At 41.0% G+C, this 72,089-nt stretch overlaps 5 protein-coding genes across 5 annotated transcripts; 3 read left to right on the plus strand and 2 right to left on the minus strand.

Annotated features, from left to right (window-relative positions):
- The first annotated feature begins 18,643 nt into the window (after positions 1-18,643).
- LOC306752041 (aldo-keto reductase family 1 member B1-like) lies at positions 18,644-23,721 on the plus strand. Its single transcript, XM_079235733.1, has 10 exons — positions 18,644-18,783; positions 19,751-19,918; positions 20,047-20,163; positions 20,327-20,404; positions 20,763-20,885; positions 21,774-21,880; positions 22,368-22,449; positions 22,598-22,681; positions 22,783-22,865; positions 22,958-23,721. Exons 1-10 carry the CDS (start codon positions 18,718-18,720, stop codon positions 22,998-23,000), a joined length of 951 nt encoding a protein of 316 aa, XP_079091859.1. The 5' UTR covers positions 18,644-18,717; the 3' UTR covers positions 23,001-23,721.
- A 1,434-nt stretch (positions 23,722-25,155) lies between these two features.
- On the minus strand, positions 25,156-27,788 carry LOC306752328 (aldo-keto reductase family 1 member B1-like; the record flags this gene model as incomplete). Its single annotated transcript, XM_079236078.1, has 9 exons — positions 25,156-25,239; positions 25,359-25,442; positions 25,780-25,861; positions 25,948-26,054; positions 26,134-26,256; positions 26,398-26,475; positions 26,691-26,807; positions 27,003-27,170; positions 27,723-27,788. 9 exons carry the CDS (start codon positions 27,786-27,788, stop codon positions 25,156-25,158), a joined length of 909 nt encoding a protein of 302 aa, XP_079092204.1.
- Positions 27,789-30,038: 2,250 nt separating this feature from the next.
- LOC306752502 (dnaJ homolog subfamily B member 9-like) lies at positions 30,039-32,589 on the minus strand. The gene is made up of 3 exons (XM_079236264.1): positions 32,547-32,589; positions 31,955-32,188; positions 30,039-31,523 (listed from the first exon to the last, which is right to left on the minus strand). The coding sequence occupies exons 2-3, from the start codon at positions 32,169-32,171 to the stop codon at positions 31,072-31,074; spliced, it is 669 nt and encodes a 222-aa protein (XP_079092390.1). The 5' UTR covers positions 32,172-32,188; positions 32,547-32,589; the 3' UTR covers positions 30,039-31,071.
- A 723-nt stretch (positions 32,590-33,312) lies between these two features.
- On the plus strand, positions 33,313-35,242 carry LOC306752330 (THAP domain-containing protein 5-like; the record flags this gene model as incomplete). The annotated part of the gene is made up of 3 exons (XM_079236081.1): positions 33,313-33,398; positions 33,745-33,973; positions 34,220-35,242. 3 exons carry the CDS (start codon positions 33,313-33,315, stop codon positions 34,916-34,918), a joined length of 1,014 nt encoding a protein of 337 aa, XP_079092207.1. The 3' UTR covers positions 34,919-35,242.
- A 3,853-nt stretch (positions 35,243-39,095) lies between these two features.
- Positions 39,096-46,900, plus strand: pnpla8 (patatin-like phospholipase domain containing 8; the record flags this gene model as incomplete). The annotated part of the gene is made up of 9 exons (XM_079236083.1): positions 39,096-40,055; positions 40,276-40,425; positions 40,546-40,697; positions 41,129-41,223; positions 41,366-41,537; positions 41,737-41,794; positions 42,056-42,250; positions 45,615-45,810; positions 46,021-46,900. 9 exons carry the CDS (start codon positions 39,096-39,098, stop codon positions 46,293-46,295), a joined length of 2,253 nt encoding a protein of 750 aa, XP_079092209.1. The 3' UTR covers positions 46,296-46,900.
- Between the last annotated feature and the right edge of the window lie 25,189 nt (positions 46,901-72,089).

Here is a 72,089-nt window from a genome sequence, read left to right on the forward strand (position 1 = left end):
ATGTTCAGCGTGAGACACTAAAGAACTGAACGTGAAGCATTTAGAAAGTCATTCTGTCTAATCCGATTAGCGTCTTAGACAACCCTGCCTCATCAGAAGGGGTCAAGTGAAAAACCCTCTGGGGAAAATCTCTCCAAATGAGAGCCATTTCATCACTATTGTGAAAAAAATTGCTGTCCTAGCCAAGTAGTTGAGTGTAACGATGTCTAAATGTTATTCTGTTGAGCAAAGGAATGATATATTCATGGCTGCTGATCCCAAGTAAGATATGTACTGTAAGTGTGTATAAGGCTATGGCTATGGCTAAGGCTAACTGGATAATGACATGGAAATCATTCATGTTAATCTTTTTCAAACCTAGAATTTGGACTCATTTAATTCTTTTGTTCTCACAAAAATGTGTTTCTTTTCACGTAGCTTATTTTACTTCGGTCTTTACCTGAGCACTAGCTACTAACTAGCTAGATGCTCAAGCACTACAGTGGCTCTGAGCTGTCAGTTAGCTTAGTGTTTTAACAAAGTTTCCTTTACACACGTTAATGACATGACATGTCAACAACTTAAAAAAATAGCTTTCTTTAATGGTACATTATGTATAGTTCTGCTTGTGTAGCCTAGGTGAAGAAAAACAAAGGAGAGCATTGTCCCTTGAGGGATGAAATTCACAGGTCACGTTGAAAACACAATTTAAGTCTGAAGCGTCATTTGATTAGCTAATTTCATTTACAGTATGTGTAAATCAGTCTGCTAGTTGGACATGCAGAGAGGGACAAACTAACAGGTTTAGTGCAGTTGGGCTGTAAAAAAAATGGCCCAAAACTAATTAGCTGACGTTAAAAAATTAGCATTTTCGATCTAATCAGCAAATAAACATCAATCTAAGTGTCTGCCCACTGAGAAGATTGTTATCTGTTATCATGTAAATATGCGGTCCTGGAGACACCTATTGTTGCAGGAACTACCACAGAAGCAATTTGGAATACTTTACTAGGTATTTATTTTTCTTACTTGACAGAGTTTTGTTCGTGCTATAGCATCACAACCAGTGCAATATGCAGTCACGAAACATTCCAGGTGTGTAGTGTAGGTTAAATTGAAGGTCGAGTTCGAGGATAGATGTGATCCAAGCAAGGGCGCCAGAAGTAGGGGGTAGGTATCACTTTAGGTCCGTGGCCTGATTTGACGTTGCAGCTGGTGTGATACCATTGTAAAAAAAGTGGTCACCAGTCACATTTTATGTTGGTTAATTCAGTTATTATTCAATATGTTTAATTCCTTATCTCATTAATTTGAAAGTTATGAAGTTATATACAATATATAAGGAATTCTCGACTTCTCAAACCACCCTGTGTTTTGGGCTCATTAATCTGAAAAATAGTGAACATGCCTACATATCTTCATGTTCCGGGACTTAATAACACAAGAAGATGAACTAAGCCTGAACCTTGCTGAACTGTTATACCGTACATGGGAGGAACTGTGATTGAGCGTGGTTGCTGGTCATAGCATGTGTGTTTTCCATTGACATAGTCAATGTTTCCAGCACATTGTTCTGTCTATCTGAATCATTACACGGGAATTCTGTCCGTCTTTATCCCTCCATTCATTCATCCATGCATCCAGTCCAGCAGGCCAACGGCAGTCAAGCCAGCCCAGGCGCTCGGCCAGTCCAGATGGGTGGTCCAAACCAATCCCAAACTTTGGCCTGCTGGTGTCCCTGCCGCCCTGACACCCTCCTCTTTTTCTGGGCTGTCTCCCTGTCTCACGGATTCCTCGTCTTTCTTCTGATTAAATTGATAAGACATAGTTTAATGTTCTCTATTGGGAGGTTTATACTATTACTGTTTCTACTATTACTGTTTTCAGACTGTAAAAAGTAATGTTGGCAAATTATCAACTAAGTAGATCTGTTTGTTCTTAATGGTATCGTGCAGGAATTGCTGTTATTTTCATTTGGAGAATGAATCTTTCCCCTCTTCACCTTCACCTCTCTTCTTCAGATATTGAAGGGGAAAATTGTGCCATGACGCCAGTATCGACTCACAAACACACAATTTTCTTTTGCTCATTCACACAAACACACACATCAAACACCGGAGCAACTTTAGCACATGAAAGGCCTCCTACGGAAAAGAGAAAACACACTGCAACACTGCTTTGAAGTCTATCAGTCATCCATCTAATGTAGGGATGTTTTCTGTTCCTCCTCCTCTTATAGTCTGATTCATATCTCCCTTTTAGGAATTCCCTTCCTAAAGCCTAAGAGAAAACTCCAGCCGATCTGAAAGTCATTTGGTTGCTTTCACAATAGCCCAGACGTATCCCAAACATCCAAAATTCAGTCTCACTTTTGCATCAAAGCAGGAAAATAGATCCGATTTTTCTCACGTCCCAAATGAGGTCTGCAATCTTGTGCAATCTAAAAGAAATGTGCATATATGCAAGAGCATATGAATAGACACAGTACGCATGCATTGAGTGGCATGCAGCCGTTGCAGTAGCCAGTTATGGCTCAGTGATCTGTCAGCACATTGTGTGGGGTTTTCACTTGCCTGGACAATGGTCCTACAATCCCCAGAGACTGAATTCCAAAGAAATGTCCCCTAATTCCAATGTTTGGCGACGTGTGTGAACAATAGCAGTAGAGTCACAATCAGGCACGTATATATTTTAGCCACAAATTGTTACACACAAATATATTGCCACAAGAAGCACCATTTCAGGAGACTCGTATCAATAAAATAGTGGTATTCACTGTAACAGCCCTGCTTTTTATTCGGCCTCTAAGTGACTGTGATGAGTGGACAACAATGTGTCATTGATGTTGTTTGCAAATAGCAGGTAAGAGAACGTTCACCTGTGGAGTCCCGCTGTGTTTATGACCTTGTTGGGTTTCATATTTATGACAGCTGATGCATCTGATGGAGCCCTGTAATTATATATGACAATTATCTAACCTTACGATTCAGTAATTATATGCCTGTGGTGATATATGGGCTATTAGGGGAGGCTGATGGTGGATCTTTGTAACCAAACTAGTTGTTTGCATTGTGATCACAGTTATTTGTCAGGACTACAAATGAATGCAATGCAATGTAAGGAGATTAGGAGGAACAAAGGGGGAGTAATGTACACAAAGAAAACAAAGCCACGGGAGATGCTAAACAGCTATTTAGAGATCAGTTATAAGTATAGACAATGGCAAGATAGGGGTACATACTAATCTTTATAACAGTGGAAGTGGGTTATGACGGTACTTTTTAAATCTATTATATTATATTTGAGCACAATAATATATATATATAATATTATATGTGGGTAAAACTCAAATGTGTTCTATATATTGTGTATTAATGTATATATGAATGAGTGAAATAAATACATTAGTCCCTCAAGCTAAAATTTGCCAAGTATGACACTAATATACATAGTTTTATACCAGCAAAATTGAAGCCATTCTCATCATTAGAATCTTAGCTGTGCGTTCTGTTTAGTGCTACTTAGCAAATGTTAGCAAGCTAACATGTTGAATGCAGGAAACATTACATGTTAACATTGCCATTGTGAGCATGTTAGCACGCTAGCATTTGCATTTAGCTCACAGCACTTCTGCACAGCATCACCAAGCTGCTAGCATGGTTGTAGACTCTTAGACGTATTAATACATGACTGAGTCACGAAAGGTATTGCTTCTCATTCATACAGTGTTACCGTAACATTCTGTTGTGGCTACCTACCTTCCATGTGTTTTCATATTGGCACCAAACAGGGATTTGCGCTCTGTTGTAGGCCACACCATGATGAACAGTGCCGGTGGGCCGCGGGGGGCAGAACTGAGGCCAGCTATGTGGATGTGGTTCAGAATCGTAAAAACCCCGTCCGTCGTCCCTCTGACTAATCACCCACTGATTGTCTGGGCCTGAGCACAACTGGAACATTTCTGACAATCCGCAACTGAATCTGGGCAACAAAAACAAAAGAAAAAACCATTAGTCAGAACATTAACCAATAATGGATTGACTATGATTCAAGTATGTGTTAAAGTGCAGAAAAGTGATGCGTTGGTGAATGTGGTTGCTAGTGTGTACTCGTGCATTTGCTGGTTTGCACGTGTTTCTGTACAAAAGATTGTGTTCCGCTGGTTACTTTAGACCGCTTTACATTAAAGCTGATTACAATAGCTGTAATTTACAGTTTTACTAATCTTGAAAGCTGGACAGTCTCTTATAAGTAAATATAGCAACGCTAACCATTAACCACATTAGCACATATTAGTCACAGGGTTGGATGTCAGTCATGTCATGTACTTGTGTTCTCTGTCGCCAGAGCAGAAACCTTTTAACTGACATTTAACGTTTCTTCAGAATCTTTTGTTTTATAATTTTTGGTTTGGGGAAACCACGATGTCTGCTATTCGATTTAAAAACTGTATTTATGATGGCTGTATTTCCTTTTAGCTATGTCAGTTTTCTGGAAATTATCTAATTTAATTCCTCTTAAATCTATTCAGTCCAGTGACAATAGTATTTCCGCTGGGTATTATTGTGAAATGAATATAATTCTATGAAATTGTACTATTTCAATTATTAAGTGAATGAATGGACTAAATTGACTGTTTGTGTTCCACAGTTAGCATGCCATAGATCAAAGAAACGTGGGGGCTGTGACTTAACCAGGATCAGTTGATATGGAATCAAAAGCAAATTTGATTGGAAAAACATTGCTGCCAACTCATTGCATGTAACATTTTAATAATATCACCCATTCAGAAAAATCTTGCTTGCGAAACAGAATATATATTCATCAAATTAGTAGTAGTGCCAGTTTTATTGTGAGAGGAATGTTCTTTTTCTTCATTTGTGGCAATACAATCATGTGCAAAAGAGGCTCAAGTCGGAGATGAGAAATCAAAATGGAAAATAGATACAGATGTAACATTTTTATCGCACGCATCACATGCAGTGCTTTGCAGGGTGCTTTTAATTAACTCAAGAAATTCAGACTATCTTTCAGTTCTTTTTCGAGCCTACAAAAGATGTATGAAAAGGTCTAGCATTGAGCATCACTGCCATGATACAAATTAAAACATACCACTTAATTTATTTTTTAGAAATAAAGGTGATGGGCCACAGCTTGACCGCACTGGAGAAACTTGCCCAGATGTGGCTAAAATGGGCGAAGAATACTCAATAGCTGATGGTCCCAGTGGGACCCAAGGGCACAGGAATGAAAGAAAGTAAGTACTTCATATCTAAATTACAATATCTGAGTGCAAATTAGCTGTCAGCGCCACCAGAGTACTAATGGGGAATACATGCAAAATAGGATACTCATACGATTGCTACAATGCAGAACTGATTGAACACAAAGAGAATGTGTGTGATTATAATCTCAGAGTCTAGATTCTCTTCTCCCTCCTTATGTGGGAGGTTAATTGGCAAGGCATACAGCCCGGCTGTCCAAGCGCAGTGCAAACTGTGTTTAATTGCCTTTATTCTGTCGCCAACATTGCAGAATACCTTTGCTGCAGAACTTGCCAGGCAGTTCTATGCACTGTGTAAAAATGAGTCGATGACGTAGGCATGAGGAAACTGTAAAAAGGGTTTTGTCCACCTAGCTGCTGCATTCCTTCAAGAATGGTCATTTGGAACAAGCGGATGGTTTGTGTGCGATTAGCCGGAGTCTTTGTCCGTGGTTTGTGTGCTTCTCTGTCAGCCTATGAGCAAGGCATTTTTCTTAAATAACAATGAACTGACTTAACACACGAAGAGTGTTTTATGGGTATGGGAATGCCACTCAACTAGGCTTTTGTCACCCAGTGATAAAAAAAACTGTCCCGACAAGAATTATATTTGAATGTCATATATTTGAATATACAGGCCCATAAGGAACTGAACAATTGACTTAAACAATATTATTTTATTAAATGCATCAATGAAATATTTTATCTTGTGACAGGACTGAAAGTAGAATGTGGCTATTGCTTAATAAATTGTTAGCTGTAATTTTACCCAAATTTAAATCAAGTTTCCAGAGACATAGTGTATTTTGGCATACGGGACCTCGCTAGGAATACGACCACTTTGTTAACATTTGGCTTAATGTTTGCCTAATAACCTGTATAAGATCCGTGTGAGCTTTTTTTATAAACAGTGAGCGCAAGCTTTTATAATAACTTGATGTTTAACAACCTACTCGTCGTCATTCACACCTCCAGTGTAAAACATTGCAGTTTCCCTTTGGTTAATGTTGACAGCCACAAACGTATTTACCCAGTCTGGTATGAACGGTTAAATGCAGAGCTCAAATTTAACCTGTGTTCATTATCTCCCGTCATATACACAGTGTATCTGTGAAAGTGTTAATGTTAATCTGCTGTTGGCAGCATTGGACGAGGCAGCTGCCTTCAGGTCGTCGTACAATAAATACAAATCTTTTGCGACTCGATGTGTGTCTCAGCAAGCTGTATCTCAAATAATACAATAATATATATATATATATATATATATATATATATATATATATATATATATATATATATATATATATATATATATCATTTTAAATAGTGTTTTAGGTAATTGAATTGAATTCAAACCTGCACTCCAAAGTCAACAATGTATCAACAAATGTAGGATGTTGTTTCAGAAAGCCACTTTTTGGGAGACAATTCAGATCAAGGCCTACATCTGGTTTAGCAAACAATCCTGACCAGTCTCAGGTGTCCTCTCCTCTCCCTCAGTTAGCCTACCTCAGCAAACATGGCTCATTGTTGATTGTCTGTTGAATTGCCACGTAACATTATAAACAGTGTGAATGTGATGTCCTGAACTTATTATAGCATCACCCTATGAGTCCCTGGATGTTTAACAAGCGTTACCCCTATTTGAGCCTGTTTGACTTCCTTTTAATTCAACCGAGAGCCGACAGTAATACTACAGGCCTCCTGTTGCTCTGAAGAGAGGGCAGACACACAAAGCCCTGAAGCTGATGGAAGACAACAGGAAACGTCACTGCACTGCTCATGTGTCTTTGTGATCTGATTGATTTATTTCTCATCAGGAATAAAACTCTAGATGAGTGACATATTTTAGTAAAAAACTATAATCATTTATAATGTAATCAGTTAGAATATAGCAGGCCTATAGTAATCAATAATGTAGAAGGCTATAGTAACTGTCTCGCTGAAGGAATGGAGTTACAGATGTGTGTGCTGACTGCCTGTAAGTCAACGAGCACCCTCTCCTGCTCGCAATAGATGAAAAAGATCACACCTTATTGGGCTCACTGTGGCAGTGCTCAGCGTGAGCTAACCTCCCCGACTGAATAACCAATTGGGTCGATGACTCCTGTGTCTTCATACTTTGAAAATCCCACCAGGGACACGCACAACATCAAAATAATAGCCACATTCTTAGAAGTGAAATGTTGAAAGTTTCTCAGCGCTGGTTACTTGTGCATCCTTGGGACTATCGGTCCTGAATGAGCAGGTGTTTTCATCAGATGGACTAGTGAACAAGAAATCTGATCATGTAGCTTGGGTATGCTTGTTTTTTTGCATCCGATTTTTGCAGCAATTATTTCCTCCGCCATTCGATAGAAAAGATATGACTATCCCAAAACTTTGTGTTGTGTCTATTTATTTATTTTTTAACCAACTATTGCATTTCAACACATCAAATGATAATGTCTGACTGTCCGTCCATTACACAAATCCTCACCCACCCACGTGGAGACAGGAAGTTTGGAGTATCATTGCTGAGGATTTTGTGAGTGTCAGTTTCACAGATGAGAAAACACACACACACACACACACACACACACACAATGTCTGCCTCATTAAAACCTTTCCCATAGATGTACTACTTTGTACAGCTCTCCACTCACCACCACCTCCAATCCGCTCGCTTTGAGGTCCACTATTTATTTTCATCAGGCCTCTCTCTCTCTCTTTCTCTCTCTCTCTCTCTCTCTCTCTCTCTCTCTCTCTCTATATATATATATATATATATCTCTCTCTCATCTACAGTGGGCTTTGTTACTGGGCTGTCATGTATTGAATCATCTATTTATTTGCTTTTTTCACCGCTAATTCTCTCTTATTGTCCGTCCCGGCGTCCCATTGCGTTGAGAACAAGAGAGTTTTGTTCCCTGTGCTCAAGATATGAGTCAGCGAGCCAAGATAATGATGAAGAGCTCAGACACACAGGAGATCCAGCCTCTATCACTGATCACACCGGCAAAGTCTTCTTAACATACGGCCCTCACACAAGGTCATTAATACAGAGTGTATTCAGTTTGTGTGAAGAGCTGAGGTCACCATTTAGAGTTGTGTTTTAACCCTGTGGGGTTGAGCTATTCCTCGACTGTTTGTTCCCACTCCAAGCCATACAGCTTTGATGTGACCTTACTTTCTAGAGAAGCCATGCAAAATGCCATGCTCATTTTCAATATACCACTTTAGATGTCACTCTAACGCGTTATTTTAGTTCAAGAAAAGCGTAAAGAGCTGCACTGGAGAGGCTCAGCGATATTTAACTTATACCATTATCACTGTATTACACATATTATAGTCACTATAATCGAGTGCTTCAAACTCTGGCTTACCTCTCAACTGTTGCCTCTGTACAACTATGACTGCATTAAACTTTCTATTTTGAGTTTGTGAATGGATGAATTAACAGTATTAAAACTCATAACTAACATTACTTCTCTGGTAATGATATTATAGCATCTAATCTTGTATATTAGATTATCTGTGAGGCCCAAACGGAATTCTGATTAGGACGACCGACTGGTTGTGAGTCACTGGACAGAGGGGAAGTCCTGTCCAAGCCCTAAACTAGAGAGGAGAACAATATTCAAGCCCTGCATATGGGTCTGATATATTCCCTTACTGAACAACTGTGGATTCTTAACATATTTAAGACAAACAAATAATATAAATACACATTTTTGCTCGATATATTGAGTATCCATCATGGTGCAAGCAAGTACTTTTTTTTTTTTTACTTATTTATTTGATATGACATCTATACTACTGTATCATAGACATTATGGCTTCTAACAATAAAGTTATTTTTATTTTAGTAAACTTGCTGCAAAACAAATAATTTGAATTGTAAGACACAATCTGCATGACCATCATCCACCTCTCAACTGTCACATACCTGTGCAGACTGCTAAAGTTGCTAGCATGGCCAAACATAGGGGAGCTGAAATATGTAAAATGAAATGATGCAGTGTAGCAGAAACCCAGGCAGCACGTGCATGTGCATTGTCAAATATTATTATATTCCATTCTATACATATATGTGTCTACTTCACAAGTCAATCAGATCCATTTTGTGACTTCAAAGAGTGGTTTCAGGAAGAGGCTGTAGACCGTGGATGAACATTCACTTTCGCTGTTCATCGGTCAACCACTGAGAGGAGACTGCCACAGTCTCACTTTGAAGTCCGCCCTCCGAGCGGACAATGTTTACGTTCTTCCTGCGCGTTAGTCCCTCCAGCGCGTTAGTCCCTCCAGCCCACCTCTTTTTCTTCTTTCATCTCCCCATCACACTGTTCAAAAGCTAAATAAATCATACATTTACATTTGTATTATTATTATTATTAGCTTTATTATTGCTGTAATTATTATCATTGGTATTATTATAATAATGATGATCACAATGTGTGTTATTATTGTCATTATTATTGGTGTTGCTTTTATTTTTATAATATGATTGGTATTATATTTATCATCAGTGTTATAATTATTATAATTAGTATTATTAATAGTGTTGTTAATGGTTTTATTAATTGTATTGTATTAATTGTTTTGGGGTTTAAAAATCCCAAGTAATTAGTTTTAAGGGAAGCATAGACAGGGCATACATGAATAAATTCACTAATACACACTAAGAAAGGTAATTAAATCTAAGTTGTCATTTCCAAATTGACCACAAGATGGTGTAGTATGCATCTGTTCAACTTCTCAAAGAATACATTGTTCATACTTGTATTTTCCTCTTGAAACTGCAACTTATGCCCATGCAAACTACAATAAAAAACAAATAATGTGAACAAAAAGAAAGTCCCTAAACATTTGAGGAGGTGTGTTTGTGTCATAAACTGCGTTTCCATGTGACTTTCCATGACTCAGACTAGAGTGACCACTACAATTGCAAAACTCGGAGTACCCTGTGCATAACGGTAAATATCAAAATAACACTGCACACTTCCATTACGCTGCACACTTCGCCAAGTTTGCACCCCATCCTCTGAACATACACCAGCTATGTGGCACTGCACACATCTATCTCTGCTATTGCCCACTGCACACTACAGCACTGACACACATGATTTCACCTGGGCTCATCTTTGATAGAAAAAAGAAAAAACCTGTTTGAAGTTTTAATACATCTTTGAAGTCCTTTATTCCAAATTAATCTGATCCAATACTTAAATCTTTTTTTTGTTCCCTCAAATTATATGTGAGACATTTTATTCAAGATTCTTTCAGAAAAGTGACTACTTAGTCATCTTGGATATGACTCATCGTCCCATGAGCCCTCTACACACGGCCGAGTCCTTATAGCTCAATCCGACCACACGTTTTTTTTCAAACATTCCCATGATGCAAGATTAGAGAAGAGTTTTTTTGTCTTTATATATTGTAAATAATATCAGGTGACTAAAAATGAGGATGTAACCCATGAGGAACTTTAAAGATTTTCCCGCTGTGTCATTCTGATGTGTCAAAAGCTGCTCAAACAAACATACAACATGCCCACACAAGGACTAGATGCCAAAGTGGCACAAGGAAACACCAGATGCAATGAGACGATGGGCGGTGGAAAGTAACGTATTGCTCTTTACTCACTGCCACTGTACATGTTTATGTGACTGAACTCTTTTAAGACTGGCCTAAAGACCTTTTTATTCAGGAAGGAATTTTTTACCTTGAGTTAATTTATTGGCAGCTATTACATTCTTATTTTTATTTTTATGGGTTGCTTTATCTATGTTTTAAATCGGTTTTATTTGTTTTACTATATGTGTGGCACTCTGGGATTCTTTGAAGGAAGAGTGCAATAAAAATGAAATGCATTATTATTATTATTATTATTATTATTATGTTTATATACACTACACTTCATGTACACTACACTCCACATACTTTGCATTTTTGCACTTTCTCTATTGTTTAAATTAAATTTCCTAAATGAATACTCTCTGCGCTGTATATATCTTTCATCCCTGTTATTTTTATTGTTGTGTCTGTAAGCTTCTACTTCGACAACAAATTTCCCCTTGGGGGTGAATAAAGTATATAACCATCCATCCATACTGTACTGAAGTACAATTTTGGGTTACTTTTACTTTACTTGAGTTTATGCATTTTCTGCTCCTTTATACTTCTACCCCACAACATCTCAGAGGTAAATATTACATGTTTCACTCCACTATATGTATATGATACTTATACTATACATATATATATATATATATATATATATATATATATATATGTATATATATATATATATATATATATATATATATATATATATATATATATAAACTTGGCAGATTCCAATTAATAATAATAAATAATAATAATTAAAAATACAATCAACAAATATCAACAAATACATTGTGTATTATAATGGCTAAAGATATGACATAGTTGATCCAAGGGGGAGACTCACAAGCTACCTGACAGCGTACAGTATGTAGTAAAAGAAATAAGCCAAGCTGTAACATTTAAGTGATGCACCCATGAATGGTTCAATAATTATAATTCAGTGATGTAGGATGTATGCATCATACATTACTTTACTTGTATTTTAATGGCAATACATTTGTACTTTTACTACCGTAAAATACCGTGGTATTGACTCTTTTACAGTACATTTTATTTTTTCATCTAAATATTTTTTTCTAATAGTCCATACATGGCATTGATTTCTAAAACTGCTTGAACAAAAATAATGTTGACAAATAATAATAATGTAGAAATTATAATATTGAGTAACAAAATTATATAACTTTGTTTTGGACGAACATAACCAGGGGGCGGGACATGATAGTAAACATTGACTGTCATCTCCAAAAATATTCTTTTTAGAAAAGTCTGTGTTTACATAGAACTTTAATTGGCAAAGATTTAAGGATGAGCCTGGCAGTTATAGAAACTGCTCTGACTAATTCTCACACAACTGGTTGTTATTAAAGTTAAATGATTTATATATATATATATATATATATATACATATATATATATATATGTATATATATATATATATATATATATATATATTTAAGAGTAAAAGCTGTGTTCCTTATATACAATACCATTCCAACCTGCCGCTACCAGGCTTCCTGTTAAACAGGATGCTGATTGTTGAGATGACGGGTTTCTTTCCCCCTCACTATAAACACATATCAGCTTTTATAAACTACATATGAAGTCACACTACAGTTACCTCAAATTGCAAGACAATATTATTTGCATTCGACAATGAATAGAATCTAAAATGAATTACCTTTTTACTTGAAGACTAAGGTAGACAGGTCCCCTTGATGTATTCTAGGTCTGGTTATCTACGTCCAACTTCAAATTACCAAAATGAACTTGCTTGTTGATGTTTAGTCATTCCTGGAAGCACAGACTAGTGAAAGGGCCCCAAATTTAAACCAAATTGTGTTTCCTCTTTTCTGGCACCGAGGAGCTGGGTGCAAAGGGAAGCTCTTACGTCAACTGCCCCAAATCCCAAACAGAAATAATCACAGATTCTGTCAAGTCATCGTCTTACATAACCTGGGTTGCTCATAAATGAATCAAATAGTTAAAAACCAAAAGCAAAGATACAAAAAAAAGTTTTAGTCTTACTTTAGTCCGTTGCATATAACTTTGTTCTGAGGTTTGTCTGGAAATATTCTCAACCAAATCACGGTACTTACCTGGTAAATTACAGCAGATACTTTAGCTGGTAATGCAGCATGCGCACCCCGATATTGTTGTCAAGGTCGATACAAAAAATAAAGGCTTGACTTTCAAGTGGAGACTGAATGCTGTTAATTTCATATTCTTGAGACAGTTTGTCCATATCTGATCAGCGCCGCTCAACTTGAAAGAAGAAAACACACAAGTGTTTTGGTCAGCTTCATGGAACGGTGTCATTTCGTTTCAGAGGATAGGGGCTGCGATATTGCTTTCACGGTCACACTGTAATCTGCATAATGACAATGATGAACAACCCATCAGGGACGATTTGAGAGAAAAAGCCTCCAAATTCCCCTTCAGAAGCATGTTGATTGTGTTTATTCATGGCAGTTAGGTTGATGAGGGAGCAATATGGAGGAGGTTGGATGGACACTTGTTACGCGTTACCGTTAAAATAGCAGACATCTCTTGACGAAGAACAAACAGTAAAGGCAGACTGAAATCAAGGCGTCTGTGAAAGCTCTCGGGAATGCAAATTCAAAAGCACTTCATTACTTGCTTTTTCCCTGCAATCTTGTGTCTGAGAGACCGAACTAAGTGGTTAATCAAGCCAAAAACCAAACGGTGTCTGAGGGGCCAGAGAGGAGACGCCTCTGCTCACAGACAAGGCCACGGCTCTGTATGGAAGCGCATGTGAAAATACACAATGGTGTGTGTGTGTGTGTGGTTTGGATTCATACCAGATCAGAAAGATCTGGATGGCTAAAAGATCATTCCCATGCGCTACTCATTTTTTTTTTTTTTTTAAGATGCAGCGTTTCATTGCATTGTTCCGAATGGAAACGTAACAAACCCTGATGTTACTGAGCAGTGGGAAATGAAGAATCAATCAATCAAACACATTTTAAGCTTTACGTGCGTCTCACACACGTATGAGTTACTGTCTTTTAACCTATCTTGTAGTTAACAGGAGCGTAACCTCCCAAGCGCCGTGAAAAACAAGATGAAAGGGGCACGACTGTCGTTTCTCACACATGTTTAGAACGGCCCCTGACCGCGCTACTATAGCTGCATGCTACTAGAGCTAAATGCTAACATTGGCATTCTAAAATGCTCACAATGCTAACATGCTGATGCTTGGCACGTATAACGTTTACCGTGTTCAACATCTTAGTTTAGCATGCTATGCTTTGCTAATTGCTTAGCTCTTTACACAATGTACTACATCAGGGCTCTCAAGTGTCACGCATTGAGCGTGACTGTCACGCATTTCGGTCTTAAGTCACGCCCTCCCGCCACACATCGTATTTCTCTAAAATTATTTATTTTTCTAAAAACTCTAGGCTATTTAATGTGCCGCAGCGCGCAAACATGACCTGGTCGCGCTGCCCTCACCATGGAGGAATCAAGCACGTCTCCCCCGAATCCCCTGCCAATCAATAAAAAGAGATGGGCGACACGAATAGCCAATCAGAAAAACGTATCTGTTGTATCTGGGTGAAATGGGGGGGGGGGGGGTAGAGTGAGAGAGAGAGAGAGAGAGAGAGAGAGAGATGTCACTCTTACCTGTCTTAAAAACTTGAGAGCCCTGATGTACACAGGCTGAAGTGAACGTTATTAGTTTTGCATTTGCTCATACAGGTTTATGACACGTTAAAGGGACAGTGTGTGTGTAGCATTTGGTAGCATCTAGCCAGAATACCCCTCCGCTCGCCTCCCCTATTCAAGACTATAACGCCATTAGCCTCCCTCTGAGGCCATCCTTACCATACTACTTTAGAAGTAAATACACTTGTTTTAAATGACAATTATTTTTTTACTATATTTTTACTGTAAATGTTTCTATTTTTAAATGATATCTCATGTCATTGCACTGTTTTTTGTTTTGCATGTCATTGCACCTTTCACCAAGTCAAATTCCTTGTATGTGTAATGCACTTGGCACGTCTGTACAACATTTCATGACAATCCATCCAACAGTCTGGACCAAAGGGGCTTGGCTAAAAATGTACCATGACTTCACAGAATATGAGAGGCATCTGCCAGAAGTTAAGTTGTATCCCTCATAACGTAGTAACCACATTCTCAAAATGATGTAAATAAACTTAATTGACCCTACATTTCCTAATGATCTCTATTCCCTATGGTATTAATACTAGCAGTAGTACCTCAGGAGCAGTGTGACAGCTGAAATCAGACAGAAGAGATATTGTCTGTGTTATCTGCTTTTATTATTTCCACATCGTCCTCATAAGAAATCCACCCAATATCTTAATTCCTCCATGGTTACATGAGGACACGGTTATAAGGTTATATGAGGTTCTGTCTGTCACGTGCAATTAGAGACAACAGATAAGCCAAGGTCAGATACGTTTACCAGCCACGAGAAGCATTTAAAGAATATAAGGCTGAATTATATGCAGCTGTTCTTTCCATGCAAGGAGTAGCTTGATGTAGTGCAAATAAAACAACTGAAAAAAGCTAATACTGCACTGTAATACAAGATGGCTGTTAAAACCATTAGGGGAATCCAGGAAATTAGAAAAAAATCCAAGTTCGCTGATGGCTTGAAATAGCATAGAGGCTCTTTCACACATACATTCCGTAACATTAACGGAGTAAAGTGCCTGAACTATTCTGGTGGAGGCAGCTGCTTCTCTTGTTCACATAACCGAGGCCTTAACACGATTTTAATGCTATGTGACCGTTCACACACCAAGTCCTCTGCCGTCTGAAATTGCATTTGATTTACTGAGACTAGTAGAGTTGTGCATGCTTGGGGTGACGATTTCCCTCACAAAAATTGCCAAATTGTTTTTTAACATAATTTGTACGATCATTTTTGTAATTATTCTGATATTTTTAGCTATAAAAATAATACATTAAAGGCTGAAACTAACCATTATTTGTATGCTTGATTAATCAATAATTGTTTTGGGTGTATAAAATGTTCTCAGAACCCAAGGTGGCATCTTGAATTTGCTTGTTTTGTTTGACCAACAAACCAAAATCCCCAAAGTATTATATTTACTGTCATAGAAGACAAAGAAACCCGACAAATATTGGCATATTTTTTGGCATAGTTGCTTAAAAAATGTTGTTCACGGATGAGCAATTGTAAAAATTGTTGCTGGTGAATTTTGTGCTGTTGACCAATGCTGTTTATCAATGTCATACTGTCTCCCTAACACAGATATTGGTTGGATTATCATATTTTTTACAGACTGATTTCCCATGATGTCTGCAGGGCTCAAATCAGCCTCGGTAATCTCCAGTGTATCCCAAAACATGTAATGACACTTGACACATTACTATGATTTACTCATGACGTAGGGGTTTCTCTCCCTGATCTGGTTATTGTTTGATAGAGGGAATGTGTGGAATGCGAGTGTGTGAGTGAACTCAGCAGGAACTGACACTCGACATTAGATTCATGGGCGAAGATTATGACCCAGGGCATTCTGGCAGAAACCGAGGAAAAAAAGAAGGACAGCAAAGCCAATGCCAATGGGCGAGACAAGAGGTGAAGAGAATGCAGCAAAGGCCATGAAATTAAATGGGGTGTTTGATCTCCCCAGGACAGGTCAGGTCTTACTGGTGGAGGGTCTAATCCGATGAGGAGCCTATGAAGGAATGGACACCTGGAGCTGCACTGAGCATTCATTATGGCTGCACGAAATGGAAAAGGAGACAGATGGTCATTGTGATCTATATATTTACGTATCACGCCATTCTCTCTCTATTCCATCAGCGAGTGAATGTTTCCCCTCTTTTCTCTTCAAATTCTTTGAGCAACACATTCTGAAATCTCACCTCGGTCTACACTCTTTGTCCAAAAGTTTCCTTGAGAGGCACTTGGTTTTACTCCAAGCCTCTGTTGTTTCTTCAAATGCCGCTTTTCCTTTATTCTAATCGATGCACTCAGTACTGTGGAAAGGTATCCATCCGCCTTCAGACGCAAAATAAGAGCCTCTGAAATGAAAACTTTCCCCCCCTCTTTCAGATGCCAATTGTGTGTGGCTGTGTCTTAGTCTGGTTTACCTGCGGTTCTTTGATCATGACAGCATGCGACGGTGTTTGATTCCTGGGGTACTTTGACAGTTTGCAGGCTGGCAAAAGGCCCTCCAGTGTCTGAAGATAGATCAGAGGAGACAGGCCCTGAAAAGCAGGCGTCCAGCTGGGAGAAGATCAGAAGAGACACAAACTTTAGCGAGAGCCATTGTGAGGTACACAGCGGCTGCTGGATCCCATAACTTTTCCTTTTGTATGTTTTTTTCATATTGCTCTCTTCTCCCTCTCTTATCTTCTGCTCAGAGTGTTGAATGGCTCAGTTAAAGGTCTGTCAGGTTTTATCTGATTCTGACAATAAAGACACCTTGTATTTGTTCCCTATTTCAGGTGTCCCTTGCGGTTTAAGGCTGTGCGTGTGTGTGTGTGTGTGTGTGTGTGTGTGTGTGTGTGTGTGTGTGTGTGTGTGTGTGTGTGCACTCACAACGGTGCACATCTCCTTTACAGTATCAGAAAAAGGAGAAATTGTCGTAAAAAATATTAAAGAGTAATTGAAAAGAATATTATCTTCATGCTGGACAATGAACTTACCCAAGGCTTGTTACTAGAGCATTTTTTTCTATGGACTTGGATCAATCAAATAAGTGTGCATGAGTTTTTGAGAGCCTTAAGTCAAATGAACAGTACTGATCAATCATTTTAGTCACCGTAATTACTGGCCATATTAGCTAATGTATGAAATGATGTGATTATTTTACTTAGGAGCCTCCATTGTGTAATCTGATAAGATGGGCTCACGTTTGGTAAGTGTGGCAATGGTGCCCTCTAGCGGCTCAATGACAGAACCATCAAAAACGGGTAAAAATATGCAAGAACAGGTGTTATTTTTGGGAACTACAGTTGTTAGATCCTTTGAAATTTCATGGTTCACCAATACATTATTGCCACCCTACAGGACGTATCAAGGAGTTTAAATTAAAAATAGCTAAATCACACTCACTGTAGAAATGCATTAAACCGTATGGTTATTGTTCTTTACTTGTATTTAATATGTGAGTTGCATACATTATACAGGCCAGAGATAAACTGGGACAAATATACCAGCCCTTATATGCATTATATTTGCTGTGGAAATGATTTCAGATATACTTTGTCAAGGTCTTAAAAAGGTCTTAAAGAGCATTACATTAGTTGCTTTTCACTGGCCGGTCAAAATGGTTGCATCCATGGCCATCGGCAGCAGCACTAACAGTGGAAAGTATCTAATTACATTTAACCTACCCATGTATTGCACATAGGTTCCATGCAGAATGTAATTTGTTTAAATATATGTATTTTTATTTTAGCTTATGTTACAGTTATGAAAACTCTAGACAAACAGGTAGTACCAACTTGTCAATCACAAGGTAGCCCCCAAAGCCTTCCCTGCTTTATCATCCATTTTACTCCAAATGGGACCATCATTTACCAAATGAACATACTGCTGTATTGAAAAAGACTTAAATAGCGATTGGGGTAACAAACTCATGTTAACAATATTTACTGAGGTATTACATCAAGTGAGATCTAGGGACATTTGCAGGTAGTCTTATTTTACCAGTGGAGTCTCCCCCTGGTGGCTGTTAGAAAGAATGCAGGTCCAAAGCACTTGCGCATTAGCTTCGCTTTCCAGGACCGGAGGTTCCCTCTGGATCTGCAGGCTGAGCCCCATCTTTGCTGCTTCCTCTGCTCGACTATACCTTCTGCATTCAGCGTCTGCTCGTCCTTTTGGAGAAATGGCAACGACCGTGAAACTAAACACCGGTGCACAAATGCCCATTGTGGGACTGGGCACATGGAAGGTGCGTTTTGTATAATATGCAACGTGTACTTATCTCTTGTTAGCTAAAAAATGAACTTGTTTAAGTAAGCTAGCTGAACGGGCCGACAGAAAGCAACGAGTTGCTAAAATCATGGCTGCTTTTCCTCAAAGTGCCAGCCGATATATCGATGTAAGTTCGGCAGTAATTGCATGCTGTTTTAATGACTGTGGGTGTTTTAGTTCAGTGTGTAACCTCTGCGCCTGATAAAGAAAACCGTGGTTAATGCGCTCCAGCGGCAGGTTCCTGAAAACACGGCCGTCGTGTGCAAACCTGCTGGTTCAAGTTACGCTGCGCAGACTGAGAGCTAACGTTAGCCGTGTCCAATGCATGCTTTACTTTTATTCGGTTTAACCGAAGTCACAATTGCCCAACAATTATAGACTCCAACAATAATGCAACCTAATCCTTTTAAAGTGGCTTCGTGTCTTTTTTTTAATCCGTTTTTTTGTGTCTCTACTTAAATCTCAGCAACATTATTGCCTGAGAAGGCTGCTGTTTCCTGCTTAACAGCATGTCGTTTTTCTTGGCAAATCTAATTATAGTTGCAATTAGTATTGGCCCCAAAAAATAGGTGAGGTGCAAATGCAGACCTTGTTTTCCACCCAGAGAAGATCTACTTGCTGGACATGGGTTTCCTCTCACCATGAAAGGTATGCATGTAGTACTAGGATTGTTCCAAAATAAGAGATGCAGTTGGTCCCAGGTCTAAATAGAAAAGGATGGAACACAGAGGACAACCAAGTGCAGTGTTACAGTGTAACTTAACTAATCTTTAATCAAATAGTCCCACGGCATGTTTGGGTTAAACTGAAGCAAAAATAATGCAAATCATGAACCGTTCCTATTCTGTATACTGACACCACATAAAACGATAAGTACTGTGATGTTATTATGACACGGTATGTCTGGACCACACCAAGTAACCATCCCTGTGTTCTTTTTACAGTCTCCCCCTGGCAAGGTCACAGAGGCGGTGAAAGCAGCCATCTCAGCAGGCTACCGGCACATTGATGGAGCGTTTGTCTACCAGAACGAGGCAGAGGTGGGAGAGGGTGTTGGGGCCATGATCAAAGATGGCGTGGTCAAGCGAGAGGATCTCTTCATTGTTAGCAAGGTGAGTTGTGCGCTCATAATGTGAGCTCACACATATGCATGTCCTTATTGTTTTACACAAAAAGGTTTTGGAACTGATGTTGTCTGTATTTGCTGTATGTAACCAGTGTGTTAATATTTTTTTTATAGCTGTGGTGCACTTTTCATGGGAAGTCTCTGGTGAGAAAAGGCTGTGAGAAGACCCTCAGTGATCTTAAACTGGACTACCTAGACCTCTATCTAATCCATTGGCCCATGGGTTTCAAGGTAGGCACAGTCTTGTGAGCAATGTGTGAAACTGTGTGTTCTCTGTGTGTGTAGGATTCAGCTGGAATCTGTCTGTCAGCAGGAATGTGCAGCCTCCATACTGTCAACGTCGTAGTATTGTGGTGTAAACCGGAGCGCTATTGATCCTTTTGTCATATTACAGACTGGCAGTGAACTTTTTCCTGTGGACAGCGCTGGCGATGCGCTCACTGATAATACTCACTTCCTGGAGACATGGGAGGTGAGTTAAACAGACACACTACTCGCTTGGATCAGACGTAGCGTTTGAAAAGGTACAATTTAATAACAAATCTGTGTGTGTGTGCCATGTTAGGACTTAAGACCAGAATCATTGAATTTAAAGCTCATAAATGTCCATGTCATGTGTTATTTGTTTAAGAGCAACATTTTTTTTGGAAGTCAAAAAAAGGGGGGCTTTGAAATACACTGAAAGTTGCCAGAGTTGAAGGCAAGTATTTTTTAGATCATGATTATACCACGGGAGTGGTGACAAAGGCTTTTTTAAGAGGAACAAATAGGATTTATTACGAGCTATAGTTTCTAAACCCAAACTCTATTTTTTCTGGTACATTTTTCAGGGAATGGAAGAACTGGTGGATGCTGGTTTGGTCAAAGCTGTCGGTGTCTCCAACTTCAACAAGGAGCAGATTGAAGCCATTCTCAACAAGCCAGGCCTCAAATACAAGCCTGCCGTGAACCAGGTAAGAGATTTGTACAACATTTTTCTAGTAACTATACTGTCCAGCTGCTGTATGAACTGTTGCAATGACTGTAAGCCAGTCAGCTGTTTTTAAAGCTATATATATATCTATATTATATAGATATAGATATATATATATATATATATATATATATATATATTAGAGCTAGGAATCTCGATCCATTTCAGAGGGCTACGATGCGATAATGAAATTATCATCAATTCATCTTGGTGCATAAAAAAAAGTGTTTATCTGCTATTTTTAAAACAGGATACATTTACGGATGACTCAAGTCGGATACATTTACTTCCATTATATTTTATTAATTAAATATTGGTTAAAGATTGAAGAGATGTGTCAACTTGAAGGTTACATTTCCAAGAATTGCAAAGAGAACCTGCGTGTGCGTGTAACTTTGTTTACGATTTGATTATTGACAGATAAATCAATTATCAAAGTCTTTATTAGTTGCATCCCCTCTGAGTCGCAAGAAACAGATAAATATCATGATTGCTGTTCTTAAAGAGCAAAGGGCCACAATGGCGTCATCTGTCTCCTCGTATCGGGTCTGAGGAAAAACTAAATGTCTCGTAATTTGTATCCGTTCACAGCAGTTTCCCCCCAGGCTGCACCAATTAGCTGAGGAGACCTTGTATTTTTCTGTTTTTCAGAACCATCCTTCACCATGAATGTCTTGCTTTGTCTAGTCTCTTTATTTATTCGATTACGGCACCATGCATAGACCAAAATACTTTCTTATATTGACTGAGGAAAAAGCCAACCCTATGTGTATGAAAGTCAAAGTCGGATACACATACAAAGTTGATTTATGTTTCACTTCCATTGTTTTTGCAATGCATTTAAAGAGTAGTGTGTTTGTCCCACCAGGTGGAGTGCCACCCGTACCTGAATCAGGAGAAGCTGGTCCCCTTCTGCCAGTCTCATGGCATCGCAGTGACCGCCTACAGCCCCCTGGGCTCGCCCGACAGACCCTGGTCAGTGGAGTCAAAATAACACGAGACAGAACTTGTAACATAAAGCCTGTCGATCACCGCACTGCTGCAACATCATGATCATATTTGTTGGAATGCTGATTCAGTAGTTTGTCTTTCATATCCCTTTGGGTGGTTTCAACTTGTGACTGTTGTTCCTCTTTGTTTATGTATGTTTGTATGTGGCATATTTTGTTGGGATTTAGACATTATTATTTAATTTTTTATGCAGAGAAAACTTGCTGTCTTTAAAGCTCTCTTATTCGTCTGAATCTGCTTTGAAAAATCACACACAAATGTCTTTTTTACTACTACTTTACTTTTCACAATGGCCCACCTCTGTCGCAGTGTTTGATTCTCGTTAAGTTAATACAGAGTCGGCCCTTCTCTGAGGTATCTCCATTATTTTGTCTACCTTCTGATTGTCAGCAAAACAATGCAATGTGTGCAGGTCTTCTATATCATACCGGATGATGCATTTATATTACAGGGCTCAACCTGAAGACCCCTCACTGCTGGAAGATCCGAACATTAAAGCCATTGCTGAGAAGCACAAGAAGTCATCTGCTCAGGTACGACACTGAACAAAATCAGCTTTATATAGTTTTTGTGCACACACAAAAAGAATGCCGTTTGCTCTTAAAGAAGAATGTGTTATTATATGTTGTTATGACCTTTGATCACGTTCACATGTTAATACCCTTTCTCCTTCACTGCCAGGTCCTGATCCGCTTCCACATCCAGAGGAACGTGATCGTGATCCCCAAGTCGATCACACCTCAGCGCATTCAGGAAAATTTCCAGGTAATTAGCCGAGGGATTTTTCAGATGTTTTCTAGGATTAGCCCTCAATGTGCCTCACTTACTCGGCTCCTGCATGACGGCTGTTGTTTAAATCTCTGCAGGTGTTTGACTTTGAACTATCTGGGGAGGAAATGAAGACTATACTGGGATTCAACAGGAACTGGAGAGTCTGCGCCATGCGAATGTGAGATCATATATCCTTGTTTTCTTTTTCAAATATTGTTCAGAAGGTGTCGTGAGGTTTTTAAATGTTCCTTTCTGTCTTTCTCTCCATAGGTGCATAAAGCACAAGGACTATCCATTCAGCGCTGAATTCTGAAATGGAAAAAAGAAATGCTGATTTTTCCACAGGTTTACTGGAGTTTGCATCTCCAACCTCTAAGCTGCTCACTTCGGTATGCTTTAGTGCAGTTTGCAAAACAAATGTGGCCTTGCATCAGATTTCTATTTTCATGTTACATTTCTAAGGAGAAATTATTCTTTAGTTATCTATTTTGTCTTCACTAAAACCAATTTAACGCATTAAATACTTCTTTAATTTCTAATTTGAGATGCTCATTTGACACAAATTATGACCAATGAGTGAGTTTTGCACTAGTATAATTGAGTGTACATGTATTTTCCTAACATAGCCATTTTATGTTCTATCAGCCAGCAGACAAGTGTCTTAGCTCGATTGATTATTTTGATTTTTCTTTTCTTGCCAAATAAATTCTAAGGTATAACTTTGCGGTCACTGACATTTAAAGTAACTGAATAAGAATAATCGAAATGTGCCACATTCACTACAGATTAAGTGTGTAACACTTCTAAAGTGTTACACTTCAGTCATTGTTTTATTTGTAGTTTTACATGTTTGTTGTAGCACAAAAAAAAATTATATTCTCGTAAAAGATCAAATCTGTATTAACGGTGATTTTTCATAGCACTAATGTGATCATACTTCAAAGCATTTAACTAAACCTGTTTTTCCTTTATGTCAGCACTTGACCATTTGCATATAATGTGAATGCAAATTAAAAACACTGATTCATCTCTCACTCTGAGTCACGGTCTGTTCTGCTTTTTTACAAAGTATTTCCCATATTTAGTGAGTCATAGATGGCACTTTAACATCATGTGTATTAGCCCTGTTATGAAATAGTCACTTCCACTTCCCGCGCTGGTGTGTTAAGCATCTAAATAAATAAACAAAGTCGGTGTGTGATTTCTACAAAGCAGTGAAGAGACCACTGTTCAAATGGAAGCGTGTCTCTTAGTGACCGTTCTGTGTGTTTCCACACACGTGTGAAAGGCCCATAAAAGAATAACTGGGGGAATTAATGAATGAGTTGCTGTAGCCTTTAAAGGTGTCTATACACATACATATGTAGCCACAATTATGTATTGTCAAATGCAATGTTCCTTCATTTATTTTCTCCAGTAAAATAATTTAGCTTAGATTATGAGTAATGGGTGATAACTTTGGTTTCATATGCCAAAGGTGTCCTCAACTGACCCCGTGAGTTTTCTTCTATGGTGATTTTAGGTGAGATTATATCATGTCAAGGAGAAAGTCTAGCCAGTAATGCCTTTTCTATTTCCCTCCTGGAAGGAAAGAGGTTGATGCTGCTGCTGACAAAGACAACTTGGAGAAAAATTTAACTGCAAGTGTTGATAGTGTAACACATGTCATATATAAAAGTACTTCCTGTTAAAAACATGAGAAATGCAGCATTAGTAAAGGAGTTAGCCGTACAAATGCATCATAAAAAGGGATTAGAGAATAACAATCGGTATTACAAGCGCTGCATAAATAATTAATACTGGATTCTTGAGTTTGCGAACCCCCTGAGCAACAACTTGTCTGGTGTCTGTGTTATTGTCTGGTTGGTGCATCATGGTGGGCCATATTCCCAAACATTTCTATGTCTATTTAGTTTTACCACAGTGAAAAATTGGTCCTTTTATTTGACTGCTTTACACCAGGTAAAATTTGTACTGCGCTGGACCTTCAACCCTTTTATATTTCTTACTTTTGTATTCTTACTTTCTTACTCACAACGAGCAGCCGGCTTCAGTAGCATTTATAGTGATCACGTTCAACATCTGCGCACCTCAACAGTATAGATAAAAGATCGTTTTATTTCACACAGTCTGCTTTTTTTCAATACATTCATTGAGGTCTTTATTTCAATAGCGAGCATTATACACAAATTATTCAGTTGAATCTTATTAAGATAATAATTCAAGCTTTGTCACATTAGTCAGGTCGCATTTAATATTGCAGCTTGTGGATTTTTAATAAAAAAGCTCAGTAGTTAATAGTTGTCTGATGAGCTAGTATTCTTTGTGCGTTGAGAACCTGAACAGAAAAGTAGAGGAGCATGCTTTACTTGAGATAGTGTTAATAGGTCCAGTAGCCGGGTCCATAGCCTAAAATAAGGGATAAACAGCGATAAAGAGATAACCGGCATAAGCTGATCTGCCTCTACTCACCACTCGAGTGAGAATGCTCTCCTCTCGGGGAAGCTCATCATGGTCTTCATGTCGTTTTCACTCAACTCGAAGTCAAACAGCTGAAAGAGAAACAACAGCGAGTCAATTCCAAACAGCAAAATAGATATAGGCCTATATATGCATGATATATCTCTTAAAAGTGTGTTGTCAGCTGTTGAAATTGTTAAGATTGGTAAACCTGCAAGTTCTCCTTGATCCGATGGGGTGTCACCGACTTGGCTAGGACGATCACGTTCCTCTGGATGTGGAACCTGAGGAGAACCTGGTGGGAAATACAGAAATCGGCATTATAAGCATTAGTCAGGCATCTTACCGAACACCTTTGCATGACTACAATTTAGATGGATCACAACACAATGTTTAATTCCCCACCCATGAAAGCTTCAACGCTGACCTCTGTTATTTAACTTTTTAATGGAAGAGTTATCATTTTCGACAAAGCCATTATATCCCTGTGATATCGGTGTCGGCCCGCTGACCAAAACACATGCAAATATCACTGCAATACAATATTGGTTTCATTTTTATAAAAAGTAAAATACAATATTATTTTTGGTTTCAAAACTTGAAGTCGGCCTTCTAGTTTTTTCCTCTTTTACCTGTGCTGGAGTCTTGTTGTACTTGTCAGCAATAGCCTTGATCCGAGGTTCCTCCAGCAGAGAGGGATCATCAGAAGAAACCCTTTCAAAAATAAGAACAGAAAAGAATAAGTGACACTTGACACCTTCCTGTGGGCGCTGCTTTTGAGAGGTGGCACTGCCTCTCACCAGGGTCTGTCAGGGGAGCCCAGGGGGCTGTACGCCGTCACTGGGATGCCCTTTGAGTGGCAGTAGTTTATCAGCTTCTCTTGGGTCATGAATGGGTGGCACTCAATCTGGAGGAACACCCGAAAGCCTTAGCTTTTGGTGTCTTCCTTCAAAATAGTGCTGCGGAATGACGGTGCTGCTCTGTACCTGGTTGGCGGCAGGCTTGTACTTGAGGCCTGGCTTGTTGAGTAAGGCCTCCATCTGGTCTTTGTTGAAGTTGGAGATACCGATAGCCTTGACCAATCCAGCATCCACCAGCGTTTCCATCGCCTTTGATACACAATGCACACGGGTGTAAGTGAGGTATCTTGAAAGCAATGTTAATAGTTAATTTGATTTAGGCTGCCAGCAAGTCAGTTGAACTTTAAGCGTCAGTCTTTGATGTACATAATAATAAAACACTTAAATTACCTCCCAAGTGTCCAAGAAGTTGCTGCCATCAGAAATAACCTTGTCATGCTCATCAAGTGGAAAAAGATTATCCCCTGGCTGCAGTCGCAAAAAGAAAAATGGCAAAGTCAAAACATGAAGTTTGATGAAATGTTTTGTTTACTTATTAGCTCAATAATGAACCCTATTAAGAAAGGCCGGGACTTATGATGTTAGGTTTGCTGAGACACAGGGGAAATAGGCTAACATTTGGGCTTGACTATGAGGCCTTGATGCTGTGGTTTTACCAACAGACAGGACAATGGTATCCCAACCTTGGCCCCCATAGGGAAATGCATGAGGTAAAGGTCCAGGTGGTCCAGTTTCAGGTCCCTGAGCGTCTTCTCACAGGCTCCCCTCACTAGAGATGGAACGTGGAAGGTGCACCACAACTATGAAAAGCAGTAAATATACTGAACATGTCAGTGTTTAGTGTTTGTGTGGGTCACATTGGAGGTTAGTCAACAAAATGTCAATGAAAAATACCTTGACTAACAGCAATTTTTACATGTGTTCATGTCTTTGCACAAATTAGATAGATATGCAGCATTTAAATGTGTCGATTGACTTTGGCTGTAATGCCGTACCTTACTGACAACGAATAGCTCCTCCCTCTTAACCACTCCTTCGTCAATCATTGCACGAATGCCAACCCCGACCTCGTCTTCATTCTGGTACACGTAAGTGCCGTCGATGTGTCTGTAACCAGCTCGTATCGCCACCTTAACGACTTCGGTGACCTTACCTTGCTCTGCCTACAGAGGAAGGGTGACACAAAAAAAAGGAAATGGGAAGAAATGAATGTAAAGAGCAGGTTGTCATTGGTGGCATCTAGTACTAACACATGTGTTCAGGCAGAGGTTTGTGCAATACAATGTCAATATTTACACTTTGACAAACCCTCTATTAATAGTTTTACTGACTCGGACCCTGGACTCCCTGCTTCTTTTAACCTAGTATACACTGCATTTTTAACATGAAAAAGACAATCTAAATCAGAACCAAATAAAAAGGAGTAGAGACAAAGTATTACAACAGTTTTTTTCCCGTCGGCAGTCGGGCTCATCAACAGAGCTGACTGATTCTGTCACCCCCAGGACTATTTTTCGGACTATTTTTCGGAATATTTTTTCTTCTTTTCTTTCTTCTTACCGGTCACTCCTCTGCACACTTCATATTTAAACACTCATGCCACTTAACATACACTTTTTAACTTAAACACACATGTCACTTTAACATACACTTACATTAACGTTATCTCAGTCCAGACACCCTATCTATAGGAACAATAGAATGGTCAGCCTCGCCCTCCATGTTCCGAGACCCACAATAGGCATCTTTGCTCCATTGTTGAGGGTAACTGAAGATATCATGTTGGATCTTGTGTTGCGGTTCTTGCAGGATCAATCAACAAGCAGCCTTTTGCACATGCAGACTTGCGCTACACTGCACCAAGTGAAGTGAACAGTCTCTTGTGTACAGGTCAGAGAGAGAGAGAGACAGAGAGAGAGAGAGAGAGAGAGAGAGAGAGAGAGAGAGAGAGAGAGAGAGAGAGAGAGGTTGGGTAATTGAGCAGTAAAAGTGTATTTGGGTTTCATTAGTTTTACAACAGGCCATTGACAGACATAGAGGCAACAGAGGGGAGAAAGGGGGAGGTAGGGTAGTTTTGATAATTGCCCCAAACCAGTGCATTGCCAGGGGTGTTTGCAAGCGAGGATGAGTAGAAGTCAGAGAGGGCTTTTCTGAGAAGTCGGAGACAGTTATTTCGTTGATGCCTAAAATTCTGGCAGTCAGTCAGATGATTGGTGGTTTTGTCTTCCTCCCATCAGAGCTTTGGAAATGTGTGTAGAGGACCAAGGAAAAGAACAGTGTTTTACTTTAAAAACCTTTACAGGGAGCATATGTATTGAGCACATTGTTCAAAGTTGTGTAAAAATGATTAAAAGCTAGGTCAGAGTTGGAAATGTTTTCCACATATAAAAATTACTTTTCTTTACTGTGCAGAGATTGGTGCGTTTTATTATTGATTACACATGTAATTGGGCAATGGTCAATGATGTCATCATCAAATATGTATTAATATTTATTATTATTATTATTATTATTATTATTGTTGTCTGGCAGTTTTTTTAGAGCTATTATAAATTCTAATTACCCCAAATAACTAGCTTGGAAGTAACATGGGATGATATTAGTTTGGCAAAATTTCTCCCGGGGCCTTATGTAGGACGTTAGATTCCCAAAACTGTGAAATGGCCACTACCTCGAGGCGGATGTCCAGAATAATATATATTCAAAGCGCTTTGGTGGCGTGACAGCAGCAACATGAGAGGCCAGTAAAATGTCTGTCGCTCTCCTCCTTCTGCACTACAGACTGACTCAAAGTGGGAAAACCTAAAGATAACGCAAACATTTGCAAAACATTGAAAACTATCAAAATTAAATGTTGTTGTTGTACTTTTGTAGATTCTGTAAAACACGTGATGGCTATTGGCCTTTCGGTCACGTGCTTATAATTGGTCGATAAATGGACCTAATTGATGTCAGATATGTCTGCCTGCTTGTGAACAGCTTGTAAAAAACACTTATTAACTTATTAATCTCAGTGAGTCATTGCATGACTTGGCAGGAAAGTGAAAATTGACAACACAGTTACAGGAACTGAATAATTAAGCATGTTGCCCTCATGTGGACTCACACGGTATGTATTCCACAATGCAGGTGTATTCATATCCTCCCCTTTGCCAGAGTGAGACTATAAACCTTCAAAGCTCGACATAGGACCCTTTATCTCAAAGTGACCATGTGGGCCCTAATATTTTGGAAGTGAGCAGAGTCATAATGTCATTGTGCAGTTCTGGCCAGCATGGGGCTCACCTGTAGGAGCTACAGTTGGTCCCATTAGCCAGGACTCCCTTGTAAAGGATTTTTCTAAATCTGTAAATAAGTAAGTTCTGTAAAAAATAAAAGTGAGTTAAAATAATAAAAGTACATTTTGGTTCATCTGTTTGGGGTCAGATCTCGTGGACATTCAGCTGTTGGCTTTAAATTACTCTTCCACTTTGTCTTGTACTACAAAAAATTGATTAAGTAAATGCTGAGCGTAGTATAATTGAGTTATATTTAGCCTTTGATATTGATGGCAAAGCAAGCAAATAAAGAGTTCCTAAACTAGTCATCTGTCAGAAAAATCTTCAAATTAAATTAATAACTAAAATACAACTCAAATGTACTTTAATGGTGTTTTTTACATTTTGATCAAGTCTCAACTGGCTCAATGCCGTCCCTCTCTTTATTGCTACGGTTCCCACAAGTATGCTTTCTATGCCGTAATAGAACTGGCAGTAACTCTTAAAGCAGCACGCTCTCTGCTGGAGTGCAGCTTGAACAACACGATAGTCTGAAAGACCACGATCAAATTAAAGGCACAGGAACCATGGCAACTAATCATCGTGTGCAAAGGTTGCATCTGTGTTTGAACCAGAGGCAAATAACAATATTTATGCTGCGATTTACATTAGTAGAAACAATACCTGATATTTATAAGCGAGTCCAGTGACTTACTGCAAACATTTTACACTGTTTTCCCATCTTCCAATACATAATACAGACATTTGCTCATGAAATGTTTTATTCATTCTCCAAACATTATGCAACCAAACAAATTCAGACCAGTCTCAGCACGCACGCGCACACACACACACACACACACACACACACACACACAAAGTGCAAACACAAGACAATGACATTTACAAAGCATCGTCTATGAAAGATAGGCAACATGAGCAAAGGTGCTAAATATTGCACATTATGATCAGTTCAGGAGACTTCTCAGACCATTCAGCTTCACTGGTAGATGACCCGAGGCTTTTGTAACCATCAAAACAACTGGTTACAAAACAGCTGAGAGAGAGTACACAAACATAAGTTCACCAGCATTTGTCATGGTACTGATGTTAATGTCCTACCCCGACTGAGCAAAGGTAGATAAAACTCTGTAGGAAGAAAATAAAACGAGGTAAAGGTTGATGATGGCCAACTTGCACACATCTCAGGATGTGAAGTTCAATTTCCACATGCATTTGATGCAAGTGCTAGAAATTGACATTTGAGACTTACACTGTATGTCTTTGCAATCCTTAAAATAATTAATACAAACCATGAGAGAAAATGCAGACGCCCTGGGTAGACTATGCTTGTATGAGCCTGGTTTTACATTAGCAAAAGGTTAATTAATATTAATAATATGGCCTGATTAGCTGTAGAACGAATGCTTCTGTGGTATGTTGATGAATTGTATTGCTCTCAGAAGAAAACATATTTTTAAATCAAATCATCTTTTAACCTCAGGCCATACCCGAGTCTCTAGATTGTACCATCATGAGTAAACAAAATTAACCTGTAAAGCTAAATAATGTACTGTGCAATAAGAAATAAAGTGAGTGAGTTATTGCTTGGAAGCAGCCCCTATAGTCAGGTCGGCTTGGATATTTGTTCCGAGGAAATTACATAGAGAACATTACAAAAGCCACGCGACGCCATTCTCTATTCCACCGAGTGATAAATTAGCATTCAATTCCAAAACCACAACTTAAAACCCCCCGCAGTGTCCTAGGTGGCTGTGCTCTGCAGAGCACCGTTTTCTGCTTATTCTCAGGAGCAGTCGGTGAAGGTGGTCACCATGTTGCCCCTGCGCTGGGTCACCGTCCTGCAGTACGGCTTCCCCGAGCCTTGGAATCTGCCGTCAGGCCTGGAGCCGTGCGCGTTAAAGGAGAACATCTTCTCCAAGTCCTCAAACATGTCATCAAAGACTCCCCCACCGAAGCCCCCCTGCTGAAACTGTCTCTTCTGTCTGTCCATAGCCTCCCTGTGAGCCTGGAAGTGGCTGTCAAAGTGTCTTTTTTGGTGGGCTTGATTTTGGGAGTGAAAGTGCTGTTGTTGACCAAACGAGTCTTTAAAAATGTCATCAAAGTTGAAGGACTGGTAGTGCTGGTTGAAGTTGTAGTTGCCGCTTCCTCCTCCTCTATGGCCCTCACCTGGCGACGGACCGTGGCCAAACTGGTCGTACTCGCGCCTCCTCTTAACATCCGATAGCGTCTCGTATGCTGGTAGAGAAACAGACAAATTACATTACGCATCGTCTTGGTTGCTGTGACACGGCTACTCAAAAGCTTCAGAACATTTAACAGTTCATAAGTTAAATCTTGAGTAATGTAGACATGTTTATCATCCATCTATTGTATAACAATTATACATGAGGTCATCTGCATGTATAATTTAAAATACGGTTGTAATACCTTAATATACATACATACATACATACATACATACATACCTTTCCAGAGCCACTGTATCATGTAAAACATACACAAATATACAATACGTTATCTAACGGTTAGATGACCTATAGGTTATATTCTAACCTATAGGTCACGTTCAATAGGACCTTAACTGACATTTCATATTGACCCTTGACCTATTTTTTGAAAATATTCTCATTTCAGAGGCGTGTGCCCTGGAATGGTGGCTCGCTTACCCTCTGCTATCTCCCTGAACTTGGCCTCTGCGTCGGGGCCCTTGTTTCGGTCGGGGTGGTACTTCAGGGCCAGCTTGTGGAAAGCCTTTTTGATCAGGCGTTCCGTGGCATCTTTGGGCACCCCCAGGATGTCGTAGTAGTCCCTCTTGGCCAGGATGAACTCGGAGATCAGCAAAATATGCACTGCGAGCAGCAACGCCGACTGTGCCGTGGCCATACTGCTGGTTTACGCACCTTTGCGGGTGGAAAGAGGAAGAGTTGGACATGTCGGTCAACGACGCCTCACACACACACACACACACACCCGACGGGCAGGTAGACTTTGAAAGCGGTTTCAAACTTGAAAATTAACCAACTATTACAATTATATAAATAGGTTACATAACATTAACTGACGTCACTTTTCTAGCTAGTTTCGACAGAGAGGCGTCGGGGTTAAAGGAAATAACAACTCATGGGTTTTTGTGGAAGCGAGAAACTTGAAAGCAGCTCTGCCTTCGGTATACTTCATGATACTCTGTCGTTTTCCCTCAGTTGCACACAAACTAGCCGTGACAAATAAAGGTAATGCGTATTGGAAAAGCGGGATTACCTGGAGACGAGGTGACGCACAGCCAGAAGATACTGCTCTCAGCCGCCAACAGCTACAGCTGATGTGAAACGATCGCTAGCAATTGTTGACCAGCTGCATTCCTGAGCAATAACACCACGACTCGCAACGCTATTGGTCCGTTTCTTAACACAATGACTCTCGTCACTGTGATTGGTGGAAACAGTGCGCACGTGGAGAAAGAGGTTTTCCCGCGAAGAATACAAGCAAAGCAAGAGAGTAAACGGCCATCACTTCCGTATTTGCTTTACTCAGAAATGTTGACGTTATCGAGTGAGATGTGAGACCTAAACTTGTTTACAACTGCGTATTCTATCATTAAGTCAATGTTTGATTCCTGGATGTTTTTCTTTAGCATAAAATAGATGAACGCTTACATTACACCGTGCCCGTATTATTAATTCCCTTTTGTGGTTGTCCAACGGTTTGTCCTTTTAGATGGTACGTTAACTGTCTTGATCGGTAAACGATGTAAACGCATTTTCATTTAATTTATGTGTTTGCTTTCTTAATTGTTTTTGCAAAAAAAATAGGTGTTGAATGCTTAACTTAGACTCGTACGTAACGTACCAAGATTTCTTCCGCTTGCCATTATATATTAACTATCTTAATTCACCAGAACACACGTCATCTCCGCTCTGACCACGTCAACCCGGAAGTGTCCGTTTACAAGCTGGTTTGTGTTTATAAAGAAAGAAATCAAAAAACGTGTTTTTGTAAAGCGTTTTCATGTAGTTTCTCTGCAGACATGCCACGATACTGCGCTGTGAAAGTGTGCAGAAACCGCGGGGGAACTGCATCTAGACAAGACAACAAGAGAATTAGCTTCTACCCGTAAGTTGCCTGGTTTATTTTTGTAAGTGTTTCCGAGTTCATACGTTTATTTGGTTTAGCTGCAATTACCTTTTTTCTGTTGTCGTTATAATCGTCAGACACAGGTAATATTAGTTTTAGAGGCAGTGCGAAGTTGACAATGATGTCGTGTCAATATCATATTAATGTAGATGGTTATCTTCTTGTAATGGTACAACACTGAGACTGTTGAGTGAATGTGGAGGAATGACAACGTTTGAGGTGATGTCACATCCAAGTGCCAACTGATATGAAACATGAATAGCGTCCGTTTCAAACCAGCCCTTTACTTTAAGTTTCCCTCTCTCTCTCTCTCTCTCCCCCAAAGGTTTCCTTTGCAAGACCAGTCCAGGCTTCAGAGATGGGTGGACAACATGAAGCGGGAGGAGTGGACCCCGAGTCGACATCAGTACCTGTGCAGCGAACATTTTACAGAGGACTGCTTCGATATTCGATGGGGCATCCGCTACCTGAAGAACACGGCCATCCCGACCGTGTTTCCCTCCACTGAGGATGTATGCATTTGTCTGAGCATCCATCCACAGTTCCATCATAAAGTAAGGGTTTGCTGCACATCACAAACTTGGCTCTGGACCAACTCCCTAGTATTTATTGAAAATAATCATCTGAAAGACAAATAGCACAAGTAGAATGCCAACAAAGTGGTAGAGCGCACTTTTACTTTCAGAAAATTCCAAGAAACCAGACTCATGAGAGTTTTTGATATGCAACAAGCCTGAACTTCATTTTGTGTTACTTTTGCATTGCCTGCTATTGACTAGATTCATTCGTTTCCTTTCCAGGATGGTAAGAAAAAGGTTCCAAGCATTAATAGAAGCCCCAAGGCCAAACCTATGACTATTGACATTGAGCCGACAGGATTTGACTCTCCTCTCAGCAAGAGGCCGCTCATTTTGAGCAGAACTTGTAAAAAGGTCCACCTGGGTACAACAAACAACATTGTTCCCAAAGACACAGCGATGCTATTTGAACTGCCTCTGGTGTCGGACACTGGGATCTCCTGTCATTCAGATCTCTCAGAGATGCGGACTGCTCCCCCTGGGTTACCAGGTGACAGTGGGAGGCCCACCGTGCCCCCATGCAATGAGCCCCGTGCTAAAGAGCAGGCGGACTCGATTGTTACCGTGCTGTGCTGTGAGTCACTTCAAGCAGCGCTGGGCCAGACGTATAGCTTTGTCCCTGTGGAAATGGTCACGGACGAGCCCACGGCCTGCTTTTTGGAGGAGAGGGGACCCTACGAGGAAGAGCACATTTCTGTTTACGAGCACTCGTACTGCAGATCGGACACGGACAAAGGTCATCTTTGGCGTAAGATCTTGAGTTTGCATGCAAAGATCTTGGAACTGGATCACCGAGAGGAGAGCACCTTGGCCAAAGTCCGTGCTCTGGAGACGGAGGTGGCCCTCCTGAAGAGAGCCGGGGCTGTATTTAAAGAGAAGCAGAACATTTTGGAAGGTTACATATCTTCGATGTTGCTCTGATTTTTCAAGCGAAGGGACTCTGAACTGGCAACTGTGGCTCAGTGATAGAGCAGGGTCGTCCTTCAATCAGAGGATCGGAGGTTTGATCCCCGGCTCCGCGAGTTCATGTCGATGTGTACTTTTGCAAGATACTTAAATTTGCTCCTGTAGCTGTACCTACGGTGTGTTGGATGAATGTTAGATAATCCTGATGGGCAGGCGGCACCTTGCATGGTAGCCCGTCATCAGTGTATGAACGATGACATGAAGTGTTAAAGCGCTTTGAGTAGTCGGAAGACTATAAAATGACAGTCCATTCATTCAACTGAGATTGTGGATGTGCAAAGATTTGTTACCATTAAATCACTTGCTGCAATGTTGCACATGCTCTTATACACAAAGCACAGCGGCACAAACAGAGTCCTATGAAACTCTTTGTTCTGCAACATTGCTCTCATATCCGTGTGACAATAAGCCTTCTTCACAGCAAACATTTGACACGTTACAGTAGGAAAAGCACATAATCTATATAAATAAAATCTAAATGAATGTGGGCTGAATTCCACTGAGCTGTGTCACGGCTCATTGAGGCACTGATGTAGAACAGTTGTTGTTATGAGTCACACCTGCTTTGCCAAGTCAAAATGTCTGCTGTGAGGAAAGTTAAGGAACTGTCTGTGTTTATCCACATGGTGGCACTTCATGACCGCCTTCATTGAAGCGTTGGTTCACCGCTGCTTGTTGCTCTGCATCAGTGATACTTAATCGCCTGTTTACAGTTGACATGTTTACATTATTGGATCTCACTTGTGATCAACACATTATCACAATGTATTAATGACTCAGCATTAATTATGTTAGAAGCGGTTTTAATACCGTGACACAACTTGCAAAGTTATTTCCTCATAAGCTCTGGTACTTACTTGCTCTGGCTGTGTTAATTCACATCAAATAAATTATCGACTGTCCTCAAACAACCTCATTCAGACGTGTAGTGACACTGACTTTGTTGTTCTCTCTCAATAACATCCGTGTGAGCAGAGGCTCATTTTGATTATGTGCGGCCCTTGATCGGCAAAACCATATTCTTATTAAGGGAGATCTCCTGCCAGTCCAAAAATATTCTTCTATACAGAAAATCCTTGATGGATTTACTTTGCAGTCAAATAAAGTGTATTAGAAATGTGCTTCTTTCAGCATGTGCTTCTCAGGGGGCTGAGTTTGTGTCCACTTTGTCCCTGGTGATTGTTTTAAAGCCCCACAATGACATGAACCAGTTGCAGGATTTATCCTCATCTTGTCCCCCCTGTGGGCTCTGAATTATCAGCCATCATAGTATTTTTGGCCAAGTCAGGTACCTAATCCTATTTGAAGCAGCTTTCCAGAATGAAATGTGGCATCGGCTGTCTCTGCACTGTCACAGGCAACAGAATATGTGGAACAGTGGAGGATGGATGTGACCATGTTAAGACATTGTATTTTGTTAATCATGGTCTTTAAATAATTAATAATGAGGCTAAAAAGGCAGTCTACCTTCATGATTGTGGCAAGACGGCGGTTCTGCTTGTGAGGGCAAACGCAGTGATCCTAAACGATTGCGAGGCAGGGGAGAGGGTTAAATGGTTTCAACTCAATTTCAACGTAATTGATTGCACATGTGAAAGGATTTGTGAAGCGCAATTTCAAATGACTCCTGGGACACTTCCCTGGTTAAGAATGACTGGGCCGAAAAGGATTAGGATAATGGATTCTCAAAATGTCTAATGAAATGAAATTGACGTAAACGTGTTGCTCCGCATCTCTGCAGCAAAACAGAATCTCATCACTGCATTAGTCCACTAGCGCACCGCGATGACAATCAAGACGTGTACTCATCTCTTGAGACTTGGTCCTTGCAATGTACAGCAGAGTAACAATGCTAAGCTTTGTTTGGAAGTGTGCAATGTTAACGCAGTTACAAAACCATTCACAGCTGGGGAAATGTAGAAGAAGATCAATAAAAAAGGGCTATGGAATAAAATGTTGATAAAATAACGAAAGCAATCGATAAGTAAGACTTACCAATAAGGATACCATTAGGAACAGGTTATATATTCAGAACGCCTTATGATAGCCTAAAAGGCCATTTAAAAACTGTTTTCAAAAACAAATATTGAAAAACCAACCCCCATTATTTTTTTTCACATTTTCTGTTTAGAATAAATATGGCAATGGACAAATATGGTCAACAAACGGATAACTGTACTTTAGAACAAGTATATATTATAAAATAAAAGTGACTAGTAACACCTGTGCATTTCTTAGTATGACAAGTCAACATGTCTGCTATGAGAAAGGCCTATTGTGCAGCATTGCATTAGGACATAATACAACTTGGTATTGAACATGAGTTAAATTAACTCTCATATTTCTTTTAAGGAAGCCTTTTCCAACATGAGATGCCACTCATGCTTTAAGTCACAAATTGCTTTCCAAGTAACAAGACGTTTGAATTATGAATTACGTTCAAGCCAACTGTGATCTTGAAAGCTGTGCATACTGTGCTGTGCACTCTTGATACCTTTGAATTGCAATTGCTCCTTTATTTTGCAGCGAAATATTTTATTCCAAATATGCTTTTGGCGACATGCAGTGGCCAGACTAAAGCATTACACCACACGGGGGCCAATGTCGTCACATCCGCTCTTCTTCCCTTTGCTTACAGGCAGCTAGCGCCCAGACGTAGGCTGGACCAGGATGTATGACATGTTTTGTCAACACATTTAACCCTCTTGGTTTCGTATGGTAAGAAGCTGTTTGTTTATTTACGACATTGCGTACAATTAGACAAAACGTATATAACGTTATATATTTCAGTATACTAAGTAGCGTTGGCTAACGGCAGCTAATGTAGCGTTTCATGTCCACATTACATTTATCAGCTTTCTGCCGAGCAGGTCAGCTTCCAAACATCATGGCCGTGAGGTGTTGTTTCAAGCACATTATCTCACATTATCTAGGTTAACTTCGGTGTATTTGATAGGGTTTGAATTCGCTTTAACGTGAAAATACGCGATGCTAGCTTCACTTAGCCAGCGGTTCACGTTACGGGTCCAAACAGAAACGTGCCACCGCTAACGTCACCGGGTACCCTGTCGGGTGTTTCATCTTCTCGTTGAAGTTAGAAAACGTTACTTCATTGTTTTTATTTCGAAGTGGGGTCGACACTCACGGGATAAACAGGGATTTCAAAGACATTATGTCTGATTTAATGCTGCCGACACTTCGTGAACTTCACGATCCAGACATCTTCTTCCAGGCGGATCCTCAGTGTCCAACGTCGGTCAAAGGTCCACCTCTCTTTTGAGCAAATCCTTGCTCTCCAAGACGTCCGCCAGCCACTTCTCTCTGAACCGGGTCCTCCCGGGTGTGTGCACCAGCCGGTTCGACTCCACCACGAAGTGCACCTCCACGGGCAGAGTCTGCGGGTTGGCTTTAGACACAACCGCGACGAAATAGACGCTCGCTGTCCCCTGAATCGGTCTGCGCCAGGTCGTCTTACTGCAGCGGGCCCGGAAGTGGTAGAAGGTGTGCTGCTCCTCCTCGGTCGAGGAGAGGAAGAGCAGGCTGTGACGCCAGATGGGCTGCATCTCCCATGTTTGCATATACTCCTCAATCTGCTTCAGCCCCACGTCGACTGTGAAGTCTTTGCTCGCGACCCAGTTGACAGTCTTACAGTATGGAGACTCGTCCACCTGCTGCTCGACAGTGTGTCGTCTCTCCAGCAGCGTTTTCAGGAGCAGAGACGACTCTGTCGTGGAATTCCGATTCGATGATCGGCGGTCCTCTTCCATCGTGTCTTTTGTAAAGATGACCTACAAGATTTAGCGAGGTTGTTGATCTGTGAAGGCTGCAGTCAGCATCTGCTTTTTGTTGCTGTAACAGTCTCCATGGCTACCAGGATGTGCAGGGTGGCAAATGGAGCCCTCTGTTGGCCCGCTTTCCATTTTCAGTGTGCATATTTTAATATTCATTGTTTTCTATCTTTTGTTTTCAGGAGAACAGCAGAAAATGGCCCTCTGAAATGGAATTTCTGCCAAAACCAGCTGATGGCAGATAGTCTGCCAGAATGATGCATCCTTGTACACGGACATCAAGCATCCGATTGCCTGATTAACTTCAAGTTCTCCGCTGCGGTTCCAAGTGAGCCAGTAAACGCATGTCGCGAATCAGGAGCACACTGGACAGTGTCACCAAGGCAGTAGGCAGCAGTGACCTCATCTCCAGGTTCTCCCGCCTAAAGCCTGGAAGTGCTGTAGTCAACGGGCCCCATGCGGAAAAGGTCCCGGTCAAAGCTGAGACCTCAACCTCTGACAACACAGCGACGGCCTCGCCGCCTGAAACCACCATGAAGGAAGAAGAGAGGAACTCAACAGAGGAAGACTCGGACAAGCAATGGCAGCAAGTTGCAGAAAATAATTGTGTTGACTCAAAGAAGTCCACATCCCCTATAGGCTCAGAAGTGAATGTGTCTGCACCAAGCTCTTCCTCGACCATGGCGAAACAATCCATGCAGCTGTTTCACCCGGCAGCTCTGACCACCAACATGGACGAGACCTACAAAACTGTAGCTCAGCACATCAATAGTTACTTTGGCACCAGCACACAAGAGGAAGGAGATGACAACAGACCACCACCACAGCAGCAGGAGTACAGAAAAGAAGGTGGTCCTGTTTCTGAACCCACTCTCAGTGCCGTCACTCGGACAATTAGGGACCACATTCCTATGTTGTCCTCAGTGGCAGAGGCTAAAAGTATTGATGCACCCACTACCTCGCCTCCCTCTTCATCTCCAACAGAAGAGCTCAGCTCTCCAGCAGGGATTCCCTCCTCTGAGATCCCTGCAACTCAAAGTGCAGCTCCCTCCGCCCCTGTGCCTGCTCCCTCTTCTAAAAAAGGCTTCACCCATTATCTCTCTTACCCTCGGCCCAGCGTTCAGGCGTTTGTTGGCAGCTACATCGCACCCCTGGTCCCCAAATTCCGGGGCGATTCCAAAGGCGTTGCAGCTGAAAGAGACAAGTCTTCAGCGGTCGCTGTGCAAGAGACAAGACAGAAGAAAGACAGCGAAGAGAAGAAAGCGGATGAAGTAAAGCAAAAGCTGTTGCTTCAAAGAGAGAAGGTAAGGCACTCAGCTCAGTATGGCTCGAATGAAAGTGGAAGTCTTAGGGCAGTCGAACAAATCAAAATGGCAAAAATGGCATCACTTGTTATTGCTAGGTTGTTACGTTTCAGAAGAAGTTAAGACAAAGTAAGGACATTTTTAAAGTACAATGTGCCGGATGCCTTCTATTAATCCGATGTTCCTAATGTGTTGTCCATGGTGTGTATTTGTCATGCAGATAATAGCCAGGGTGAATGTAGACAACAGGACCAGAGTGCTGGTGAAAGGCCTGCAGAGAGTCACTGATGTCAAGCTTCTCACCAGTCGAGTGGAGGAGCTCAGCTGTCACCTCCTGGAGTTCCCCGAGACACGAGGTGTAGCTATCAAGGTTAGCATCAGGATTTTCTATGTACCGTCAGTGTAACGTGAGATGTATTGCATATTCTTTAAATGTGTTTTTTTTTTTTAAAGAGGGAAATCTTAGTCTATATAATTGTGACCTTTTTAGGAGAGTGTGATGCCCTGCCTGTTGCGCTTGCGCCAGGCCAGAGACCTGCCTCTTCAGGCTGCTGTGAGAGAAGCACTGGCCCTGGTTGGCTACTCTGAACCAGTCAAAGGCAGAGGAATTCGGGTCCTGGCTATAGACGGAGGTGGAACAAGGTAAAGCTATACCGGGAGGAATAAAAGTAAAAATTAAAGTATCTTTTATGAGTCTGAAACAAATGTGTTTTTTTTAATTCCTTTTGTGACTATTAAACTTGAGTTTACCTGCTTTTACACTTGCTGTTCTATAAGAAATATATGAGTATTAATATATGTGGCTCAAGAAGTGAGCGCAACCTACAGAATAAAGAAATGTACCAACGTAAAATCCATAGAAAACAGTTACAGAGCTGGTTTAACTCCTGGATTTTTAACTCACAAACGATAGGAACTGTTATGGTTCTGTTACACTACCGAGAAATACAAAGTTAGCCTTCATTGCATGCCGACTGTAAAAGACTACTTCTGCACGTTTGTTGTAGCGGATCAAATAGATCGGCTGCATTTCTGTCAGTGTAGGTTTGTAAACCTTGTGCCTTTTGTTACAGGGGACTGCTGGCCCTGCAAACTCTCCAGAAACTGCAGAACCTGACTGGCAAACGAGTCCACCAGCTGTTTGACTACATCTGTGGAGTCAGCACAGGTATATTGTCATCAATGTTTAGCGTTTGTCTTCCCCCCCCTCTTTTATTCTTCTCTAACACTAACCCCACACAGGAATGTATGTAAACACCCGATACTCCCTTCCTCACTACCACATCACAGTTGTTCATCTCTGCTTTTAGGTGCCATTTTGGCCTTCATGCTGGGAATTTTTCAGATCCCCTTAGATGAGTGCGAGGAGATGTACAGAAAGCTGGGCTCGGATGTGTTCAAACAGAATGTCATCGTTGGAACCGTTAAGATGAGCTGGAGCCATGCGTTCTATGACAGTGAAATATGGGAAGACATCCTCAAGTTAGTTTGCAGGGCTCTTTCAACCTTTTCTCCCCCTGTATTTACATTCCTTTAAAACTCTCTTTCATCCTGGATTTCAAAGACACTGGGGCAGTCAATATATAGTGTGTGTGTGTGTGTGTGTATATATATATATATATATATATATATATATATATATATATATAGTTAGCGGCATCTTTAATCTGTTTTTCTTTAGGGAACGCATGGGCGAGGGGCGTATGATTGAGAGTTCCAGGGACCCATACTGCCCTAAAGTAAGCCAAATGACTTTTTCAGCTCTACACTTTATTTTCTTCTTGAGTTCATTTTTATTTGATGATGTTTATTTGCAGTATATCCATACAGAGAGACTTACAAGTGCTCGTGTTTTCAGATCTTAACTTACAAGATCTTAAAAATAAATAAAAGTCCTGTCCCAAAGGACTGAGGAAAACACCAGCGAGCCATATTGAAGTGCTGTAAAAATATAAATGACTTGTCATGTTCCTCTCTAAATATGCCCTTATGTCCACAAGGTGTCAGCAGTGAGCACCATTGTGAACAGGGGTTTACCTCTGAAGGCCTACACATTTAGGAACTACAGACTCATGCCAGGAGTGAGATCCCACTACATTGGAGACTGCAACCACAAAATGTGGGAGGCCATCAGGGCCTCTTCTGCCGCTCCAGGGTACTTCAAGGAATTTGTCCTGGGAAAAGACCTGCATCAGGTATGACATGGAACTGAGAGAAGTGTGGGGGGGATGTCTTTGATAAGTTCACCTCTGTTTAGTATGTTGGAGGTAGATAATAACATAGGTTGCAGAATAGATGATGTATTTGGGAACTGGAGGATTGCAGCAGAATGATCAATAATGTTGTGACATTGTCCTTGGAGGAGGTTTTCCATTTAAATTTCCATTAGCAGTGCCACAGATCACCATAGTGATCTAAGAAGTCACATTTCTCCGAGAGCCCTAGTTTAGCGTGAGAGGGTTATTTCCTTGAAATCTTACCAATCAATACACTTCCGCTGTGGAGCTGCGTTGCCTAGTGCCAAGGACAAAAGCTGTGTGTGTGTGTGTGTGTGTGTGTGTGTGTACACATCAAGGGTATGTGTGAAGAGTTGTTTCACTCTTCCAAACCCATAAACTTAAAGGCTGTCTCTTAATTTTTTAACAAAATAGAGTGCTACTGGGATAACTTTGGTGGGCCAACCCCAGAAGTTAGCATTGCCCTGGTTCACTCGACAAAAAGCCAAGGCGATTTTTTTTCCATTGGCTTTGGGTTATTTACTGTCAAGACAAGGGAATCGGCAGCGCAAAGATTCAAACTCACTTCTGGGTTTTAGGACTTATTCCTGCAGCACTCTATGGGATGGAGGTAGAGAGAGAAACCTCACAAGCCTCTGCCGCTTATGACTTAGCCTGCCTTTCTACAGAGAAATGGAAAGCTTCTGATTTGATTCCCAATAAAAGAAAATATCCAACAGGGTTCCTTGAAGGAGGCCATACTGCTGCTCCTGGCTACTTAATAAATACATTGTCAAAGTGGATGAATTGTCTAATAATGTAAGTATCAATGTTTAAATATCACTAATCACTATTGGGGGATCTTTGTATCTGATTCGAGGCCGAGTGGCCTCATGATAAAAGGCCATTTGTGTGTGTGTTTTTTCTCTTCCTAATAATAAGCTTCATATCCTTCTCTTGTGTTCACTCACTGAATAATTACATAGTTAATTAGGTATTGGATGCTAGCTATGGATGATAGCTAATAGGTTCAATAATGGTAGATTTTAGGCTGAAGAAGGAGGTTATTTAATGAAAAGGAGGCTGCTGAGGCATCTGATAAATGACTACAGTGTTTGTAGCATTAATGTTTGTTTGCTTTCTAAAGCTTTTATAATGCTCCGGTCATATCACAGAGTGCCTTTTTACTTTTTGCCATTTGATTATTAGGCCAGATATCTTTAGATGGTCTTTATGGGCAGCAATTATGCTCAAGGCTTAGCTTCATTTCGATAACCTACTTAAGCAAAATTAGCCTTGTTCCTGCTTCTAACAAGTCTTTCCCTCCCTTGCCATTTCCTAATGCTAGAGTTCTGGTAGACAGCCCAATGTTTTAGTCATTAACAGATCCTAATCTCCAGTCCCACTCTGCATGTTTATAGACCTAAGCCATGATTCTGCTCTGCAGTTAGAATGAAAGCAAATGACCGAGCTCAAGCTTTTCAAGCTACTAATTTAATTAAAGTAAAAATATTGAACTGCAGCCTCTAACCCCCAAAACGTTGCTAGTTTTGCTACTAGTGTATTCAAGACAGAAATCTGATCATATTCTATATTAACATGCTGATCTTTTCTGAGCATGATCAGTCTCCACCTACGTTTCATAGGAGCACTTGTTTGCACATTTCTGTTCCTGTTCACATGTCTGCAGAAAGTATCTGTTTTGAGTTGTTTCCCACGCACTGGGATGGGATGTCAGCAGGGATGGAAAGATGGAGAATGAATGAGGTGTGTGTGTGTGTGTTTCCATGCATAGTTTTTCATCGACAGTTGGAGCTACCGTTGCCACCCACTACTATCTCACCACTACTCTAGTTTTCAGCACTTGCAGCGGTATTTCTCAGGAGAATTCTGCCATTGCAGGCCAGCAGATGTACTCTCACAGACTCAACGTATCGGTAAAATTCAAATCTTCTTAACCAGAGCAAACCATAATTATTAGGCAAAAGCAGTAATTTTGCCTGCTTGAGGATGCTGCAGCATTTAGCAGCATTTAGTTGTGTTGTCATTGGATGCAGGCTGGTTCTCACTCAGTTAGGTTAGACCCCAGGGTGAGAGGTTGAGGGTCAGAGCTGAGGAGCAGCTGTGTAATTAACCTGCTGTCTCAAAAATGAAAACTGTGTTCCTCTGTTTCAATAGCTTTAGGGTACCTGAGAGTGAACAGCTTTACAATTAGTCTAAGAGTGGTATGTGACAGACAGACGGACATCTGAATTCAAAATAAGTGTCAAAGAACAACTTATCAAGCCTATTCTAGTATTTCTTAAGTAGTCAATATTAAGAAAAATATGAAATAAAACGTACTGAAAGATTTCTTCAGGTATTTGTCTGCACCTGTGTTTATTGGGTCTGTGTGCCTGGTTATTTACTTTATCCCTAAACAAGGAGTGGATTACAGCCTTTTTGATTCTTTTCTACTGCCCACCCCTTGAGAGGCGTAGAACTGACCTTTACCCCTGCTCGGCTGGGGAGGGTCGGACCTCTTGTGTGCCACACTCACCATGTCTATTAATTCCAGCCAACAGCCCTTCAGTGGTTGGATGGAGTCCAAAACTGGACCCGGGGAAAGACTGAGAAAGAGGGTTTAGCACTAAATTGTTCCAGGCATCCATTCAGCTTGATTGCCCTCTTTCTGTCATTGTTGGCACCCTTGAGATTAGCAACTCGTTCATGAATCCAGTAACAGTATCGAGAGAAAAAGCACAGAATTTGTGATTAGCTTCTAAATTAAGTCATGAAGATTAGAATTCTCAAATGCAATATGCTGTACCAACAAAGCTGAAGTCAGAGTAATGTAGTAATTGGACTCTTTTATTTAACAGAATTCCAGATCAAATTACAACAACAAAAAAAAGACGTATTTTAGTTGCGGATCGCTGCTGAAAAGACAACTTGTTTACTTCTGAATGAACGGGGCTGTTTGCCACAACAGCACATCTCTGGCCAGGGAGCTTCTTTTCCTCGGGCCCAAAGCTGTAGCACTCTGGGACAGCTTGTCCACTTCACCTCATTTGTCCCCTGCAGGCTGTCACAACAAATATATTCTAACTAGAGCCACATTCTATACATCCAAAGTGTCCTATATGTGCACATAACTTTGCTTCGTAAGCAAACTTGACTGCTGCAGCGCTGAAGGTGACTTTACAGTTTCTGGAATCCCATCAACCAAAGTGGTTTTTATGCCCTGCCTCGGTTGCAGTGGAAAATAGACATGATCATGGGGGAAATTGTCCGTCTTCTTTAGTTACACTGGTGGTTCTCCTTCCCTTTATCATTTCCCTTTCCGTCTGTTTTCTCCTTTTAGGATGGAGGACTACTAATCAACAACCCCACAGCTTTGGCCATCCACGAGTGTAAGTGTCTGTGGCCCAACACGCCACTGCAGTGTGTGTTGTCTCTGGGCACCGGGCGGTACGAGACGGCGGGCAATACCACCACGACCTCCACCAGCCTCAAGACCAAGCTCAGCCACGTCATCAGCAGTGCTACAGATACCGAGGGTAGGACCACACACACATTTTGTTTGCATGTGTTTGACGTCCCACACACTTTTATTTATAAACCCCAGATTAGAGGCGTGTGGTCATAGGCAGTGTGATGCTCTGCGATTCCTCTGGTTCAGTGCAGTCTCTTGAAACGTAAACCAAAAGATAAAATGCCTGCCACTAGTGTCCAACGTCGATGGCTAAAGGCCTCCATCCTTCTTTCAGAGGTGCACACCATGCTGGACGCGCTCCTGCCCCCTGACACATACTTCCGCTTCAACCCCTACCTGAGCGAGGACATCCCGTTGAACGAGAACCGCCCGGAGAAGCTGAACTTCCTGAAAGGCGAGGGCGACCGCTACCTGGAGCGCAACGAGGGCAAGCTGAGGATGGCGGCCAGCGTGCTGGGCCAGGAGAAGAGCACCATCCAGAGGGTGGCCGAGTGGGCCAACCTCAAGGCCAACATGTACGAGGGCCTCCCCTTCGTCTCCAAGCTGTAGCTACTGGCTACAGTGAGGTCTTAAGCTAAGAAGACATGGAGTGTGTAAACTGCTAAGACATTTTGTTCACATATTGATCTTCATCTACCGAGCGTTATAAGGACTATTTGAGAAATGTATAACCATATGCATTAATCAAAACAATAGTATACTGTAAACAATAGTGTGATGTAATTTGTTCTTTGTCGGACAGAACGTGTCAAAGATGGAGACTGAATTATATACTTTGAAAATAATTAAGGATGTTTTGACACTGATGAAAACAGTGTAATGTATGTGTTCATAAATTTATGAATTTTAAAGTGTTGACTGAACGCACAACGATGGTGTTATGACACTGACACGAGATTTTGATGTGTATTGTTAATATGAACTATTCTGTAAAAAGATTGATGATTTTAATTTTCTGTAACCTGAATACATTAAGATGTAATTGATCCATGATTGCACTGTGGAAATGTAAAAATGACTACCTGTTTCTAACACTCTACAGAAGAAAGACCTCATGCACTTTGTAAAGTAGAATTCTTAACCTTGAAAATGTCAAATAATATTTGAAAGTAAATGTCAATTATTTGAGTGCTCTCCTTGCTTGAATTTAAGAATAAAACACAAATAAATCCTGCTGATTCTTCATGTCACTGCTGTATTGATGCACACATACACTGATATCTGTTTCAGATACTTATGATAAAGCATGCGATTACTGCTTTGCTCATGATACAAAGCACATTCTCCTTTCTGGTCCATTACTCAGTTTGACGCTTTTGCTCTCTAACCCAGCTCGAGCCTGAATTCATCAGCCCTGCTTCTAGTTGTCGCACACTTTATACATTTGACACACTTTTTACATTGTGAGAACCCTAATTGCCCTGATTCCTCCTACTTTATTGCTTAGTGGAATGCGGAAAAGAAAACAAAAAAATAAATAAAACTTGGGTTTTCAAAACTTTGATGAAATATGATTCTCTCTCGACTTCTGTATGATTTGTTTTTATAATTCTGCTTATAGGTTTAGTGGATATATAATAGAATATATATCACAGGAATGTACGTCATGTCATTTTATCGGCTTTCACATTCTGATGACACACACAACACACACTTCTCAAAGAGCCCCACAATGGAGTTGTCACAAAGGAATGCTCCGTGTCGTCCTGTGATGAATTGCCTTTTTTCTCCAATCGCACACATTGATTTTCTGCTTTTATTGTTTTGATCCCATTGAAGATCCACTCAAATTCCATAGCGCCATTCCTCCCAGTCACACTGTTGTTACCCCAATCAACGCGAACAATATGCCACAAGGAGACGCACCTACAAACCCCCCACACGACGATGACGGATGTCAGGAAGGTATAGAATGATATGCCTTGACTGATGCCTCTCTCCTGGTGTCAAACGGTCAAAGTTATAACTGGCTTGACTGATTGATTGATGACATGATTTTTCCCCCCAATGCCAGCTTGAGCTTTACCCAAACGTCAAGGTCTGATTTATGGCTCTTTTGCTCCCACTTGGCCTTGCTCCAGCAGGGTCTTTTCAGTGGGTGAACAAACTGGGGTGACCGGTCCGACAAGCGTATCTGTGTTGAACGCTGGCAACGTGGCGGAACATGTGACGTCAAAAGAACTTCTTCGGGATTAAAATAGATTTTAGAATAGAAGTGCGTGGAGGCACTTCTTCGATCCAACAGCATTGCTTCAGATGCAAGAGCCCCAATTTACAAAACATACATATTTCCCTCAACATGCTGGTAGTTTCAGTATAAGCTTCTCAGGTTTATTTCACTACCTAAAAGAGTTGGGTTGACATAATGTATTTTCCAATGCAAAATCAATAAGGAGCACAAACATATTTCCCTTCACTGACATTGCTTTGGATTGGCATAAGACGGCAGACACTTCCAAAGTAAGTATACTTTAAAACATGGGCATGCAAAGCTAAACTATTGAGTGACTATAAACCACATAGAGGAAGTGATGTCAATGAGCGACCTGTTCTAGATAGAGAAAGCACAGAGCGGGTGAGGGTCTATTTGTCACTCTTGTCAAGTATTACGTCTCGTTTTTCAGGTGATATTTGTGTTGATCTGAAAGCTTAATTACATTCCACTGTCAAAGCACAAACTACTAATTAAGTATCCTGTGTGGAGACTGGAGCGTCTTCGTCTCGACTGTGTTTGTTTGAGACGAATGAGGTGAACGTCAGATTAACGCTCTCTGGCGATGTACATCCTGTTGGCAATTCTTTTGAGCGTGAAAGGCCAAAGTGAAGTCTGCCATGCTGTGTTTACATAAGGAGTGGGATATATATATGTATATATATATATATATATATATATATATATATATATATATATATATATATATATATACATATATATATATATTATATAGCACTATTAGTTGCTTGTTGTGGCAAGAGTTGTCAGTCTCTCCTCCTCCTCAAGCAGAATTAGATTGTCTGGTCTTATGGTGTTCCCTAGCAACGGTTATAGTTCCCTTCTCGTTTACAATCCTCTCAATGTATGTGTGCCCACGTTTGCCTAAAATTGGCCCTGATCTGCCAGAAATGTGTTTCGCAATCAACCTATAAAAAAAAGTCTTCACATTCAAGTTTTGCATAAATATTGATCCTCTTGCGTTCAAACTCCTTCAGTTGGCACCTCGTTTATTCGCTTAACGTCTGCCAGGATGTGCCATCTTCTTAAACAAACAGCACAGCATGTGAGTAAAGGTTTGTACACGTTGTCTCACCTTGTTTGTGTCATGGCGTTGCTTTTTATTTATGCACTGCAGTGTGAGAACCTCACAATGGGCTTTAGATGCAGATATTAGAAACCGGCTATGTAACCAAATACCACACGTACATGTTGATCTTAATCTGAGAGGATACAGAAGCTCCGATGATACAAATATACCAGCAAATAAGTCCCTGAAGGGTTAGAAGTGTGTGTGAGAAGCCCACATAGGATTCAAGCATACCATCTGTCATCGCAGAGGACAAAATCCCCAAAAGGGGTTTGAGGAAAATTCAATCTGGTAACTTTTTCTTCCTGCTGATCCCTGTCTTCTTACCTGGGTCATCTCAGGATATGTAGCTCTCGGACCAAGTTAGGAAGGCTGTCGTGTCAATGACACAGTAAGGAGGCTGGTATCTGTCTAGGAGACATTGTGGTGCTGTAATATATCCCGGCCTGCACAAACTGGGTTTGTAGTGTGCAGTGCTCTGGAGAAGAGCTTGGCGGAAAGCCTGTGTAATGTAAAATGATACTCACAATTAGTGTGTGGAATATAGATAGTGGACAACCAGTTTCAGAAATGGGACTGAAAATATGCCTTGGACTATTTCAAAGTCCACAGCAGTACGCCTGAAAAATCCGTTGCTACGTCTCCCCATTGACAAGAAACGGCAGAACAGTTGACACAGTGGTGTGGATCTCCACAGATCTCTGTCAGCCGGTTAGTGTGGAGACACACACACACACACACACACACACACACACACACACACACACTCACACACACACACACACATACATCCTATTTGGCCAACAGCTTTGCATGAACGTCAAACAACACCGTTTGTGCCAACCGTTGCAATGTCTGTACAGTGTAAACTTAAGTCTTCTGGCATTAAGATGTTTGAAAAGATAATCTAAAGTTCTCAAAATCACACCCATGGAAAACAGTAACGCATTTACTCCAGTGAGCTGGTGCATAACGTTGTTGTGGTTTCTGCATACATGCAGACACCTCGACACAAGAGCTCCATTATTAAAACTCCTCTTTGTCCCCCAGGACCATTACTAATAGCAACGGTACAGTCGCAGAAGCTAATGTCCCTCAGCCTGTATGTATGAGTGTAGCATTTGTCATGTAAATAAAATGCATGCGTAAATCCTTTTTTCGTATATCCTTTTTTCCTCCCTATGCAGCGCTGATGACCTGAAGTGTGAATAAACTGTGGCAGTAAAACCAACGTTTCATTAAAAATGGTTGTGAGAATATGCAGTTTAAACAGATGTCAGGTAGATAAAAAATGTCCCACTCAGTTGGGCGGTTGACGAAGAGAGTGAGAGAGAGAGAGAGAGAGAGAGAGAGAGAGAGAGAGAGAGAGTGGACATTACTGGTATTGATGGGTGTTGATGACGGGGCCTCAATGTGTGTGAGACATGCTTGGTCGGTCCTAAATTGGGATTGAGTGATGTGGGAGGGGGTGACGGGTTAGGTGTGTACACACACACACACACACACACACACACACACACACACACACACACACACACACACACACACACACACACACACACACACGTGTGAGTTCTGCGGTTCAAAATGTGACATTGATCGGTGGGCCGGGTATTATAATGTCATGTGCATTGGGCCGTTTGACACCAGTACCACTATGTTTGCATCTGCATGAGACACCTGTCCTGTGTTGATGGCAGGGAAACACCTGTGAGATGAACAGGAAGTGGGGAACAGGCGCCCCAAACCTGTGCCCAATGGTACATTTCTGCATTAAGTATTCCCCAAATAGAGTCCATCAAGAATCTGTGATTCATTTGCTTAATTAAAACATTTCAAACTCACTAATCCAATCATATGTATTAGAAGGAAAGTAAATATCTATGCTGACAAATAATATAATACGAAAACCTGTTAATACATAAGAAATACAGATTAAAAGATAGGCCTCCTATTCGCTAGCACAATACTGTGCATGTACAGCGCTACATGTGATTTATTTTATCAACACAGAGAGCTTTTATTAGATACAGGAAGGAACAACAAGAGAACTCTGCGGGGTTATTGTTTATTTCACACATATCTGTCTGCAGGTCCCACTGCTGCCGCTTGTTAAAACGGGGTCGCTGTAGTTGAGGTTTTTTTCTTTCTGCACCGGATTGGCACCGATTGACAGATAGTGGAGGGGAGATACAGAGATCTCACTCTGATATAATCTCCATCTACCAGAAATAAAGCAGAGACTGGAGTCTTTCAATGCAGCCATACATATTACATTCCAATTCATTTCGGTCCACAGAAAGGGAACTGGGAATAAATAAGGTACCACACCGACACATATCGAGTTGGTTTTGAAAAATGGGCATGTTTTTTTTCCGCTCAGGAGTGCGTCATCCTCACAAAACCCTAGGCGATCTTTGTCGCTGCTGGTTTTTGACAGCGGCGGAGGAGCCGTGAGGACCACAGCTTGCTGCTGCAGCGGCTGAGGGGAGACGGACACACACTGGCCAGCACGGTGCCTCAAACACACACACGCGCACACACACACCTCATCATTTTTCTACAGCATCAACACACACACACACTCACCGCCGGGAGAGGAAGCAGCAGCCGGTTTGCAGCAGACGGTGAGTTTAAAATATTCCTCTCTTTTTCTTTGAATTTTTTATTTTTTGGGGGAAGATGGAGATTGCATTTATCCCCCCACCGTTGTCTTCAGTATGAACATATATGTAGCTGGAGAATAATGGTGCAGTGGATGTGTGAAGTCTGTCTGCATTTTCATTTGCACGGTGCTGCTTCACGAGGATGACCAGGTGCAAAAATAATATAGCAATATGGACGCCGATTGTCGTGTTTATAGAAGAAGAAAAAATTAGAAAAAAAGAAAAGAAATCTGGATTGTGCTGAGCATCAAAGGCAGCCCGGTGCAGCCTCAAACGCACTGCATGCACTGCATTTTAGAGAGCAACCATCAAAGCAACTAGAAGGAGGCGATAGCAATGTGTTGATCGGCTGCTGTGCTGAGTGAATGTAAAGAGGGTGGCTGGTTGCAGCAGCAGCAGCAGGGTTGGTGCTCATTGTTGCTGCTGCTGCCGCCGGCCGGTGCAGGCAGGCCCACCACAGGCTGAGGGGATTATTTGATGTCTGCCAGTGATGCTGCCATATGTAGCTCAGCTCCTCGAGCTGTCAATCCAAGTGTTTTGACTTCAAGGCGGGCAGCACGGAGGCTTTGTTTGCAGATATTTTCTTTGTAGAGATATTAATAGTCAGCATGGGGTGTGTTGGTGGTCAGTATATGGGGTGGGGGCAACAGCCACCTATTCCTTTATTGTTGATCAATATTTTTTTGTGGGGATTCTATCCTAAAAAAAGATTTAAAGGGTTCCATGATGGAATAATTTGTGATATTTGTATGGTTTCCCCTCTAATATATCCTTCTGCATGTCTCCAAATGAAAAGGCAGAACGAAGTGGATAACACTTAAGATGTACTCTGCAGTTTGAGTTGACATTGGATTGGTTACAGTCAATCAAAGAAGATGATTCATCTTTTGGATTACATTTTTTCTTCTTCCATTTTCTAAGGATTCCTAATCCGAATCACCAGCGTTTGCAGTCAGTATTGGTGCTGAAAGGATTGGTCAATAAATCCAATAATCATTTCAGTCAATTTTCTCGCAAATGCCCAAACATCTGATGTGATAACGTGCTAGTTTTCCTTGTCACATGTGATAGAAATATTGAAGGTTTGACTATTTTCATACATTTTAGAGGCCTAGAACAAATTATGTATCTCTTATCAGTTGCTGCCCATGTCATAGAAGCTGTATGATGCTGATATGAATGGGATATAGCAAGGCCTATATTGTTTCCATTGTGATTAAAAGAAAGACATGCATGCAGTGTTGTCCTGTTGCTCAGTGGAAGAGACTTTCCAACAAACATACCGGTGGTTTAATTCCCATTGGGGCCCACAATGGCGATAAACAAATCTCTGTCTGTCCATGTGTTCTTCACATATCCTGAGAACCGCTCCTCTGGTCTACTTCACACTTGTCGGGTTTATTGCTGGGGAACCCATTTGAATTTGGCCACGAATAAACTTTGAGGAAACGAGTACACAGCCCTCTGTGTAGCAGCAGGGGCGGAGCGTCTGGGCTCTTCAGGCTCGTTGCAGTTCCCTTTTGCTGCTGGATGGTCTGGCTATCGCGGCTAAATTAATGCTGGAAAACATTACACCTAAACTTTTCTTCTCTTTTTTTCCTCTGAGGTACAAGTACACAGTAAGAAGTAGCCCACACAGCCGAGTTGCATATTGTAAAGTGATTTGGGGGCCTTTTGTAAGTAATTTCAGAATATAATGAGTTAGAATAGTAACATCATTTAATAATTCTAATCATCATAATACATCTATAGATGTTTGCCGCTCTTTTAGGCAGCCCTTTAGGTTCCAGGCCTAGGTGGCCTATTAGAAAGTAAAGTCTGGTGTCTTTTCCCGTGAACCAGACTAATTCCCTATTTCTCCATTGTTTCTGACCGGGATTTGCCGCCACTTGAGTGTGTGTGTGATGCAACTATGTCATGGCAGGTGTATTGCTGGAAACCCAAAGAAGTGCAGTGTTGAGTGTGAAATAGTTTGTAGAAGTAGCAGGCACATTTTCAACCAGCAATGCACGAGTATCACGGATACTTGGAAGTATTGCTTGCAGTATGCGGTACACATGATTTCAAATCAATCTATACTCTGATTATTTCATGCTCATGTTTGCAGACAGCATCTGCTGATGTTATATGTGATGTGATGACATGTTGCAGTGAGTTGACTTTGACCCTCAGCCGTACTTCATGCAAATAGGTCTCTATATTATTAAGTGTTTATTTGACTTTTATGAACAGCTTTGTTTTCAGTTCAGCCTTCTGTTGTGTTGTGCAAACCTGCAGCTGCAGCTCGACTGCTAATATCAGCCTGTTGGGGCATTCCATGTACTCTCACTGATTTCTATGTTTTCCTCCCTAAAAAAACATTTTGTTTGTGAATCACAAAGTTCAATCACATAAATGAAGCTAGAAAATACCTGTTTTCATAGAGGGAGAAGCACAGGTGTAAACGATCAAATGAAATGAGGGGTGAATTCCATTAAGACACTTGAGCGGAGCCATCGTTAATATTACAAGTAACAGCTGTGCTTTTCTTTCTATGACAAGTCAAAAATGTCTGCTGTGAAAAAAAGGCTGAATGTTCAAGCAGACTTTTATAACTAGACACACCTTGCATTAAAAATAAATACATATATACTTTATTTAAATTACCTGGGTTATAAATCAATTAGTGTGCCAATGAGTGCATCTAATTAAAAAAATTAATCATGTGATGCAATGCTGTGGCATGCACATGGCACGGCAGGTAATGCACGTTGGCACCACAATGGCCGCTGGTGAGAACCCCGCCATGAGACGTCACAAGACATGACCTCAGTCTCCTGTGACGAGTCCCCAGACTTGTCAGTGCCGAGCCAGCATGGAGCCATTACTCATGGCGGATGCAGTGTCATCGTCACTCTCCCGCTTCCCCATTTACCCACGGCCCATTACACACAAGGCAGGTGATGGAGCTTCTGGTGGGGTTCTCATTCTCATTCTGTCGCCTTAAGTGATGAAACAATTTTCAGACACGGGAGATGCATATATTGTTTTTCTGTCAGCTCGCAGATTAGGGTTGAGGTCCAGTTTCTAATTGACGAATTATTCGGCACACGTGGAAACAAAACATGTCACAAAACGGCATATCGGATTAGTTTTTTGCTTGTGTCCCACGCCACTTCTGGTATACGGAGGAAATGCTGTGAGAAAATCAGTTTGCACGTTTGAATTTTCTAGCTGCATAATGCATAACTTATTTGTGTGTGTGTTATAACACTTCATATTATGCTGCAATTTGGTTATCAGCCCCTGCACTGCCGCAGGCCCTTCTGCTGCTGCTAGGAAACAATGCTTCTTTTTTTAATTCCTCCCCAGAGTTTGTTAAGCTCACTCAAAGCAAACGGCAATAAAGTATGCAGGTGCACGTGTTAATGAAGCCATCCTGGTTTTTTGTTGTCTCGGTTTAGATTGACAAACCCCTGGCCTGCGTGTGGAGGCTGCAGCCAAATGAATACAATTAGCATCATATACTTCTGTATGCTTGGGGTTAATAGCATCAGCACCCTGCGGCGATGATGGCGGGTTCGGGGGCGGGAGGCACATAAACGCCCCCCACACCCTTGGCTCACAGCTGGACATGTTTGGGTGGATGTTTTCATTAAGGGACCGGGACACATTAAATTAGCATGACTGGCTAAGGATTGATGAATTGGAAAATGGGGGAAAGTTAAAGCCAGGTCTGGAGTGTGACACTCTGCTGCTAGTAGATTTCTGAAAGAGCAGATGTTGTTCTCTCTCCCTTCCATAAAGACAGATGGCTTTTTGTTGGGTTTCTTTTTTGGAAGATGATGTTCATTGCATGGAGATGGGAGAGACCCAGTCTCTGCACAATGAAGGACTATGAGGAGTTTTGCACACAACTGTGTCAGACATTATCAGGGTTTATAATATCAGGTATATTTCTGCCAATGTGATTTTTAAACACTGAGCCAAACCTGATGCAAATGGTTGAGTAATCAATTAGGCGATCAAGAGAAAATAAATCTTCAACAATTCTGACAATTAATTAATTTGTTTCAATTATATTTCAAGCAAAAACTGCAATATGCGGATTTATCTCTGTTTCACATCATTATAAAATGACTTTCTTTAGGTTTTAGACTCTTGGTTGGATAACACGTGATTTTAAATATTTCCCCTTGGGGCTCTGGGAAAGTACGATGTTGGAGTTTCACAATTTTCTGACATTTTGTAGACTGTCTTAAAGACGTAATAATCATCACGATAATTGATAATGAAAAAATGTTGTGAGTTAAAAGCATGTTCCAACTTGCCTATATATTGTGCTGTACATAATCAATTGGGGTTGTTAACTCAGTAGAGGGGAGGAGAGGAGGGGAAAGAGGAGAGCAATCGAAAGGAGAGAAAGGGAATAAAAGAGAGTAGAGAAAAGGAAGTTAAAAAAGTAAAGCAAGGGAATGGAGAAGAGCGGCTGAGAGAGGAGAGGAGATAAGAGGAGAGAGCAAAAGAAAAGGACAGAAAAGAAAAGTGAAGGAAAGAGGAGAGAAAGAAAGAAAAGCAGATAGGAAAAGGGTTAGAAAAATATGTGTGGAATAACTAAGGAAGAGGAGAGGAGAGGAGAGACGTGCTGCTGTGATCACAGCTGTGCCAGGCCGCATCTGAAGTAGAGCAAGAGACTGGTGATTAATAAAAGGAGACATATCATGCCACACACACACACACACACAGACACACACACACACACACACACTCATTCTACCTTATACATGTACACACGCTTACATGATATACGCCTAAAAAGTCAATAATTTCTATACATGTTTGTAGGGTCCTATCAGTCTCTTTTGAACAGTGCGTGTCAGTAGGTGTGAGGTTGCTTGTTGGATGCTTGGGGGATCAGGTGGGCAACAGATGGGAGAGTGGGCGGGAGCAGAGGAGTTGCCAGACTGGTAGCCGTCACTGTGTGTAAAAGCATATCTGCAATATCCGTCTAGATCGGATGATTTCATGTTATATACTATATATTTCAATATATATCATTTGCAGGCAAAGGTGATTTGTTTCCAACATACCAGGATCCCAATCATGTTAAACCCACTCAGTTTAAAAAAAAATGAGACGGTACATTTGAGGAGAAAAAAAAGACGATATGTAAACTGATATCAAAGGCATATGGTTCATGTATTTATATATCTAGGTGTATATATATATATATATATATATATATATATATATATATATATATATATATATATATATATATATATCCTCTTTTTTTAACACGCGTTAAGGAAAACAAAAGAGGAATGTTCAAGTCCCAGCGGTGGGAGCTTAAGTCATTGTACAGTAGGCTTAAAAATAATATTACCCCCCATCCACCAGAATCTTTGTCACAGCTCTAAAATGATTAGTGAGGATTTGGGTCAAAGAAGCCATTAAAGAGCTCCTCTTATCAAGCCACACATCCAATCGGCTCAAGGCACCAGTGTCACATGACGGGTGTGAGCCAACCAGCCTTAACAATGATTATTAAAGATGTTTTTACGAGGCATAATTGAATCTGTCAGCTTTGGATAATTATTTATTTTTCTGCGGAGAACTGCATCTTCACATTTTTTCCTTTTTGTTTCTCATAGGTAGACATCTTTTTAACCCCCAGCCACAAGGAGAGATTAGTTTGAAGGGAAATGTATCTTTTGAGCCTTTACACATGATTTGTCGAGTGTGTAATTATGTATTGCTTCTTAAGGTGTTTCATTGGCCTGAAGCCGACACCTACACAGGGCCACTGATGCACCCTGTCGCAAGACTGGGTTCAATCCTGATGTCATTTCCTACACCCCAGGAGGCATTTGTATTATTTATTTATATATATATATATATATATATATATATATATATATATATATATATATATATATATATATATATATATATATAAAAAGTTGCTCTCAGCTGCATTTGTGGATTCTCGTCTTCGAGTGCAGCGGGCCCCAAAATTTCTTTGCGCTACGGACCGGTTTTGTCTAAGACAATATTTTCACGGACCGGCCTTCACGGTGTGGGCGATGAATATGACATACTAAAATGATACGACCGTCATAAAAACAAATAAAGCGCATAATAATACAACTCACTATTACGCCAAATTAGTGGGAACCCTGAGCTTGTTTCTCTGCTACGAGCCGGCCCCATCATGGGGTGATGGGAGACATTTTTGGGGTAACGTATCACGTGACATGTGTGAAGAGGCTCAGACGCATAGACGGATGTATCCGGTCATTTTTTTTAAAATAAAACATCTTTCCGACCTTGATTCTTTTTTTCAAAAAAACTTTCATCCTTCTTTCTGTGTGGCCCGGTACCAAGGGACCCGCTATTGAGCATCTGCTAATCGTCCATTTGTGTGTGGTGTGGGAAAAAGCGGCTTCAGTTTCAATGTTTTCTCGATGCTACTCGTCTGACCCCTTAGAGAAGGCCTTTCGGAGGCCAGCCCGTCTTCAATGAGAGCCCTCTGGTCGCACTGAAAGAATGTCTTTGTAGGAAAATAAACTGTCCAGTGAGACGATGAGGACGGAGAACAGAAGCAGTTCTCAGAGTGGAAAAGTCATCTATCAGTTTAAGATGCGTCTGCTAACTGATAAACCAATTAAAGGCGGACAGATCCTCTCTTTATGGGCCTTGAAGAGAGATAAGGAGTTGTGGACATATGCCTTGTTAAAAATCCTTGTTTATTCCAACTTTTCATTTAATTTAAACTCTATAATCCACATACTGTGTGGTGCGGTGTCGAGGGAAACCTCCATACGACACACGTGTATTTACAGTGCTGCTCCAGGGAATTATGATGACATTTTCAATGGGTTATATAAAGAGATGAAATGTAATGTACATGCATTGCATATGTACTGAGAAGATAGGCCAGACTGTGACATTGTACAACACACAACTGCCACGACGGATTAGGAGATGCTAAATATATCCATCACAGGAAAGGGTAAGTATTAATATAATATATATTTTATTTGCATTTGCAATATAAATGAGAGAGGTCATTTCAAGCCCCTGCTCCACCTACACCATGTGTTGTGAGCCAAACTTTAAGTGTATAGGTTTTTGACAGCCAAAGTTGAAAAATGAGTGAACAGAAGTTATTGATTTAAGAGGCAGTTTTAAGATGAGTTGCTCTTCAGTTGTAAACGGCACATAAACCCATTTGAATGCACATTCAGAGAAGAAGAGACTAGTCTAGGAGACTACAGCCCACAAATGATGCTGAGAGCAACTTTTGCTACATTTTGGAGAGACATTTATCAATATGCATGGCAAAATGTGCCAAAATATGTTACCAGGCAACAGACCCTGATGCAGCGCAGGCTGTTTATTCTATGACTTATTGTCAAACCAAGTCATTTCCTGTGTGTTCCTGCTCAGCATCATTCGATGCCCCTGGATGTCGGCCCATAAAAGTCAGTGGCGTTTCACATTAGTGGTAATGCCCCGCCCTGCCACTCTGTCCGCTCTGTCACGATCTCTTTCACCCCTAAAACTGCTGAGCGGACTGTTTTTTTTGGGGGCTGCCAGATACTCTGCTATTGTCCTATCAGAGCCCGGCTGCTGTTGAAGCACTTTAGCTTATTACCGTTGGACGTGAGATATATGAACAAACATCATTTGAAGCTGTAGATACCAGCTTAGCACGAAACAAACGTTCAGTGGCTGGTACTGATCAAAAGGAGGAACAGATTGTTCTCCCGGTGTCTGATCTGTGGGGAAGAGATAACCCTGATGTCCCTGCACAGAGTGCTAAGATACACCGTGATGATACTCACACAGCTAGATTTAATTCAGAGACACCACCTCCCCAAAGGGATACAGAGACGTCGGGCCTGAGAGGATACAATGACTGAAGCGGGTACCTGTCTTTTCCTATGAATTGTTTTCGTTGCTACTGCAAATGCTTTTCTGGCACAATTGCTACACTGCTGTTTTTTTTATCAATTACGATACTCTGCACATAGGCTGACTGTACATCTTCATCTTTTTATACAACATTATGTGTGATAATAAGCTCTGCTATCTTTTAGTCAAAACCATTGATCACCAGGAAGCAGGAACATAATTTTTTCAATGTTTAATGCCAAATGAACTGTCTCTCTTATAAGATACATTGTGCTTAACCTTTGTTTTAATACTAGAGCGGTTTCCTCACATATTTTTACACTAGTGAAGATAATTAACAGTTTTAATGACTTGGTAGCGAGCCAGTAGTTTTGGCAAGACAGCCATATGATTTATAGATGAATCTCTGATGTTCTTTTCTTGTGGAAAGGCATGGCAAATTGGATGAAATTGTCTGTATGTGTGTGACACGTTGCACCCATTCTAGTGTCCTAGATTACTTTTTAAAAATAAAACAATTAATAAAGCTAGATTATTTTCCACTTGGGCCCAGGGTAACAAGCTGTAAACACAACACTGACATATTAACGCCTGTATAGAGTTATTAATATGGCGAACATGTTAGCAGACACTGGCGAAATTGGTGATGGATCTCTGTGGGTTTGTCACTGACTCATTCACATTTCCCATTTCCCATTTCCCATTCCCATTTGATCCATTGCTATTATAGAAATATGTATTTGAACAGCTTTAAAAAAAGTTTCCAAGCCATATGAATTTACCGTGTCACAAGATATTAAACAAATTATTCACTTGTATAATTATTTAATTGAAATGTCATGGACATACAAGGTTTCACTGCCTTTTAAAAATGACGCTATCCAATATGACGTTTGAACAGATTCACCACATTCTTGAAATCATAATCACGTCCATGCCTGGGAGGGCTGCACACGGCTCTGCACTAAACGCTGCACTAGCTTTTTTTCTCCCTCAGTGTCCTCTCTGCATTTTCCCACCATAGACACGCTGCTGGTATTGACCCTCAACCCACTCCATCTCTCTTCCAATCTCCGCTCTGATCCATGACTCACAAAGCCCATTTAACCTTTACCCAGCGCTTGGTTGCTACCCCACTGGCTGCAAGCAGCACATTTCACCTTTTTCTTCCTGCTAGTTTTTTGGAATTGTTGGGGAATATAGCCATTGGCTGTCTGTGTGCCGTTGACGTTTTGTTCTTTTGCAACTAGAGGCAGTCCATGTTTGTCTCTATGACTTTACCCCTTAACCTCTGACATAATTTAGTTAGGTAATATGCCAGTAAATATAGAAGAGAAGAAGCAGAAGAGAAGCCATTGGCTCAAAGACCACTGGTATTGATGACTACAATGTGCCCTTTCTAAAGCACAGGAAACCCCTTTCACTTTGTTATATGTTCATTCAAGCCAGTCCTCCATTACGGCGGTGTGATATATTACCTGCAAGTTATTCACTCTACAAAAGACCCATTAATAAGTGGAAGAGCTGCTACTTTCTTAAATGGGTATCACATACTTTTCCCACGCTGGTCTCCTGCGCATGAACACTCGCATAACCAGGTAGCACCAGCTATCGGGTGTTCAGGGAGTGTCCCGTAACTGTTGGATGAACTGTCACTTGTGTGACCTACTGAAATAGCTTTTTTATTTAAACGTTGTGTAAATCTCTCCATTGGTTTATTAATGCACACATTAATACTTGACTGATAGAGGCTACAGCTGGATGCTATTCTAATGCATTTTGTGGCTGCCCAACTCCATTACCTCTCCATCTATTATATCTATCTATTCATACATCAATCTTTATCCTCTCCTTAGAGATGGATCATTTCAGGGAAGAGCTGACTGATGCGTGTCTGTCTTCTGTTCGACTATACAACTAAGATAATATAATATAGCGTACTTCTTTTTGTGCTCAGGAGAATGCTCACAATGTAGACCACCATTTGCTTCATAAATGCTGTAGTAGTGACCAGCCTGCTCTGGTCATCCTTGTCTTCACCTCTGATTTTACTTTTTATGCATGAAGTGATTTCAGAGAGAAACATAGGAGCAGGCTGACATTTCATTTTTTTTCACAGGTCACATATAATCAAATATGGATGTTTGCTGGCTTTCTTCACCAACTATAACAATAAATAAATACAAATTATTCTATTTTCAGATGTTTTATAGAAAACATCAAATGATTGATGTATATAATAGATCATAATCAGTCAATTTGACAATGAAAATGGTCTTTGGTTGCAGCTATATTGTCTTTCAGTCCATTATTCCTCAGTTTTCTGTGGCATACTTGGCATACTAATATTTGAGCCTTATTGTCTTGCCACATGATTTAATTTGACAGTATTCTAAAAAGGATGAAGAAAAATTCAGGTGGCAACTATAAAGCCTCCTACTGTACATAATGACAATTTATAATGCCTCAGACATTGAATTAACACCTAAGCACTGCAATTTAAGATGTTTGTGCTGGATTATATTATAAGGTGTTTTTTATTCACCGTCTTGTAAGTGTGCTGCAAGCTTCTAAGGAAGACCGATTATCAGTAAATAATTTATATCCCCTCACATATGAACAAAAAAAAAATCTTCTCGCTTAGAAGCCCTGCAACTGCTTTGGTGTATCAAAGTCAGGCCACAAAATACTATACTGAGTGATGAATTATTGAGGGCTTTGCCGCTCTTGTCACTTGTAATCACAATCCCACATGTAGTAGGGTCGAATTTGGGATGATTGGGGATGTACTGTCCTTGTTCTGTCCGTTAAATGGAAGAAGGATACCGTCTCAAAACCAGGTTTAGGATTTGTTTGTTGTAGTTCCATATACTGTTTCTTCTTACTTTCACCTTTTAGTGATTTAGACTTCACTATAACACTGACTTTTCTCACCCTGGAGTCTAGAGCCGAGACCAACACCAGGGCATCCCCATTAACGCACGTTGATTAATGGTGTGTATCAGGTATCACAGATCCATAGGTGTCGGCTCATGGGGTTGTGTTGACAATGAGATTATTGATCCCGGGATTAAGCATGGGGACCCGGAGGGCATCAGTGTTGCTGAAAGCAGAAGCCTCTGGTTTTAGACAGCTGTGTGATCGTTCGCCAGCTCATTAACACGGACTGGAGTGGGTTAACTGTGTGTATCTTGGCCAATGTAGCAGCAGTCAGATGGGCATTTTATTAGACAGAGACAAACGATTCTCATGCATCAATTACGTTTCTTTTTGCTTTTCTCTATTTCATCATGTGGTAAAGTAAAGCAACACAATAAACCAAGTGAGACAATAACAATCAACTTCAATGAACAATGAAATAACAGTTCTATCAAAATGTGTATACTCCTCAAACAAGCCTAGTTAACATAATGGGCAGCATCTGTTTTTAAGTTGAGTCTCAAAGTTGAGTTTAAGTTTGAGTCTCAAAGTACTGACTATGGCTCTTTTACAGCTCGGCCCATGCTGTCTGGCTCAACACCACTGGCCCACAGGCCTGTACAGCCCGGTGGGCAGCAGATAATAGCCTGTGTGTGTGTGTGCGTGTGTGTGTGTGTGTGTGTGTGTGTGTGTGTGTGTGTGTGTGTGTGTGTGTGTGTGTGTGTGTGTGTGCGCGTACGTGTGCAACGAGAGATTAAATGATAGCAAGCTGCTCGTGTCTGCTACTTTGGTTTATCCATCACAGAGCTTTGTTTTACATACATGTGAAGCTGAAGTTATTTGGGTCTGCACTGAGGCCTAAATGTGCCTTTTCTTTCTTTTATAGTCGACAGGAAGGACAGATCTTTTTCTATGCCTGAGGCACATTTACTCTGCAGGTCTGGGCCTCGCAGGGAAATAATGTTGTTCTGTATCTCTACTGCGTTTAATGGGACACACAGAGAGTCTTTTCTCAATGGATTGTCATTGTCAGATATTTTTTATCAAAAGGGTTTGAATGGCAATAGTAATATAGTAGTTGTTTAGTTAGTCCCTGTACATGCTTCGGTAGCACTTTATAATAAGTACACACTATTTAGCATTAGTAAAGCATGAATAAACACTAATGATAAATAGTGTGTACTTATTATAAAGTGCTACCCATGCTTCTATTTCACTGTATCTACTTATTTACACTTCATATCCACTGCATATAGTTTGCTTTTTTGCACTTTATTTATTGTTTAATTTCCCTAAATGAATACGCTCTGCTGTTTTGTTGTATATATTGAGTATTTTTCATTCCTGATATTTTTGTATCTTCTATGTAACTTTGCTTGCTACTGTGGCAAACACATTTCCCCTTTGGGATGAATACAGTATACATCTATCTATCTATCTATCTATCTATCTATCTATCTATCTATCTATCTATCTATCTATCTATCTATCTATCTATCTTAGCGTATTGCAAACCTGTGACTTGTTGAGCCTCTCAGATTGGTGTCTGAAGTGTTTTGTTCACTGGATTTGACTCCAGGTCAATGTTGTTTCATTGGGAATTTGTTTAAAGAAAATCATGGAAAACATGGGATGCAAATACAGTCTCTTTGGGTGTGGGTTCATGTGTATGTCTGTGTGAATCCGTGGATATGAATTGCAATATATACAGTAGATGTGTGTCCAATTCAGGCTATGGTGATCCTGCACACCTTAGCAAGGAAGCAACCACATCTGAACCATGGCAGCATCCAAATAAATCCAACAAAGTTCTTTCTTTTCTGTTGCTCATGTGAGGTCCTGAATCATGGTTGTCTCGTGTTCAGAATGGCCTCAGGAACATTTGCATGTGGCTTCTGATGCTTTTTTTAAGGCCCACTAAATCTAGGCTGCGTAGCTCTCAATTAACAAAGTTAAAAGCTCGGGAGGAGAGAGTCATGCAAAGGGCTGGTGAGTGTTTATTTGACCTGAAGGGACATAAAGAAATACAGCCCTTATAAATACCCAAAAAAGCAAAGCACACAAGCACGTTGATTCAGCGAACATGAGAGCCCTGGCTAGTGGTGCTTAATGCTGCTGTTTGGGTAGTGCTCTATTTAGTACTTTTCCAGAAGTGGACTGTTAGTATCAAGTCCAGCTAGTCTAGTGAAGTGTGTGTTTGTAGAGCTTTCACATTCAATCTCGTGGAACTGCTGAGTGGAGTGTAATTAGTCACATTGTGTTATCACGTCCTGCTCCGATCACGAACACTCTACATATTACCATTTCACCGTTCTCACTGTTAGCTTGTGGTGCCCAAACTGTTCATGCTTTCCCATCTGAAATGTAGTTTTTTTAACAATTATGATCATTGAAACTACTCCAAACCTACGCCCTACAGAATAGACTCTCTCTGGGCCTGCTTCCAGGTGACCAGTTCATGATCCATTTAAGAAAAACATGCTATTAATTCCAAATGGCTGAGGTTCACTTTAGGTTAATCTGTGTTAAAGTGCAATTGTTATTAAACTCTATCAATATGTCCTGATTTGGGACTGTAATAGAATATATTGTTTTACTCACTAACTGGACCCTAAATCCTACCAGATCGATACTGTGCATGTGGATATGTGTGTGTGTGTGTGTGTGTGTGTGTGTGTGTGTGTGTGTGTGTGTGTGTGTGTGTGTGTGTGTGTGTGTGTGTGTGTGTGTGTATATATTCTTTTAATTAGATCGGAACTCAGTGATGGCCGATATGCAACTTCAGGTATCGCAATGGGGAAGAACAATGGTATGAGAACATCTCTAATGTTTGATGATGTTTGACATGTCTGATCCAAACCCACATTTACATACTCACAGAAACCATGAGGGAGGCATACTTGAACATTTAAAGCCAAGATAAAAACACCATAGTGCCTTGATATTTTCTAAAAATAGCATATTCATTAATGTCATCGCCTGTCACCGCTCATTTCCAGTTTTGATCTTCCTTCAAAGAGTCTTGTTTCACACGATTGCTGCAGGGTATACCGACCGCACAGCGGTCACATGCTTTGTTTGTGTGGTGTGAGACTAGCAGAAAAGTGAGACATGTGCATAGTTTTTATTTTTTTTGTATGCTGAAGCCACAATCTGGGCTCCATGCGGCGTTGAACGTTAAAAAGAGAGTTTCCATACAGTAATCTCACTTGGTTACAGCCTTACTGCCAAGCAGAATGTAGCCAGTGTAATATCTAGCCTCACTGTCGCAGTAAGCCCTTGTGGTGTGTCTGAGCAGCCTTTGTGTTCGCTTGTCGCTTCCTCGTCACAGCTTCAAGCCTAAGAACAAGGTTTTTGTGAAGGAGTCCTAAATGAATGAGATCACATAAAGAAATCCATCTCCACTGGTGCTACTAATATTAGGAGGCCTCAAACCCCTCTTCTTCTTCTCCTGCCGTTCCCTATGTTGGGTTGAAGTTATGCAGTCAATATTAGACGTCTCCCAGGCATCTTACAGGTCTATACCCTCCGCTGTTTGCCCTCCCAGCCCCTTTGTTCCGCACTCTCATTTCCACGTTTCCATTTCTCACTGCCCTCCACTCATTTTCACACTACATCTGTCTCCGTCTTTGTCTTTCCCTCACCTCCCCATTGTGTTGTTCCTTCAGATAAGATGGGCTCTGGGGGGCCGGCTGCATGGGCATTTTCCCAACGTGCTTCTGACATGTCACTGATGGCCACGCTCTGTTCTGTTAAGCACTCTGGGCGTTATTCTGCTCGACTCTCTCCATGGAGATGCGGCCTCTCAGATCTTGATAGAGCTGGTTTCTTTCTCAATATTAGCCACTATCAGCTTTTTTTGTGAGAAATGGAGAAATGAATAAAGGAAATACTCTGAAACAATTGATCATTGATACAGAGGCACTATGACAACTAAGTCTTGACCATTTTATCTTTAAATCCTCACATCTGTGTCCATAGCTGCCGGATGTTGTCTTTCCCCATCTCCTCTCACACACTGATCATCTTGATTAATTACAGTGTCCATACATGCAAAATGCCCTCAAGGCCGAATACTGCTGTGTGTTTCATTATAATGGCTGACATTGCATTAGGTTTATTGTTTACATTAACCCTTTAAACCCCTCGGCTGTTTTCTCAAGCTTCATATTCTTCTGCAATTATGGCTTTGGGAAAGTCCCATATATTTATAAAATTGTTCAAGACTATCTCGAAATATTTATCATATGCCCATACGTACAATTGATATGCTGTAATAATTATCCCTCTCCATACTGGCTGTGAACAGATCTCTTCCCATCAGGACTCCAGTTTAAGAGTTAAATGACAGTATGTCAAGAAACTGATGCAGCAGTATGGACTTAATATGGACGGTCATAATTATATTCATTATTAACTTGTGCTTTTTCCTACTGTGACATGGCATAATGTCTTCATAGAAAGAGGCCGGTAGTTGGATTTGACAGGATAACAATAACAAAGCATTTTAATAATACATAAGTAAATCCTTCAGGAACCCTGCATTAGCATACACATCCTCTTTCATAGGATAGCACAGGCCTCTCTCTCACTGGGACTGATTTTAATGGAGCAGAGCATCCTATGGTGAGATATTTCATCTGCCCAACCGTCGTCTTCATTTACAAATCTTTTTCTACAGTCCGTTCCTTCGTCTGTCGCTCCAGACCTCCCACTCTTCTGTTCGTCCCTCTCATTGTCATGTTTCCTCTCGCTTTCATCCACTCTCACGGTTGGGGCTGTAAAATTACTCTGATGATTGGATCCAATCCCTAGAGAGCTCCCACACCTGGACACTTTTACAATATGCTGCCCTTCAGCTGCAGAAGCTTACAGCAGAGGATCAGCAGCAAAGGCATGCTGCTTTCGACTGTTCCTTGATCTTGATTTATCCTACTTGCTCTCACCATCTCTGTGTGTATGTGTGGCATTCTTGATGACTCCATTGTGTTTTGTGGAGTGGGAACAGTGGGGATGGGAGAGTTGTCCCTTTAACCTCTAGAGGGAAGGGAAAAAAAACTTTCAGGCGGCAGTAAATCTCTCTGATTAAACCAGCTGCCTCTGTCTGCCTTTTTGTGTGAGACTAGACTGTCATCTGAAGGATGCTCACACTGTTAAAATAAAATAAAAACCTTCAAATAGCCATGGTAACCAACCCCCCTCTCAGTCTCTATGTCCAACACACACATTACAAGGGAATGTGTTGGCTCTTTAGTTGAGATTTCAAAAGCAGCTGTAACGGCCATCCTGACATCCTGGCATTTTTCAATCTAGCCTAACCTCAAGAAAGGCCATGCTACACATGTTATACTTTTGTTTGCCATTCGTGTGCACACTCTAAACTGTTCCCCCTTTTTTGTGGGGTCCATACAAAAAAATGTCATTGCAACTGGTCGCTTGCAATGAAGTGACCAGATCCAACACGTCCTCACTCCCAACTCAAATACGGCTGCTTGGCCAGCGGCCCTATACGCTTCAAACTATGACACTCTTCATACCCTTCTAGTGTCAGTTTTGCATGTGTCAATTTACACTCGTTACATGCATATACATCGTATTTTCAAAATAAACTTCTGTGTTTACAGGAAACCACTTGGTTGGGTGCAGGAGAAGATTTGGGTTAGAATAAGAATGTTGCTCCACCCATGAGATTTAGTAAATGGTACGTTGTTTCCATACGACACAACGTCACGGTGCACTAAACACAATCTGGCAACAATATTAATTAGGTCATTTGTCATTTTCGTTGACTATTGGTACATGTCGACAGATGTACATTGGCATCACCCCAAGGCCTACACCACAATCTCATCACACACAGATGGTACGTCTGATACGTAATGAACAGACGACCTCAAGGCTCCAGACAGTCTGCCCAGGTGCGACCTCTTCCAGAGCTGACTACCAACTCTCCGTGGCATGTCTCACAAGCGTAATGTACTTTGCATTGCGTTGCTAGGCAAACATTTTTTTTGCCTACCTTAAAGCTGAAAGGCAGTGGCCACTGCCGGTAACCTCGTTCCTTTGTCGGTGTGCTGCCGCTGCTCTATATTTGTTTAAAGAAGCAAATGTGTGTTTTCGGCTGTTTGCACTCCCCAGCTCCAGGGCAACTACCGTCTGGAACGCGTTCTCAGGAGTGAGACAGTTTGACTTCATTCATGGCAGCCTGGGCACTGGGCTCAAAGCAATACAGATAATGTGACATTATTTCCCTCAGTCATTGGTGGGAGAGAATAGCCAGAGGAATAAGGACGGAGTTACATGGCTCCAACTGTGCAGTTAACAGAAGGGAAACATGACTGTTTAAAAGCAATTACCTTAATGACTGCAATTAAACCTGCAGCAATGAAGAAAACCCCTTTTGCATAATGTTTGCAGTGTCGTTCTACTTCTTGCAATATCAAGGCTTGAATATGTTCGGCGTATTCTTCTTCCTTAAATGGATCGCAAGCAACTTGGAATTACATTTTGGTCACTAATAGTCATTTCAAACCACATTCAAAGTCTGCTCCTGGCTTCATAAGGATGTGCGTTGACCCTTGAATGGCGATGTGCATTCACCAGTTTGTGTGTATGTGTTATTATGTAGGATCAGATCAAGGTAAAAGTGTGTGTGGAGGCCAGGCAGTCAGGGCGTGTAGTAAGTGTGTATTTTGGGCAGCTGCTGCTGTCGCTGATTGCTGAGGCCCCCAGTCTAGGGGATTACAGCACACACACACACACACACACACACACACACACACACACACACGCGCGCGCATGCACCCACATTTCATGCCTGGGGTCAGTTATTCTATCACAGTCTGCAACCCCACCCATACACACACTGAAACATTCAGACACATGCAGCGTACTGGTTCCCAGTGGATCCATAAACTCGTGCAGCTAATTGAAACAGGCGGTGTAGATAATAAATCAGACTGGTATTGCAGCGGGCTTTGGGACGAACAGCTTTACGAACCAGACGTAGAGATCTCACTGTAGTTGGTTCGAGGACATTCAGAGACACGCTGGCCTTTATCTCCAGGGAACGTTTAAGTATTCACAGAGCTTACGCTTCACATCCACACTGTTGTCAGAGATATTTTAGTTCTTTACTGAAGATAAAGTGAACGACTCAAATCTTATTTGCTTCATGGATTATTCTGAAGGCTCAAACTGATTGAGAATATTTACTCGACATTCTGTTTAAAACGCTCGTCAGGTTGCTCCTCTCCCGTCCTGGTTGAACAATAAAGTTTGTTCAAAATAGTCAGTCTGCTAAGTTTGGATCTAATTCTTAAAAATGTATTAAATGCAAATTCCCATCTTCACAGTTAGCTTTTTGCACAGATGGTATAATGTGTAAAATTGTAATTTTGTCATCCGCTAGCCGTTTCCAGCCTTTAGTCAAAGCTAAGCGCACCAGCTCCTCCCCGCGGCTTGCAGACTGGCATCAATCCTAATGTTTAGCCGGCTTCAAAGAAGCAAATATGCACATTTCCCTTTGGAAAAGGAAATGTGCATCTTTGCTGTCATATGGTCCGTCTCTCTCTTCGTTTCCATGGCAATGTGCTAGTGCTTGGTGTCAGGCCTGCTAGCTCTCCTCTCTCCCTCTTTCTTCTCCTCTGTCTCTCTCTCCACCCCCCCTCTCTTGCACTCTGATGATGAAGCGCTTTTAGATTTGCTCGTTAATAATGCATATTTCTTATTCCCAGTCGCCTTTCATTTTTTTTCATGTTTTCTCTCTCTCTCTCACTTTCTCACTCTCTCTCTCCCCTCCATCATCCCCGCTCTGCCTCTCCTGCCGGGGTTTTCTGATGTCACGGTGCGTCCTTGTCTCCGTTCATTAACGTCGTTCTCATCTGCCGTCGCCCTCTCTGGTCTCGGGTCGGCTCGGTCCAATTTGTTTCGGTTCAGTCCTCGTTATTAAATTCATTCAATTCCACTTGGTACATTTACACTTTCAGGTAAAACTTACTGAGGTTTAGTTTGATTCTAATGTGCTGATGTTAGGCATTAACAAATCATTGTCCTTTTCCCCGTTCGCCTCTCTCTTTCTACATCCTTCTGTTTCCATGGTAATGGCTTGGGGTTGGGTTGAGCCACTGGCGTTCCTCCAATCTCTCTCGCTCAGTGGCAGCAGCTACTCACCCATGTCATCGTGGGGAGTTCAAAGACCCCCCTCCTCTTCTTTTACATTAGCCGATGAGTTCAAATGGCTCGACCTCGGCTCATTAATGGCGATTCACATAATCCAGGGGTCTTTCTCCTCCGAGCTAACTGCACTTGTAATGGCCTCACCTCTAAATGGGCTGCCGTTCTTTGTCTGTCACATTTGTTTTGCTAATGTGAGATGAATGGAGAGACCCTCTGGAGGTTGTGATAATGCATTCACGGTCACGGAGAGAGGCCGGTTTGCACTGTTTCATTTGTGCGTGTCCCCCGCTGGAGGTAAAGGTAATAAAAATGACTGGAGACATTTTGGTTATTGATTGAAGGCTCTTGTTTTCTGCAAGACATTAATTTACTGGATATTCCCTGGAGAGCTGGGAGGATGTGCTCATGTGGCGCTGTGTGACTTCTACTGATGAATGGATTCATGTCTGTTAGCTTTAAGAACCAAATATGTCTCTTTGTCCCAATTATATTTTGCTTACTACATGTAGCTGCAGCCAAGGACTTCTGTTCTCTATTAAGAGTTTAAATGTTGCATCTTTGTACCAACAGTCATTACATTTTCTTTAATTGAAGTGCTCGTTGATGTTTTGATGATCCTGATGAGGTAATGGGAGGAAGCCGACCCAGTTTAAATGATCTTAAACTGCGCAGGTCTTTAACCGCAGTATTTCTTTGCCAAATTAGTTGTCATTAAAAAAGTATCAGTGCTATATCACCAGAGATAAAGTAGTAATAGTTGCAGTAGGACAATTTTTTTATAATTGTACACAGTATACAGTATAAGATTATACAATCTGGTGGTATGAGTATACGCAGTTATAGAACTGGATCGTCCAATGTGAAGGGTTTTTGTAATTATGGCTGTGGTCTTCTTCTCATTGTTGCAGGTTTGAACCACCTCCTGGAAAAAGGCAGCGGCTGAGAACAAACCCTCACAGGTAAGTCCGATATTGCCAGTGAATATTCTGTCTCTGCTTGACTATTGTATCCATTTTTTGGTCCTCGGTCTCATAGCTTTTTCACTGATTGCATATCTGGCTATGTGTGTGTGTCCCAGTGATGTGAGCTGTTGTGCTCCTGAAATGATCACTGCACTGTTTGCTTATGCACTAAAGTGGATGTGCATTATACAGTGTGACTGTCACTGACATTACTACACACATATGTGTGATTGGGAGAACACTGGGAAGACGTTTCATCACTTTTTCAAACCATAGCTATACGTCAAATAAGAAAGGTCAGTTATCATGGTTGAGAAGTGTTGCAGAGTGTGGAGGCGTGACTGATTAATACCCTTTGCAGTCTTGGTTGTGGCCTCTTGGTGTCTGCAGGTGTTAACTCAGCAATGTACAGTAGCT

Source organism: Taurulus bubalis (genome assembly GCF_910589615.1).
Source record: "Taurulus bubalis genome assembly, chromosome: 20".
NCBI classification, from domain to species: Eukaryota; Metazoa; Chordata; class Actinopteri; order Perciformes; family Cottidae; genus Taurulus; species Taurulus bubalis.

Excerpts from the sequence above, each read along its gene's own strand:
- LOC306752041 (XM_079235733.1), top strand. The coding sequence starts at position 18,718 with ATGGCAACGACCGTGAAACTAAACACCGGTGCACAAATGCCCATTGTG. Across the intron at positions 22,450-22,597 it reads ACAAGAAGTCATCTGCTCAG|GTCCTGATCCGCTTCCACAT; the intron begins GTACGACACTGA and ends CTTCACTGCCAG. Across the intron at positions 22,866-22,957 it reads AGAGTCTGCGCCATGCGAAT|GTGCATAAAGCACAAGGACT; the intron begins GTGAGATCATAT and ends TTCTCTCCATAG.
- LOC306752502 (XM_079236264.1), bottom strand. The coding sequence starts at position 32,171 with ATGGCCACGGCACAGTCGGCGTTGCTGCTCGCAGTGCATATTTTGCTG. Across the intron at positions 31,524-31,954 it reads GTTCAGGGAGATAGCAGAGG|CATACGAGACGCTATCGGAT; the intron begins GTAAGCGAGCCA and ends TTTCTCTACCAG.